Source organism: Oncorhynchus masou, chromosome 32 (genome assembly GCF_036934945.1).
Source record: "Oncorhynchus masou masou isolate Uvic2021 chromosome 32, UVic_Omas_1.1, whole genome shotgun sequence".
NCBI classification, from domain to species: domain Eukaryota; kingdom Metazoa; phylum Chordata; class Actinopteri; order Salmoniformes; family Salmonidae; genus Oncorhynchus; species Oncorhynchus masou.
In genome coordinates, this window is record NC_088243.1 from 85428111 (window position 1) to 85500199 (window position 72089).

General features: G+C 45.0%; 1 protein-coding gene across 1 annotated transcript; it reads right to left on the bottom strand.

Annotated features, from left to right (window-relative positions):
• Positions 1 to 33211: 33211 nt before the first annotated feature.
• Positions 33212 to 54968, bottom strand: LOC135526740 (coiled-coil domain-containing protein 69-like). The gene is made up of 9 exons (XM_064955360.1): positions 51903 to 54968; positions 47328 to 47391; positions 43341 to 43525; positions 36157 to 36244; positions 35933 to 36006; positions 35703 to 35804; positions 35367 to 35486; positions 34988 to 35085; positions 33212 to 34470 (listed from the first exon to the last, which is right to left on the bottom strand). The coding sequence occupies exons 1-9, from the start codon at positions 51921 to 51923 to the stop codon at positions 34302 to 34304; spliced, it is 921 nt and encodes a 306-aa protein (XP_064811432.1). The 5' UTR covers positions 51924 to 54968; the 3' UTR covers positions 33212 to 34301.
• Between the last annotated feature and the right edge of the window lie 17121 nt (positions 54969 to 72089).

The following is a 72089-nucleotide window of genomic DNA, read 5'->3' on the forward strand; positions in this document are numbered from 1 at the left end:
TGGGGGGCCCCAAGAACACAGTGGCCTCCATCACTCTTAAATGTAAGACGTTTGGAACCACCAAGACTCTTCCTAGAGCTGGCCGCCAGGCGAAACTGAGCAAATTGCGAGAGAAAGGCCTTGGGTTGGAGAGGTGACCAAGAACCCGATGGTCACTCTGACAGAGCTCCAGAGCTCCTCTGTGGAGATGGAAGAACCTCCCAGAAGGACAACCATCTCTGCAGCACTCCACCAATCAGGCCTTTGTGGTAGAGAGGTGAGATGGAAGCCACTCCTCTGTAAAAGGCACAGGATAGCCAAAAGACACTCAGACCATGAGAAACAATATTCTCTGGTCTGATGAAACCAAGATTGAACTCTTTGGCCTGGATGCCAAGCATCACATCAGGAGGAAACCTGGCACCATCCCTACGGTGAAGCATGGTGGTGGCAGCATCCTTCTGTGGGGATGTTTTTCAGCAGCAGGGACTGGGAGACTAGTCAGGATTGAGGGAAAGATGAACAGAGCAAAGTACAGAGATATCTTTGATGAAAACCTGCTCCAGAGTGCTCAGGACCTCAGACTGGGGCAAAGGTTCACCTTCCAATAGGACAGTGACCCTAAGCACACAGCCAAGACAATGCAGGAGTGGCTTCGGGACAAGTTTCTGAATGTTGTTGAGTGGACCAGCCAGAGCTCGTACTTGAACCCGATCTAACATCTCTGAAGAGACCTGTAAATAGCTGTGCAGCGATGCTCCCCATCCAACCTGACAGAGCTTGAGAGGATCTGTAGAGAAGAATGGGAGAAACTCCCAAAATACAGGTGTGCCAAGCTTATAGTATCATACCCAAGAAGACTCAAGGCTGCAATCGCTGCCAAAGGTGCTTCAACAAAGTACTGAGTAAAGGGTCTGAATACTTATGTAAATGTGATATTTCAGTTTTTATTTCAGTTTTAGTCAATATGCAAACATTCCTGAAAACCTGTTTTTGCTTTGTCATTATGGGGCAATGTGTGCAGATTGATCAGGGAATAAAGCAATTGAATCAATTTTAGAATAAGGTTGTAATGGGGGGAAGAAGAAGTCAAGGGGTCTGACTACTTCCTGAATGCACAGGTCAATGATACCAGTAGTCTTAAAATAAATGACTCTGTTGATAATCACATAGGATCTCTATTAGAACTGAGAGCGAGAGTGAGTGAGAGAGAATGGGGTTAATGAGCTCATGAGTTCTTCTGCAAAAAAAATATTGAATTAGAGTCGGATAAATGTAGATAAACTTGAATTTGTTTGCAAGGACTTACATACAGGATACTGACCTCAACATTAAAACCTTCAATCCAAATCAATATTCCACACTTAAAGCCTTGATTTTGGACTAAATTACCTGAATGGATTCTTACAACCAAGGACTATGAAGAATTAACTTTGAACAAACCAAAACCTGCAGAAGAAACACAGAGGAAACCTGCAAATACAATTCAAAACAACTGAGTGAGTAAGGTTCAGTCTGAAGCTACTTCTGAAGACAAAAAGTTAAAGACAATAATGTAAGTAAACAAGCTAAGTAAGTAAATATACTACCAAGCAGCTAGGACAGAACCGACCTGGCAGCACCTTCAATTAGCACTGAAGTGTAAAGTCAGATGTGTGAAAACCCTTGAGCCCAACAACGGAGTTACGCAGCCCCCCCCCCCCCCAGACCCACAAAGAAATCGAAAAACAAATCCAATTTTGAAAAACTCCCATATCTACTGGGTGAAATTCGACAGTGTGCCATCACAGCAGCAGGATTTGTGACCTGTTGTAACAAGAAAAGGGCAACCAGTGAAGAACAAACACCATTGTAAATTCAACCTATATTTATATATATTTTTTCCCCTTTTCTACTTTAACTATTTGCACATACAGAGAGAGAGAGAGAGAGAGAGAGAGAGAGAGAGAGAGAGAGAGAGAGAGAGAGAGAGAGAGAGAGATGTATGTTGTGTGTATGTGTGTTTGGCTCAGTATTTACTGTAGGGCTCTTCTTTGACATTTGCTCTCTAAATGAGGAATGAAATATATTACTGCAGGTGTAAACAACATGTCTCTTATAGGGAAAAGACTGCATTTTGAATGTCTGTTTTTGAGATTGAATTACATACAACTATGACTATAAATGTAAATAAATTATGATATGATCATTTTTTGTGACCTTCATTAAATTGGTTTATCACTTTCAATGTAAACACACTCTCTCTCTCACGCGCCACACAATCCCACCCTCCCCTATACACACACATCCATCCCCTCCACCTCTCTACAGTAGGTGTGTGGTCCCCTCCATCTCTCTACAGTAGGTGTGTGGTCCCCTCCATCTCTCTACAGTAGGTGTGTGGTCCCCTCCATCTCTCTACAGTAGGTGTGTGGTCCCCTCCATCTCTCCACAGTAGGCTTGTGGTCCCCTCCATCTCTCCACAGTAGGTGTGTGGTCCCCTCCATCTCTCCACAGTAGGTGTGTGGTCCCCTCCATCTCTCTACAGTAGGCTTGTAGTCCCCTCCATCTCTCTACAGTTGGTATGTGGTCCCCTCCATCTCTCCACAGTAGGTGTGTGGTCCCCTCCATCTCCCCACAGTAGGTGTGTGGTCCCCTCCATCTCTCTACAGTAGGTGTGTGGTCCCCTCCATCTCTCTACAGTAGGCTTGTGGTCCCCTCCATCTCTCTACAGTAGGTGTGTGGTCCCCTCCATCTCTCTACAGTAGGTGTGTGGTCCCCTCCATCTCTCTACAGTAGGTGTGTGGTCCCCTCCATCTCTCTACAGTAGGTGTGTGGTCCCCTCCATCTCTCCACAGTAGGCTTGTGGTCCCCTCCATCTCCCCACAGTAGGTGTGTGGTCCCCTCCATCTCTCTACAGTAGGTGTGTGGTCCCCTCCATCTCTCTACAGTAGGCTTGTGGTCCCCTCCATCTCTCTACAGTAGGCTTGTGGTCCCCTCCACCTCTCTACAATAGGTATGTGGTCCCCTCCATCTCTCTACAGTAGGTGTGTGGTCCCCTCCATCTCTCTACAGTAGGCTTGTGGTCCCCTCCACCTCTCTACAGTAGGCTTGTGGTCCCCTCCACCTCTCTACAGTAGGTATGTGGTCCCCTCCATCTCTCTACAGTAGGTGTGTGGTCCCCTCCATCTCTCCACAGTAGGTCTGTGGTCCCCTCCATCTCTCTACAGTAGGCTTGTGGTCCCCTCCATCTCTCTACAGTAGGTATGTGGTCCCGTCCATCTCTCTACAGTAGGTATGTGGTCCCCTCCATCTCTCCACAGTAGGTGTGTGGTCCCCTCCATCTCTCTACAGTAGGTATGTGGTCCCCTCCATCTCTCCACAGTAGGTGTGTGGTCCCCTCCATCTCTCCACAGTAGGTGTGTGGTCCCCTCCATCTCTCTACAGTAGGTATGTGGTCCCCTCCATCTCTCCACAGTAGGTGTGTGGTCCCCTCCATCTCTCCACAGTAGGTATGTGGTCCCCTCCATCTCTCTACAGTAGGTATGTGGTCCCCTCCATCTCTCCACAGTAGGTATGTGGTCCCCTCCACCTCTCTACAGTAGGTGTGTGGTCCCCTCCATCTCTCCACAGTAGGTGTGTGGTCCCCTCCATCTCTCTACAGTAGGTATGTGGTCCCCTCCATCTCTCCACAGTAGGTGTGTGGTCCCCTCCACCTCTCTACAGTAGGTATGTGGTCCCCTCCATCTCTCCACAGTAGGTATGTGGTCCCCTCCACCTCTCTACAGTAGGTGTGTGGTCCCCTCCATCTCTCCACAGTAGGTGTGTGGTCCCCTCCATCTCTCTACAGTAGGTATGTGGTCCCCTCCATCTCTCTACAGTAGGTGTGTGGTCCCCTCCATCTCTCTACAGTAGGTGTGTGGTCCCCTCCATCTCTCTACAGTAGGTATGTGGTCCCCTCCATCTCTCCACAGTAGGTGTGTGGTCCCCTCCATCTCTCTACAGTAGGTATGTGGTCCCCTCCATCTCTCTACAATAGGTGTGTGGTCCCCTCCATCTCTCCACAGTAGGTGTGTGGTCCCCTCCATCTCTCTACAGTAGGTATGTGGTCCCCTCCATCTCTCCACAGTAGGTGTGTGGTCCCCTCCACCTCTCTACAGTAGGTATGTGGTCCCCTCCATCTCTCCACAGTAGGTATGTGGTCCCCTCCACCTCTCTACAGTAGGTGTGTGGTCCCCTCCATCTCTCCACAGTAGGTGTGTGGTCCCCTCCATCTCTCTACAGTAGGTATGTGGTCCCCTCCATCTCTCTACAGTAGGTGTGTGGTCCCCTCCATCTCTCTACAGTAGGTGTGTGGTCCCCTCCATCTCTCTACAGTAGGTATGTGGTCCCCTCCATCTCTCCACAGTAGGTGTGTGGTCCCCTCCATCTCTCTACAGTAGGTATGTGGTCCCCTCCATCTCTCTACAATAGGTGTGTGGTCCCCTCCATCTCTCTACAGTAGGTATGTGGTCCCCTCCATCTCTCCACAGTAGGTGTGTGGTCCCCTCCATCTCTCTACAGTAGGTATGTGGTCCCCTCCATCTCTCTACAGTAGGTGTGTGGTCCCCTCCATCTCTCTACAGTAGGTATGTGGTCCCCTCCATCTCTCTACAGTAGGTGTGTGGTCCCCTCCATCTCTCTACAGTAGGTATGTGGTCCCCTCCATCTCTCTACAGTAGGTGTGTGGTCCCCTCCATCTCTCTACAGTAGGTGTGTGGTCCCCTCCATCTCTCTACAGTAGGTATGTGGTCCCCTCCATCTCTCTACAATAGGTGTGTGGTCCCCTCCATCTCTCTACAGTAGGTATGTGGTCCCCTCCATCTCTCCACAGTAGGTGTGTGGTCCCCTCCATCTCTCTACAGTAGGTATGTGGTCCCCTCCATCTCTCTACACTAGGTGTGTGGTCCCCTCCATCTCTCTACAGTAGGTATGTGGTCCCCTCCATCTCTCTACAGTAGGTCTGTGGTCCCCTCCACCTTCCACCTCCCTACTGTAGGTCGGTGGTCCCCTCCACCCTCCACCTCCCTAGAGTAGGTATGTGGTCCTCTCCCCCCTCCACCACCCTACTGTAGGTTTGTGGTCCCCTCCATAATCCCCCTCTCTACAGTAGGTCTGTGGTCCCCTCCCCCTCCACCTCCCTACTGTAGGTCTGTGGTCCCCTCCACCCTCCACCTCCCTACTGTAGGTCTGTGGTCCCCTCCACCCTCCACCTCCCTACTGTAGGTCTGTGGTCCCCTCCACCCTCCACCTCCCTACTGTAGGTCTGTGGTCCCCTCAACCTCTCTATAGTAGGTCTGTGGTCCCCTCCACCTCTCTATAGTAGGTCTGTGGTCCCCTCCACCCTCCACCTCTGTACAGTAGGTCTGTGGTCCCCTCCATCCTTCACCACCCTAATGTAGGTCTGTGGTCCCCTCCACCCTCAACCCTCCACCTCTCTACTGTAGGTCTGTGGTCCCCTCCACCCTCAACCTCTCTACAGTAGGTCTGTGGTCCGCTCCACCCTCAACCCTCCACCTCTCTACTGTAGGTCTGTGGTCCCCTCCATCCTTCACCACCCTAATGTAGGTCTGTGGTCCCCTCCACCCTCAACCCTCCACCTCTCTACTGTAGGTCTGTGGTCCCCTCCACCCTCAACCTCTCTACAGTAGGTCTGTGGTCCCCTCCACCCTCAACCTCTCTACTGTAGGTCTGTGGTCCCCTCCACCCTCAACCTCTCTACAGTAGGTCTGTGGTCCCCTCAACCTCTCTATAGTAGGTCTGTGGTCCACTCCACCTCTCTATAGTAGGTCTGTGGTCCCCTCCACCCTCCACCTCTCTACAGTAGGTCTGTGGTCCCCTCAATCTCTCTACAGTAGGTCTGTGGTCCCCTCCACCCTCCACCTCTCTACAGTAGGTCTGTGGTCCCCTCCACCCTCCACCTCTGTACAGTAGGTCTGTGGTCCCCTCCACCTCTCTATAGTAGGTCTGTGGTCCCCTCCACCCTCTCTACAGTAGGTCTGTGGTCCCCTCCACCCTCTCTACAGTAGGTCTGTGGTCCCCTCAACCTCTCTACAGTAGGTCTGTGGTCCCCTCCCCCTCCACCTCCCTACTGTAGGTCTGTGGTCCCCTCCACCCTCCACCTCCCTACTGTAGGTCTGTGGTCCCCTCCACCCTCCACCTCTCTACAGTAGGTCTGTGGTCCCCTCAACCTCTCTATAGTAGGTCTGTGGTCCCCTCCATCCTCCACCACCCTAATGTAGGTCTGTGGTCCCCTCCACCCTCAACCCTCCACCTCTCTACAGTAGGTCTGTGGTCCGCTCCACCCTCCACCTCTGTACAGTAGGTCTGTGGTCCCCTCCACCTCTCTATAGTAGGTCTGTGGTCCCCTCCACCTCTCTACAGTAGGTCTGTGGTACCCTCCACCTCTCTACAGTAGGTCTGTGGTACCCTCCACCCTCCACCTCTCTACTGTAGGTCTGTGGTCCCCTCCACCCTCAACCTCTCTACAGTAGGTCTGTGGTCCACTCCACCTCTCTATAGTAGGTCTGTGGTCCCCTCCACCTCTCTATAGTAGGTCTGTGGTCCCCTCCACCCTCCACCTCTCTACAGTAGGTCTGTGGTCCCCTCCACCTCTCTACAGTAGGTCTGTGGTACCCTCCACCCTCCACCTCTCTACTGTAGGTCTGTGGTCCCCTCCACCCTCCACCTCCCTACTGTAGGTCTGTGGTACCCTCCACCCTCCACCTCTCTACAGTAGGTCTGTGGTACCCTCCACCCTCCACCTCTCTACTGTAGGTCTGTGGTCCACTCCACCTCTCTATAGTAGGTCTGTGGTCCCCTCCACCTCTCTATAGTAGGTCTGTGGTCCCCTCCACCCTCCACCTCTCTACAGTAGGTCTGTGGTCCCCTCCACCTCTGTACAGTAGGTCTGTGGTCCCCTCCACCCTCCACCTCTCTACAGTAGGTCTGTGGTCCCCTCAACCTCTCTACAGTAGGTCTGTGGTCCCCTCCACCTCTCTACAGTAGGTCTGTGGTACCCTCCACCCTCCACCTCTCTACAGTAGGTGGTCTGTAGTCCCCTCCACCTCTCTACAGTAGGTCTGTGGTCCCCTCAACTGTAGCAGCCACACCTGGAGAGTGGAGCCCCTGACGCTGAAGCAGCTATGTGTGAAGTCTACTGTATTGTGATAGTTGTAACCTACTGGCGCTGTGTGAAGGCTTGGTATAATTATCCCTGTAATTGTCTCGTATTTTGTAAAGTGCCAGATCATTTAATTCAGGGTTAACACTTCTCACCTCCAACGGCCGAAGGCTTTAGTCAAGCTCATCCCTGATTGCCTCTTGGGCTTTGTGGGACTCAACAAGGTTTGCGCCCCAAACGGCATCCTATTTCACTATGTAGTGCACTACTTTTTTACCATGGCCCATAGGGTTAGGGTCCATAGGGTTAGGGCCCATAGGGTTAGGGTCCATAGGGTTAGGGCCCATAGGGTTTGGGCCCATAGGGTTAGGGCCCATAGGGTTAGGGCCCATAGAGTTAGGGCCCGTTGTTCTCTGGTCAAAAGTAGTGCACTATATAGGGAATAAGGTCCCTAATTAGGATGCTTAAATATGAGTTCTCTCTCTCTCTTTGAGTCACACAGCTAAAGGGGGTGGAAAAAATCTCTCTTCAGTCTGTGTGGACTGTGTAGACTATAGCTTGTCACGGATACAGGGCAATGCATGCGCACACATGCGCACACACACACAAACACCATTACCACGTCCCATTACTATGGTTTCTGTTTAGCGTTGCTGATGTTTGAGCAGAGAGTTGACAGAGTCGCTTTTCATTTCAGTCACAGTCAGTTCTCACATCTTTGATTCCTTAATCCTCCCTGTGTTTGCAGAGGATGACGGGCGGTATGACTTCCCACTGTCTGTGCTCAATAGGGCCTGCTGGTTTCTAGTGAGGCTCGTAGCAGAACCACAAATGAAAGCATTATACTGAGCCGGATCTCACAGCTCTCTCCTCTGGTCTTGGTTTTAATGTGCTGATCCAAGGTGAACCAGTCAGACACCCAATCAAAATACAACAGTTATGACAGAAAACTGAGAGGTGGTGTGTGTTGTCTCTGTCCCATCTCAACCTGTCTGTCTGACCTATCTGTCTCAATCTGTCTGCTTGACCTGTCTGTCTGAACTATCTGTCTCAATCTGTCTGTCTCAACCTATCTGTCTCAACCTGTCTGTCTGACCTATCTGTCTCAATCTGTCTGTCTGTCTGTCTGACCTGTCTGTCTGACCTGTCTATCTCAACCTGTCTGTCTGACCTATCTGTCTCAATCTGTCTGCTTGACCTGTCTGTCTGAACTATCTGTCTCAATCTGTCTGTCTCAACCTATCTGTCTCAACCTGTCTGTCTGACCTATCTGTCTCAATCTGTCTGTCTGTCTGACCTGTCTGTCTCAATCTGTCTGTCTGTCTGACCTGTCTGTCTGACCTGTCTATCTCAACCTGTCTGTCTGACTTGTCTGTCTGACCTATCTGTCTCAACCCGTCTGTCTGACTTGTTTGTCTGACCTATATGTCTCAATCTGTCTGTCTGAACTATCTGTCTCAATCTGTCTGTCTGAACTATCTGTCTCAATCTGTCTGTCTGACCTGTCTGTCTGACCTGTCTGTCTCAACCTGTCTGTCTGACCTATCTGTCTGACCTGTCTGTCTGACCTGCCTGTCTCAACCTTTCTGTCTCAACCTGTCTGACTGACCTGTCTGTCTCAACCTGTCTGTCTGACCTGTCTGTCTCAACATGTCTGTCTCAACCTGTCTGTCTCAACCTGTCTGTCTGACCTATCTGTCTCAATCTGTCTGTCTGTCTGACCTGTCGGTCTGACCTGTCTATCTCAACCTGTCTGTCTGACTTGTCTGTCTGACCTATCTGTCTCAACCCGTCTGTCTGACTTGTTTGTCTGACCTATCTGTCTCAATCTGTCTGTCTGAACTATCTGTCTCAATCTGTCTGTCTGACCTGTCTGTCTGACCTGTCTGTCTGACCTGTCTGTCTCAACCTGTCTGTCTGACCTGTCTGTCTGACCTATCTGTCTGACCTGTCTGTCTGACCTGTCTGACTGACCTGTCTGTCTCAACCTGTCTGTCTGACCTGTCTGTCTCAACATGTCTGTCTCAACCTGTCTGTCTCAACCTGTCTGTCTGACCCTGTCTGTCTGACCCTGTCTGTCTGACCTGTCTGTCTCAACCTGCCTGTCTCAACCTGTCTGTCTCAACCTGTCTGTCTGACCTGTCTGTCTGAACTATCTGTCTCAACCTGTCTGTCTCAACCTGTCTGACTGACCTGTCTGTCTCAACCTGTCTGTCTGACCTGTCTGTCTCAACCTGTCTGTCTCAACCTGTCTGTCTGACCTGTCTGTCTGACCTGTCTGTCTTGACCTATCTGTCTCAATCTGTCTGTCTTGACCTATCTGTCTCAACCTGTCTGTCTAACTTGTCTGTCTGACCTGCCTGTCTAAACTGTCTGTCTGTCACAGTGTACAACATTGCTGTTGGCATTACTTCAGTGTCGAGGTGAGGACAAGGACAGTGCAGTCTAACCAAAAGCTCAATTTGCTGTCAGATCATTTAGTAGATAGTTGTTATTCAAGATATCACACATCCTTATTCCAACAAATGACTAAATGATGGTGAGGGTATTTACCGGACTATATACATTGACCCCCCCCCGTGTGTTTTGTATGCTGCTGATACTCGCTGTTAATTATCTATGCGTAATCACTTTACCCCTACCTAAATGTACAAATTACCTCAACTAACCTGTACCCCCGCACATTGTCTCGGTACCAGTATCCCCTGTATATAGCCTTGTTATTGTTATGTTATTGTGTTAAATCTTTTTTTTTTTACTTTCCTTTATTTGGTAAATATTGTCTTTACTCTTCTTGAACTGCACTGTTGGTTAATTTAAAAACATCTTCAGGGTTGGTGGGTCCCCTGAGGGATGGTTGAGCTAACGTATGCTAATGCGATTAGCATGAGGTTGTAAGTAACAAGAACATTTCCCAGGACATAGACACATCTGATATTGTCAGAAAGCTTAAATTCTTGTTAATCTAACTGCACTGTCCAATTTACAGTAGCTACTACAGTGAAAGAATACCATGCTATTGTTTGAGGAGAATGCACTATTTTGAACATGAAAATATATTAAAAAACAAATTAGGCACATTTGGGCAGTCTTGATACAACGTTTTGAACAGAAATGCAATGGTTCACTGGATCAGTCTAAAACGTTGTGCATACACTTCTGCCATCTAGTGGCCAAAATCTAATTTGCAGCTGGGCTGGAATAATACATTATGGCCTTTCTCTTGCATTTCAAAGAGGACGGTACAAATAAATTACAAAAAAAAATGTTTTTTTTCTTTGTATTATCTTTTACCAGATGTATTGTGTAATATTCTCCTACATTCCTTTCACATTTCCACAAACGTCAAAGTGTTTCCTTTCAAATGATACCAATAATATGCATATCCTTGCTTCAGGGCCTGAGCTAAAGGCAGTTGGATGTATGTCATTTTAGGCAAAAATTGAAAAAAAGGGGCCAATCCTTAAGGGCTTTTAAGTAAGCATTTCACGGTAAGGTCTACCTACACCTGTTGTATTTGGCGGCATGTTTCAAATACAGTTTGATCTCATTTGATAAAGCCAGAGAGTTGTATTGACAGATGATGATGATGATGATGATGATGATGAGGGTATCATAAAGCCTGTTGACTTTGAAACGTCATTTAGACGACTGGGTGCAGTTGGAAAGAGCTACAGTAGCGTCACTGATGGGTTTTTAAAGTGCTCCGTTTTCAGAGGCCGTCACAGAATATGCAAATGTTGAGTGGCACCAGCCGAGTTTTAAACAAATGCATTGTCGTCATGTCTCATTAAGAACTGCTACATGGGGTCAATATCCTCTCAACCCAAGGTCTTTCTGCTGCATGGGGTCAATATCCTCTCAACCCAAGGTCTTTCTGCTGCATGGGGTCAATATCCTCTCAACCCAAGGTCTTTCTGCAACATGGGGTCAATATCCTCTCAACCCAAGGTCTTTCTGCTGCATGGGGTCAATATCCTCTCAACCCAAGGTCTTTCTGCTACATGGGGTCAATATCCTCTCAACCCAAGGTCTTTCTGCTGCATGGGGTCAATATCCTCTCAACCCAATGTCTTTCTGCTGCATGGGGTCAATATCCTCTCAACCCAAGGTCTTTCTGCAACATGGGGTCAATATCCACTCAACCCAAGGTCTTTCTGCTACATGGGGTCAATATCCTCTCAACCCAAGGTCTTTCTGCTGCATGGGGTCAATATCCTCTCAACCCAAGGTCTTTCTGCTGCATGGGGTCAATATCCTCTCAACCCAAGGTCTTTCTGCTGCATGGGGTCAATATCCTCTCAACCCAAGGTCTTTCTGCAACATGGGGTCAATATCCTCTCAACCCAAGGTCTTTCTGCTACATGGTGTCAATATCCTCTCAACCCAATGTCTTTCTGCTACATGGGATCAATATCCTCTCAACCCAAGGTCTTTCTGCTACATGGTGTCAATATCCTCTCAACCCAATGTCTTTCTGCTACATGGGGTCAATATCCTCTCAACCCAAGGTCTTTCTGCTGCATGGGGTCAATATCCTCTCAACCCAAGGTCTTTCTGCCACATGGGATCAATATTCTCTCAACCCAAGGTCTTTCTGCTGCATGGGGTCAATATCCTCTCAACCCAAGGTCTTTCTGCTGCATAGGGTCAATATCCTCTCAACCCAAGGTCTTTCTGCTACATGGGGTCAATATCCTCTCAACCCAAGGTCTTTCTGCTGCATAGGGTCAATATCCTCTCAACCCAAGGTCCTTCTGCTGTATGGGGTCGATATACTCTACTATCATGGTAAATAAATGTTGAGGTCTTGAATTCTTCAATTTAGATGTGCAGTAAATACAGTGAGATACGAGATCAATTACCAAGATATTCATATCATTGTAAATACAATACCAAGATGTTCCTATCATTGTACATGTAAATACAATACCAAGATGTTCCTATCATTGTAAATACAATACCAAGATGTTCCTATCATTGTAAATACAATACCAAGATGTTCCTATCATTGTAAATATAATACCAAGATGTTCCTATCATTATAAATACAATACCAAGATACTCATATCATTGTAAATACAATACCAAGATACTCATATCATTGTAAATACAATACCAAGATGTTCCCATCATTGTAAATACATCGTAAGTTTGACATGTGTGTAATGCAATCCTCCATTTAGTCTTGTACCTTGGAATTAGCCGGTTGCTCAACCATGTCACCATATTATCTTAACTAAGCCGACAAGTGAGAAGTCTGGAGCAAAACGACGACTGAGCCTTGAGCAAGAGAATGGAGACAGTTGTGTTTTTTTCTCAAGCTAATCTGTCAGTTACGAATTGTCAGACGCCAAACCAACTGACATTGAAGGGGTTTTTAATTTTTAAACATTACTTGCTAAATAGTCGATAGTCTGTTGATGTTGAGGTAAATAGTGCAAGTTTGGGCCTGGGATGAGAGCTTGACAACCCAGCCAAAGTATTCATGATACAACTGTATTTAAGATAATCTCAGTGTGACTAAAATCCCTTCTGGCTAAATAACATCTAGGTTTCCCTGAAGTCTGTGGTTGGATTTACTCAGCAGTCATTTCATATGTTTGACCAAACGTCAGAACTTTGTCCTCATACAATTAACAATAGGAGGTTTATTTTATATTTTTTTAAGTGATCCCAATCTTCCTCAGAGTTATGCATCAATAATGACATTACATTACATTTAAGTCATTTAGCAGACGCTCTTATCCAGAGCGACTTACAAATTGACTAGGTGTGAGACGACGCCACCAGACTGGAATGTGAAAACACATCCATCCTAATACAACGTTTCGTTCTCAGTAGTGTCGCCCTTCGTAACAGAGTCCCAGTCTATCCAACGGTATACCATATCTTCATTAAGACAGACGAATGACAGGCGTGGTCGAAAGCTGGGTTCAACAAAGTCTCAAGCCAACATCATTCTGGTATGATATATTTAGCTGTATTGTGTTCATTAATACCTCAATTGCATCCTGTTATTCTGTTCTGTTCAAGAGGTTTTGACACAATTATTCTCTTTGAGTTGGTTTCACTCCAAAAGATAGGTGTGTGTTAAGCAGTTTAGTGTTGGTCTAGATAGATGATTGACACCTTGGCATACTACCATCTCTGCTAAAGGTTCAAAAAACATGCTGTTGACGCACAACGTGGTATCTTAGGGCAGAGTTAGACACACCAAGGTATTGCTGTTAGTGTACACAAGGACGTTTTCCAACCAGAGCCTGTCGAATAAAGTATGTACATCTGCTCACAATACCAAAATCTATGTTATCCTCCAGTGGTTCCCAAACTGTGGGTCACGACCCGCTAGTGGGTTGCAGCAGGGTCCAAGTGGGGAGCGGGACGACATTGTCTGGTCATTGGTGTGACCCTGCTGCAACCCACTAAAACCAAATAGAAAGTAGTTAGAAAACACAATATAGCTAGATAACCTTAGAGATCAAAATAAAAGCTAGACAATCAGGCCCCCATTGATGTTTCTATAACGTTTGAGCATAAAGAACACAGCATTAGCCATGTCAAAATGTATATAATTGTATGAATTTTGCTGTAAAACTCCCAACATTTTCTTTTGATCTCCATGGCAGGATGTGTCGGTTAGCTTTCAAACTGCAACATATTTCCATCCACTGCCAAGATAATATTTTCTATTCTTTGGTCTGTGAGTGTTTTCACCGTTCAACTAAAAAGACACCTCAATTGGTAGGTCACGTAGCAAAACAGTCTGGGAACGGCGTTACGCATAACATTTGTATCTGTTTTGATTAGTGGCGAGTGGCAACCATCGTCTATATTTGTCTCAGTCAGATATGTGTATTCCGAGGTACACGTGATCGCTATTACGTGCTTAGGGATACGAGCTAGGTTTCCATCCAATTGGCGAATGAGTTTCATTCGAATTTTCTAAATCTGCATAAAAATAATATGTGCATTTTTCCACCAGAGATCTGTTTCCATCAAACGGACTTTTTGCAGATAGAAATCAGTGATGAGGTAATGCATACAATTTTTTTATTTTTTTTATGAACTTTTATTAAACTAGGCAAGTCAGTTAAGAACACTGATTTACAATGGTGGCCTACCAGAAGGCAAACGGCTTCCGGCGGGGATGGGGGCTGGTATTAAAAATAAAATACAAATATAGGACTAAACACACATCAAGACAAGAGAGACACCACAACACAACATAAAGAGAGACCTAAAGACAACAACATAGCATGGCAGAAACACACGAAAACACAGCATGGTAGCAAAACCCAACACGGCAGCAGTACAACATGGTAGCAACCTCAAAACATTATTGGGCACAGACAACAGCACAAAGGGCAAGAAGGTAAGTATGACTTCACTCTGATAAAAACTGTGGATGGAAATGTGGTTATCGTCACTGAAATATGTTGATTGGGCACAACAACAGTAAAAAAAAGATGTTTCTCAAATGACACCCTATTCCCTATTGAGTGCACTACTTTTGACAAGGGACCATACTGTAGGGCTCCGGTCAAACGTAGTGCACTCAATAGGGAAGAGGGTGCCATTTAGGATGCAGTCATTTGTCTAAAAGTAACAACCACAGGTAAATAGACTTCTTAGGAAACGATTTGCGGCCACATCATGTCGCAACTGGCATATGTTACAGTAAATGTAATGCCCCCTTCCAATACCTTTCACTACGATCATCAACTCACCACTGTAAAATACCTGTCATTAAAGCGTAAAGGTATGGAGAAAATACCTACCTACCGCCAACCTCGTTTCTGTTGCTGTCTCTGCACGTATTGGGTCATTTCCATACATCTGTAGAAACACACCACCTCTAATGGACTAGCTGGAGGTACCGTCTGTCTGTGACTGAGTCCCAAATGGTACCCTATTGCCTTTATAGTGCACTACTTTTGACCCCTACCCTATGGGCCCTGATCAAAAGTAGTGCACTACACAGGGAAAAGGGTGCCGTTTCAGTAACAGTCATGTGTCTGTGGATTTATAGGAAGGTGTCTGACTGTTAAATATATAATTATTTTCACATTTCCTTCCTGCCTGGTACTACCTCTCTCTCCACACAGCTAGGCCTGGAGCAGGGGGCCGGGGGTGGAGAGCAGTCGAGCAGCCGCTGATGATGTGTGTGTTTGAGGGTGGAGAGCAGAGCGACTGGCTGGGAGAGAGGCCTTATCTGATCCAGACCACTTTGAGAAGGAAAGAGACACTTGCGGAATTCTGGAACGATATATTACCACCTAAGTAGCCATAAACCCAGAGTTAGTGTTACATCTGACTAGGCAATCTGTAACGGCTTCAGGCATCATCCCCTCATCAGCTCCTCAGAGTGGAAAAGATGGTTTTATGCGTCAGACGTGAAGGAGGCTGCTTATCTTAAATGGCATTTAGACAAACAGACAAAAGCATATTTGAAAAATAAATACTGGACAGAGAGACAGGAACATTGTTATTAGAAAATAATGGTAACACATTCTTCTGCATTATAACTACAATGAATAACTATTATTATAAACAGACTTGATCTAGAATCACTCAAACAGACTTGGTCTAGAATCACTCAGACTTGGTCTAGAATCACTCAAACAGACTTGGTCTAGAATCACTCAAACAGACTTGGTCTAGAATCACTCAGACTTGGTCTAGAATCACTCAAACAGACTTGGTCTAGAATCACTCAAACAGACTTGGTCTAGAATCACTCAGACTTGGTCTAGAATCACTCAAACAGACTTGATCTAGAATCACTCAGACTTGGTCTAGAATCACTCAAACAGACTTGGTCTAGAATCACTCAAACAGACTTGGTCTAGAATCACTCAAACAGACTTGATCTAGAATCACTCAGACTTGGTCTAGAATCACTCAAACAGACTTGGTCTAGAATCACTCAAACAGACTTGGTCTAGAATCACTCAAACAGACTTGGTCTAGAATCACTCAAACCGACTTGATCTAGAATCACTCAGACTTGGTCTAGAATCATTCAAACAGACTTGGTCTAGAATCACTCAAACAGACTTGGTCTAGAATCACTCAAACAGACTTGGTCTAGAATCACTCAAACAGACTTGATCTAGAAACGCTCAAACAGACTTGATCTAGAAACGCTCAAACATACTTGATCTAGAAACGCTCAAACAGACTTGATCTAGAAACGCTCAAACATACTTGGTCTAGAAGCACTCAAACATACACTTTATCTAGAAAAACTCCAACAAACTTGATCTAGAATCAAATGAAATAAAATTGGTCACATACACATGGTTAGCAGATGTTAATGCGAGTGTAGCGAAATGCTTGTGCTTCTAGTTCTGACAGTGCAGAAATATCTAACAAGTAATCTAACAATTCCACAACAACTACCTAATACACACAAATCTAAAGGGGTGAATGAGAATATGTACATAAGTATATGGATGAGTGATGGCCGAGCGGCATAGGCAAGGTGCAATATTATATACAGTATATACATGTGATATGAGTAACGTAAGATGTGCAAACATTAGTTAAAGTGGCATTGTTTAAAGTGACTAGTGATCCATTTATTAAAGTGTCCAGGGATTGGGTCTCAGTGTAGGCAGCAGCCTCTCTGAGTTAGTGATTCTGTTTAGCAGTCTGATGGCCTTGAGATGGAAGCTGTTTTTCAGTCTCAGTCCCAGCTTTGATGCACCTGTACTGTACTGACCTGGCCTTCTGGATGATAGCGGTGTGAACAGGCAGTGTCTCGGGTGGTTGTTGTCCTTGATGATCTTTTTGACCTTCCTGTGACATTGGGTGCTGTAGGTGTCATGGAGGGCGGGTTGCTGGCCCCCGGTGATACGTTGTGCAGACCGCACCACCCTCTGGAGAGCCTTGTGGTTGAGGGCAGTGCAGTTGCCGTACCAGACTGTGACAAAGCCCGACATGATGCTCTTGATTGTGCATCTGTAAAAGTTTGTCAGGGTTTTGGGTGACAAGACACATTTATTCAGCCTCCTGAGGTTGAAGAGGCGCTGTTGCACATTCTTCACCACACTGTCTGTGTGGGTGGACCATTTCAGTTTGTCTGTGATGTGTACGCAGAGGAACTTTCCACATTCTCCACTGCTGTCCTTTCGATGTGGATAGGGGGCATGCTCCCTCTGTTGTTTCCTGAAGTCCACAACCATCTCCAGGTTGTTTTCCTGACACCACACTCTGAGTGCCCTCACCTCCTCCCTGTAGGCTGTCTCGTTGTTGTTGGTGACAAAGCCCACTACTGTTGTGTTGTCTGCAAACTTGATGATTGAGTTGGAGGCGTGCATGGCCACGCAGTCGTGGGTGAACAGGGATTACAGGAGAGGGCTGAGCACACACCCTTGTGGGGCCCCAGTGTTGAGGATCAGCGAAGTGGAGATGTTGTTTCCTACCTTCACCACTCGGGGGCGGCCCGTCAGAAAGTCCAGGACCCAATTGCAAAGGGCGGATCAAACAGACTTGATCTAGAATCACTCAAACAGACTTGATCTAGCTGATCTGGATACTATTGTAGCCTATATTTATTTTTTAAATACTTTTAGTTGATCATTTTGCTTAACAAGCGCTTTGAGATTTTGTCTGTAAGGAAAGCGTTATATAAGTTTAATAAATAATTTAGATTTATTAAAACATTATTATAATGTATTATAACACTTGCCATGAGCGTTGTTTTATGATAATCTCATTTCGATTCTGACTAAATACCAGATATTTGGAGTAAATCAACCCTGCTGTGTTCTACTATTCATTCTCTATGGGCCTGTCTCTTACTACCAGTCTCTATGGGCCTGTCTGCTACTACCAGTCTCTATGGGCCTGTCTCTTACTACCAGTCTCTATGAGTCTGTCTCTTACTACCAGTCTCTATGGGCCTGTCTGATACTACCAGTCTCTATGGGCCTGTCTGCTACTACCAGTCTCTATGGGCCTGTCTCCTACTTTCTGTCTCCTGGGCTATCTCGTCAGAGACTGAATCTGATCAGAACACACCTTATCATAGCTCTTCTCTGTCTCTCTGGCATACTCTGTAGACCAGATCATCGTTCTTCAACCTGGTCTTTTAGAGTGATCTGCCAGACACACACCTAGCCCAGCGTGTCAAGAGCCGTGCCCTTTCATCTACTGGGTTTACCTGCTGGCCCAGGTTGAAAGGCTGTTTATTTGACACCTAATGTGTTGACAGGTGTCAGGGCCGTCAGGACCTAAAAAAAAAACGCCTCTCCCTTTGTCTTCCCCCAGCCAGAGGGAAGGAGTGAAGGAGGCATCTCCTCCTCCTCCTCCTCCTCCTCCTCCTGAAGGCCTTAGGGTGTTCCTGTGATGGCGTATGTTTCCAGTTCTCTCTCAGGGGGTTATGAGGCTTTAACCAGCCCAAACGGGTCCCCGGGGAACAACATTAAGCCTTAAACACCTCAGTGCTCCTGCTCTGTTTGTTTTGCAGCTGGTCTTTATGTTGATGACTTGTTTGTTTGTCTGTCTGTCCTCTCGCTTGTTTAACGCTGTTGTATTTGAAGGAAGGAAATGTCTTTTGTTCGATGAATTAGAAAAACATAAACGTTTAAAAACATGCCAGGCTTAGTTATCTTTTCATCTTTTGTCATTATGTTTATTAAAGTTGTATATATTGTAATTGGCATTACAAAATGTAATTGCAATTTCTCATAATGTCAAATGTTTAGCATAACGTCATATTATATCGCATCACTAAATGCAATTGTCATGATCTAATAACCTATAACGTAATGCTCTATGTCAATCCTGTACAGGTGTTCATATCAATTGTCACAGAAAAAAAACACCCTACATTTCTCCTTGACGGAATGACGGTTTACTTCCAAACTGATTCTAATGCTTGGGAGATGAAACGCGTCTGACTGACAGAGTGAGTGAACTCAAATGAATGATGAGTCTCTCTGTGATGTTGTGCACATGGAATGATGAGGTAAAAGACGCGTCTCTGTGATGTTGTGCACATGGAATGATGAGGTAAAAGACGTGTCTCTGTGACGTTGTGCACGTGGAATGATGAGGTAAAGACGTGTCTCTGTGATGTTGTGCACATGGAATGATGAGGTAAAAGACGTGTCTCTGTGACGTTGTGCACATGGAATGATGAGGTAAAGACGTGTCTCTGTGACGTTGTGCACATGGAATGATGAGGTAAAGACGTGTCTCTGTGACGTTGTGCACATGGAATGATGAGGTAAAGACGCATCTCTGTGACATTGTGCACGTGGAATGATGAGGTAAAGACGTGTCTCTGTGACATTGTGCACGTGGAATGATGAGGTAAAGACGTGTCTCTGTGACATTGTGCACATGGAATGATGAGGTAAAAGACGTGTCTCTGTGACGTTGTGCACATGGAATGATGAGGTAAAAGACGTGTCTGTGACGTTGTGCACATGGAATGATGAGGTAAAGACGCGTCTCTGTGACGTTGTGCACATGGAATGATGAGGTAAAGACGCGTCTGTGACATTGTGCACGTGGAATGATGAGGTAAAGACGTGTCTCTGTGACGTTGTGCACATGGAATGATGAGGTAAAGACGTGTCTCTGTGATGTTGTGAACGGACAGAATGTGGTCAAGCCTGGTCTGTCACTGTTCTGAGGAAAGTGCCACTTATATACACTGATTTACCCACAAGGCCGCAGGCAGGCCGGTCCCTTCAGATGACAGCTTTTCATTTTCAAAATTACTTTCAGTATCAGTACCTACATCTGTGAAAGTGGGGAGGAAACCTCTGTCTACGTGTGAGTGAGTGATGGGACATATGTTGTGAGATGGTTTAGACACTGCTTGGGAATCAATGTGGAAGGTCACACCATGCACCACACCATTGTCCTCTCAACTATCTCCAATCATAGTGTCTCACTGGGAGCACTGTCCTCTCAACTATCTGACTGCAGTTACTATGGTGTTACTAAGAGGCAGAGGAGGGTTATATTCAGTCACTATGGTGTTACTAAGAGGCAGAGGATGGTTCTCTTCAGTCACTATGGTGTTACTAAGAGGCAGAGGAGGGTTCTCTTCAGTCACTATGGTGTAAGAGGCAGAGGAGGGTTCTCTTCAGTCACTATGGTGTTACTAAGAGGCAGAGGATGGTTCTCTTCAGTCACTATGGTGTTACTAAGAGGCAGAGGAGGGTTCTCTTCAGTCACTATGGTGTTACTAAGAGGCAGAGGAGGGTTCTCTTCAGTCACTATGGTGTTACTAAGAGGCAGAGGAGGGTTCTCTTCAGTCACTATGGTGTTACTAAGAGGCAGAGGATGGTTCTCTTCAGTCACTATGGTGTTACTAAGAGGCAGAGGAGGGTTCTCTTCAGTCACTATGGTGTAAGAGGCAGAGGAGGGTTCTCTTCAGTCACTATGGTGTTACTAAGAAGCAGAGGAGGGTTCTCTTCAGTCACTATGGTGTTACTAAGAGGCAGAGGAGGGTTCTCTTCAGTCACTATGGTGTTACTAAGAAGCAGAGGAGGGTTCTCTTCAGTCACTATGGTGTTCGAGGCAGAGGAGGGTTATATTCAGTCACTATGGTGTTACTAAGAGGCAGAGGAGGGTTCTCTTCAGTCACTATGGTGTTACTAAGAGGCAGAGGATGGTTCTCTTCAGTCACTATGGTGTTACTAAGAGGCAGAGGAGGGTTCTCTTCAGTCACTATGGTGTTACTAAGAGGCAGAGGAGGGTTCTCTTCAGTCACTATGGTGTTACTAAGAGGCAGAGGAGGGTTCTCTTCAGTCACTATGGTGTTCGAGGCAGAGGAGGGTTATATTCAGTCACTATGGTGTTACTAAGAGGCAGAGGAGGGTTCTCTTCAGTCACTATGGTGTTACTAAGAGGCAGAGGATGGTTCTCTTCAGTCACTATGGTGTTACTAAGAGGCAGAGGAGGGTTCTCTTCAGTCACTATGGTGTTACTAAGAGGCAGAGGAGGGTTCTCTTCAGTCACTATGGTGTTACTAAGAGGCAGAGGAGGGTTCTCTTCAGTCACTATGGTGTTACTAAGAGGCAGAGGAGGGTTCTCTTCAGTCACTATGGTGTTCGAGGCAGAGGAGGGTTATATTCAGTCACTATGGTGTTACTAAGAGGCAGAGGAGGGTTCTCTTCAGTCACTATGGTGTTCGAGGCAGAGGAGGGTTCTCTTCAGTCACTATGGTGTTCGAGGCAGAGGAGGGTTATATTCAGTCACTATGGTGTTACTAAGAGGCAGAGGAGGGTTCTCTTCAGTCACTATGGTGTTCGAGGCAGAGGAGGGTTATATTCAGTCACTATGGTGTTCGAGGCAGAGGAGGGTTATATTCAGTCACTATGGTGTTACTAAGAGGCAGAGGAGGGTTATATTCAGTCACTATGGTGTTCGAGGCAGAGGAGGGTTATATTCAGTCACTATGGTGTTACTAAGAGGCAGAGGAGGGTTATATTCAGTCACTATGGTGTTACTAAGAGGCAGAGGAGGGTTCTCTTCAGTCACTATGGTGTTACTAAGAGGCAGAGGAGGGTTCTCTTCAGTCACTATGGTGTTACTAAGAGGCAGAGGAGGGTTATATTCAGTCACTATGGTGTTACTAAGAGGCAGAGGATGGTTCTCTTCAGTCACTATGGTGTTACTAAGAGGCAGAGGAGGGTTCTCTTCAGTCACTATGGTGTTACTAAGAGGCAGAGGATGGTTCTCTTCAGTCACTATGGTGTTACTAAGAGGCAGAGGAGGGTTCTCTTCAGTCACTATGGTGTTACTAAGAGGCAGAGGAGGGTTCTCTTCAGTCACTATGGTGTTACTAAGAGGCAGAGGAGGGTTCTCTTCAGTCACTATGGTGTTACTAAGAGGCAGAGGATGGTTCTCTTCAGTCACTATGGTGTTACTAAGAGGCAGAGGAGGGTTCTCTTCAGTCACTATGGTGTAAGAGGCAGAGGAGGGTTCTCTTCAGTCACTATGGTGTTACTAAGAAGCAGAGGAGGGTTCTCTTCAGTCACTATGGTGTTACTAAGAGGCAGAGGAGGGTTCTCTTCAGTCACTATGGTGTTACTAAGAAGCAGAGGAGGGTTCTCTTCAGTCACTATGGTGTTCGAGGCAGAGGAGGGTTATATTCAGTCACTATGGTGTTACTAAGAGGCAGAGGAGGGTTCTCTTCAGTCACTATGGTGTTACTAAGAGGCAGAGGATGGTTCTCTTCAGTCACTATGGTGTTACTAAGAGGCAGAGGAGGGTTCTCTTCAGTCACTATGGTGTTACTAAGAGGCAGAGGAGGGTTCTCTTCAGTCACTATGGTGTTACTAAGAGGCAGAGGAGGGTTCTCTTCAGTCACTATGGTGTTCGAGGCAGAGGAGGGTTATATTCAGTCACTATGGTGTTACTAAGAGGCAGAGGAGGGTTCTCTTCAGTCACTATGGTGTTACTAAGAGGCAGAGGATGGTTCTCTTTAGTCACTATGGTGTTACTAAGAGGCAGAGGAGGGTTCTCTTCAGTCACTATGGTGTTACTAAGAGGCAGAGGAGGGTTCTCTTCAGTCACTATGGTGTTACTAAGAGGCAGAGGAGGGTTCTCTTCAGTCACTATGGTGTTACTAAGAGGCAGAGGAGGGTTCTCTTCAGTCACTATGGTGTAAGAGGCAGAGGAGGGTTCTATTCAGTCACTATGGTGTTTGAGGCAGAGGAGAGTTCTATTCAGTCACTATGGTGTTCGAGGCAGAGGAGGGTTATATTCAGTCACTATGGTGTTCGAGAGAGAGGAGGGTTCTCTTCAGTCACTATGGTGTTCGAGGCAGAGGAGGGTTCTATTCAGTCACTATGGTGTTCGAGGCAGAGGAGGGTTCTCTTCAGTCACTATGGTGTTTGAGAGAGAGGAGGGTTCTATTCAGTCACTATGGTGTTCAAGGCAGAGGAGGGTTCTCTTCAGTCACTATGGTGTTCGAGGCAGAGGAGGGTTCTCTTCAGTCACTATGGTGTTCGAGGCAGAGGAGGGTTCTCTTCAGTCACTATGGTGTTCGAGGCAGAGGAGGGTTCTCTTCAGTCACTACGGTGTTCGAGAGAGAGGAGGGTTCTATTCAGTCCCTATGGTGTTCGAGGCAGAGGAGGGATCTATTCAGTCACTATGGTGTTCGAGAGAGAGGAGGGTTCTATTCAGTTACTATGGTGTTACTAAGAGGCAGAGGAGGGTTCTTTTCAGTCACTATGGTGTTCGAGGCAGAGGAGGGTTCTCTTCAGTCACTATGGTGTTTGAGAGAGAGGAGGGTTCTATTCAGTCACTATGGTGTTCGAGGCAGAGGAGGGTTCTCTTCAGTCACTATGGTGTAAGAGGCAGAGAAGGGTTCTCAGTCACTATGGTGTTCGAGGCAGAGGAGGGTTCTCTTCAGTCACTATGGTGTTCGAGGCAGAGGAGGGTTCTATTCAGTCACTATGGTGTTCTAGGAAGAGGAGGGTTCTCTTCAGTCACTATGGTGTTCTAGGAAGAGGAGGGTTCTCAGTCACTATGGTGTTCGAGGCAGAGGAGGGTTCTATTCAGTCACTATGGTGTTCTAGGAAGAGGAGGGTTCTATTCAGTCACTATGGTGTTCTAGGAAGATGAGGGTTCTATTCAGTCACTATGGTGTTCGAGGCAGAGGAGGGTTCTCTTCAGTCACTATGGTGTTCGAGGCAGAGGAGGGTTCTCTTCAGTCACTATGGTGTTCGAGGCAGAGGAGGGTTCTCTTCAGTCACTACGGTGTTCGAGAGAGAGGAGGGTTCTATTCAGTTACTATGGTGTTACTAAGAGGCAGAGGAGGGTTCTCTTCAGTCACTATGGTGTTCGAGGCAGAGGAGGGTTCTCTTCAGTCACTATGGTGTTCGAGGCAGAGGAGGGTTCTATTCAGTCACTATGGTGTTCGAGGCAGAGGAGGGTTCTCTTCAGTCACTATGGTGTTTGAGAGAGAGGAGGGTTCTATTCAGTCACTATGGTGTTCGAGGCAGAGGAGGGTTCTCTTCAGTCACTATGGTGTAAGAGGCAGAGAAGGGTTCTCAGTCACTATGGTGTTCGAGGCAGAGGAGGGTTCTCTTCAGTCACTATGGTGTTCGAGGCAGAGGAGGGTTCTATTCAGTCACTATGGTGTTCTAGGAAGAGGAGGGTTCTCTTCAGTCACTATGGTGTTCGAGGCAGAGGAGGGTTCTCAGTCACTATGGTGTTCGAGGCAGAGGAGGGTTCTATTCAGTCACTATGGTGTTCGAGGCAGAGGAGGGTTCTATTCAGTCACTATGGTGTTCTAGGAAGAGGAGGGTTCTCTTCAGTCACTATGGTGTTCTAGGAAGAGGAGGGTTCTCAGTCACTATGGTGTTCTAGGAAGAGGAGGGTTCTATTCAGTCACTATGGTGTTCGAGTCAGAGGAGGGTTCTATTCAGTCACTATGGTGTTCTAGGAAGAGGAGGGTTCTCTTCAGTCACTATGGTGTTCTATGAAGAGGAGGGTTCTATTCAGTCACTATGGTGTTCGAGGCAGCGGAGGGTTCTATTCAGTCACTATGGTGTTCTAGGAAGAGGAGGGTTCTATTCAGTCACTATGGTGTTCTAGGAAGATGAGGGTTCTATTCAGTCACTATGGTGTTCGAGGCAGAGGAGGGTTCTCTTCAGTCACTATGGTGTTCTAGGAAGAGGATGGTTCTCTTCAGTCACTATGGTGTTCTAGGAAGAGGAGGGTTCTATTCAGTCACTATGGTGTTCTAGGAAGAGGAGGGTTCTCTTCAGTCACTATGGTGTTCGAGGCAGAGGAGGGTTCTATTCAGTCACTATGGTGTTCTAGGAAGAGGAGGGTTCTATTCAGTCACTATGGTGTTCTAGGAAGAGGAGGGTTCTATTCAGTCACTATGGTGTTCTAGGAAGAGGAGGGTTCTATTCAGTCACTATGGTGTTCGAGGCAGAGGAGGGTTCTATCCAGTCACTATGGTGTTCTAGGAAGAGGAGGGTTCTATTCAGTCACTTTGGTGTTCGAGGCAGAGGAGGGTTCTCTTCAGTCACTACGGTGTTCGAGAGAGAGGAGGGTTCTATTCAGTTACTATGGTGTTACTAAGAGGCAGAGGAGGGTTCTCTTCAGTCACTATGGTGTTCGAGGCAGAGGAGGGTTCTCTTCAGTCACTATGGTGTTCGAGGCAGAGGAGGGTTCTATTCAGTCACTATGGTGTTCGAGGCAGAGGAGGGTTCTCTTCAGTCACTATGGTGTTTGAGAGAGAGGAGGGTTCTATTCAGTCACTATGGTGTTCGAGGCAGAGGAGGGTTCTCTTCAGTCACTATGGTGTAAGAGGCAGAGAAGGGTTCTCAGTCACTATGGTGTTCGAGGCAGAGGAGGGTTCTCTTCAGTCACTATGGTGTTCGAGGCAGAGGAGGGTTCTATTCAGTCACTATGGTGTTCTAGGAAGAGGAGGGTTCTCTTCAGTCACTATGGTGTTCGAGGCAGAGGAGGGTTCTCAGTCACTATGGTGTTCGAGGCAGAGGAGGGTTCTCTTCAGTCACTATGGTGTTCGAGGCAGAGGAGGGTTCTATTCAGTCACTATGGTGTTCTAGGAAGAGGAGGGTTCTCTTCAGTCACTATGGTGTTCTAGGAAGAGGAGGGTTCTCAGTCACTATGGTGTTCTAGGAAGAGGAGGGTTCTATTCAGTCACTATGGTGTTCGAGTCAGAGGAGGGTTCTATTCAGTCACTATGGTGTTCTAGGAAGAGGAGGGTTCTCTTCAGTCACTATGGTGTTCTATGAAGAGGAGGGTTCTATTCAGTCACTATGGTGTTCGAGGCAGCGGAGGGTTCTATTCAGTCACTATGGTGTTCTAGGAAGAGGAGGGTTCTATTCAGTCACTATGGTGTTCTAGGAAGATGAGGGTTCTATTCAGTCACTATGGTGTTCGAGGCAGAGGAGGGTTCTCTTCAGTCACTATGGTGTTCTAGGAAGAGGATGGTTCTCTTCAGTCACTATGGTGTTCTAGGAAGAGGAGGGTTCTATTCAGTCACTATGGTGTTCTAGGAAGAGGAGGGTTCTCTTCAGTCACTATGGTGTTCGAGGCAGAGGAGGGTTCTATTCAGTCACTATGGTGTTCTAGGAAGAGGAGGGTTCTATTCAGTCACCATGGTGTTCTAGGAAGAGGAGGGTTCTATTCAGTCACTATGGTGTTCTAGGAAGAGGAGGGTTCTATTCAGTCACTATGGTGTTCGAGGCAGAGGAGGGTTCTATCCAGTCACTATGGTGTTCTAGGAAGAGGAGGGTTCTATTCAGTCACTTTGGTGTTCTAGGAAGAGGAGGGTTCTATTCAGTCACTATGGTGTTCGAGGCAGAGGAGGGTTCTCTTCAGTCACTATGGTGTTCTAGGAAGAGGAGGGTTCTATTCAGTCACTATGGTGTTCTAGGAAGAGGAGGGTTCTCTTCAGTCACTATGGTGTTCTAGGAAGAGGAGGGTTCTCTTCAGTCACTATGGTGTTCTAGGAAGAGGAGGGTTATATTCAGTCACTATGGTGTTCTAGGAAGAGGAGGGTTCTATTCAGTCACTATGGTGTTCTAGGAAGATGAGGGTTCTATTCAGTCACTATGGTGTTCGAGGCAGAGGAGGGTTCTCTTCAGTCACTATGGTGTTCGAGGCAGAGGAGGGTTCTCTTCAGTCACTATGGTGTTCGAGGCAGAGTAGGGTTCTCTTCAGTCACTACGGTGTTCTAGAGAGAGGAGGGTTCTATTCAGTCCCTATGGTGTTCGAGGCAGAGGAGGGTTCTATTCAGTCACTATGGTGTTTGAGAGAGAGGAGGGTTCTATTCAGTTACTATGGTGTTACTAAGAGGCAGAGGAGGGTTCTCTTCAGTCACTATGGTGTTCGAGGCAGAGGAGGGTTCTCTTCAGTCACTATGGTGTTTGAGAGAGAGGAGGGTTCTATTCAGTCACTATGGTGTTCGAGGCAGAGGAGGGTTCTCTTCAGTCACTATGGTGTAAGAGGCAGAGAAGGGTTCTCAGTCACTATGGTGTTCGAGGCAGAGGAGGGTTCTATTCAGTCACTATGGTGTTCTAGGAAGAGGAGGGTTCTCTTCAGTCACTATGGTGTTCTAGGGAGAGGAGGGTTCTCAGTCACTATGGTGTTCGAGGCAGAGGAGGGTTCTATTCAGTCACTATGGTGTTCTAGGAAGAGGAGGGTTCTCAGTCACTATGGTGTTCTAGGAAGAGGAGGGTTCTATTCAGTCACTATGGTGTTCGAGTCAGAGGAGGGTTCTATTCAGTCACTATGGTGTTCTAGGAAGAGGAGGGTTCTCTTCAGTCACTATGGTGTTCTATGAAGAGGGTTCTATTCAGTCACTATGGTGTTCGAGGCAGCGGAGGGTTCTATTCAGTCACTATGGTGTTCTAGGAAGAGGAGGGTTCTATTCACTCACTATGGTGTTCTAGGAAGATGAGGGTTCTATTCAGTCACTATGGTGTTCGAGGCAGAGGAGGGTTCTCTTCAGTCACTATGGTGTTCTAGGAAGAGGAGGGTTCTCTTCAGTCACTATGGTGTTCTAGGAAGAGGAGGGTTCTATTCAGTCACTATGGTGTTCTAGGAAGAGGAGGGTTCTCTTCAGTCACTATGGTGTTCGAGGCAGAGGAGGGTTCTATTCAGTCACTATGGTGTTCTAGGAAGAGGAGGGTTCTATTCAGTCACTATGGTGTTCTAGGAAGAGGAGGGTTCTATTCAGTCACTATGGTGTTCTAGGAAGAGGAGGGTTCTATTCAGTCACTATGGTGTTCTAGGAAGAGGAGGGTTCTCTTCAGTCACTATGGTGTTCTAGGAAGAGGAGGGTTCTCTTCAGTCACTATGGTGTTCTAGGAAGAGGAGGGTTCTATTCAGTCACTATGGTGTTCTAGGAAGAGGAGGGTTCTCTTCAGCATTGTGTGTGTGTGACATAAGTCCTGCTGAGTAGATTAGATTTGATAAGAATCACTTTATTATCCCTTTGGGGAGATTCTGCTTGTAGTGTTGTGAACAAAATAGGACAATACGGGACATAAACAATCAAACGGGACAAGACCACACAGTGCATGGTTGTGTATTGTCTTCTTCATCCTATTGTAGAAGTGTATGGTGCTCTATAAGAGCTCATAGTCCATAAAAACCATGAGGAGGAAGACCTCTGCTGGAACAGTCATGATGGGCTCACGGACTTCCAGTTTCCGTAATAATTAGCCCCTATCATTGGCCAAGTTGTAGCCTATCGTCGTTGGGGATGTCATGTGGAACGCTATGGAATCACCACATCCTTCACCATGAACCAGAAGGATTCTAGACAGAGAAATATGTTTCCAGAATAGATCTAGAAATGCCAGAAGTTGCCATTTAACTATAATATGTCATTATAGTGACGTAAGTAATACTTCATGTTAGGTTACTTATGATTTCTATGGTCAAGTAACGGATACTTCACGTCTTATTCAATGTTGTTTGTAGTTTAACGTCTACCTGTAGAAACGCACGGTTATCATTGACTATGCAGATCGTTTTGGTGGCAAAAAGTATATTTTGAGTATGGGGTCCATTCATTGACGACATCACACAGACGGTATAGATTTGTTCCAGACCCCAACCAACTGAAATTAGCCAAATGGCTCTTAAGTGAGGCCTACTCAACACTTGCTGTTGTCGAGGACACATTTCTCCAGGAAGTGTAGTACCATTAGCTAAACTCTGTTTCCCCCGACATGTTTTCACCTGTATGAGAGCTATGCCAAAAATGTCATAACTCACTGTTTCCCAGGGTTTAAACTAAAGACATGGCGTTAGACCAGGGATGAGACAGACGAGGGAGACTGGTAGGTTTACCTGTACAAGAAACAGAAACAAATAGCTCACGTTCAGGATCTAATCTACACTGTTAATCTGTGTGCGTAATGAATATGTCATTAATTGTGTCATTGCATATCCAGTGACTGGTAGAACAGTGGAAGTGTTGGCAGGTTATTCTGGCAGACAAATGAGAGAGTAAATATAATTAATTCATCATTGTTGTCTCCAGTTTGAGGGATTTTACAGTAATAAATAATAGGAGGATTTAAGTATTTCTTTGTCTATGAGATTGATTTTAGCCATGTAATAAAAGACATTATCACGACAAAAGCTGTTAACTAATATTAAGGATAATAATATTAAGGATACAATCTGATTTGTATCCCTATAAATACCTATTTCTGTGTATTTCTGTATAAAACTCGGATAAAACAAACATTACATTTTGAACATTTATAACAGTTTTTCTATTCTTTCCTTCTTGTGATCAATGAACATAACATCTTAATAAATGTGACATACGCATAAATCCAGACCCCAGATCATCTTCGTCGGTGTTACATCATCTACTGGGGCCGGATCAGTCATAGGACTGACGTACAGGCACAGACTTGAGTGATATGCACCTGGGACAGAGCGGGATCGGGTTTGATTGGAGGGCGGGCAGGGCTGCCTCCAAAGCCTGTTGATTTATACAGCGTAACTGACTTGTTTAATACATTAATCTGCCTCATTCGATTGGACGGCTGAACAAACACCACCACGGTCTCTTACTCTGATGGAGGTTAACCATTACCACAAGACAAGACTCCCGTTGTAATACGCTCCGGAACAACACTGAGACCTCTAATGTTTCATCTCAGGAACTCTCTTGAACTCATGTTGCAAGGACAAACAGTACATACCAGTATATACACATACTGTATGTATATGAACAAATATTAACTATACACATTGTATACAACACATACGAACATGAATATATTGAACAAAGTATACAGAACTAAAAGAAAAAAAATGTGAGATGTCAAATCTAAATGGCCCGTATGTTCAAAGCCTTGTGGACATTTACGTTTGAGTCATTTGTAAATGTAGAAAGCAGAAGATGGGGTTGGACAGGAGGGTGCGAGGCAGACCATCTGTACATGGAGCCCTGCCTACAAGACCATTTGGCTCTGGGTCAGGTGGTATAGTAGAACCTGCTAGTGCTGAGTGGCTGGTCATGTCTGTACAGGGTTGGTGCTGGTCATGTCTGGACAGGGTTGGTGCTGGTCATGTCTGGACAGGGTTGGTGCTGGTCATGTCTGGACAGGGTTGGTGCATGGCTGGTCATGCCTGGACAGTGTTGGTGCTGGTCATGTCTGGACAGGGTTGGTGCTGGTCATGTCTGGACAGGGTTGGTGCTGGTCATGTCTGGACAGGGTTGGTGCTGGTCATGTCTGGACAGGGTTGGTGCTGGTGAATGGCTGGTCATGCCTGGACAGTGTTGGTGCTGGTCATGTCTGGACAGGGTTGGTGCTGGTGAATGGCTGGTCATGCCTGGACAGTGTTGGTGCTGGTCATGTCTGGACAGGGTTGGTGCTGGTCATGTCTGGACAGGGTTGGTGCTGGTCATGTCTGGACAGGGTTGGTGCTGGTGAATGGCTGGTCATGTCTGGACAGGGTTGGTGCTGGTCATGTCTGGACAGGGTTGGTGCTGGTCATGTCTGGACAGGGTTGGTGCTGGTCATGTCTGGACAGGGTTGGTGCTGGTGAATGGCTGGTCATGTCTGGACAGGGTTGTCCTCACAGAGGTTTATCTGGGTATACAGCATAACATAAACAACTAACATGCATATCATTTGCTCTTAATGAATTTGTGCTGGGTTTTTTTCACGGTCTGTATCGGCCATCAATTCTTGAAATGAAACACACTGGAGAGAACGGAGAAAATTACTTGCCGAGTTGCATTTTTGTCTGAATCTGAAACAAATAAGGTAAAATAATTGTTAGGATGTCACCAAAATCGACTAAAACCCTAAGTGGGTAGAGAACAGGCAGAATACAGAGAGAGAGAGAGATGGTGGGGGTGACTACACCTACTTTTCCTCAAAGCTGTTTTCCCTAGGGTGCAATTTTCACCTTTTTTGTTCTAAGCAAATGCGATGAAAAACACCTCAGTTGCCACAAATAGCAGTTGGCAATAACCTACAGAAATGTGCATGAGGTTTTTAATTCCCCACTTGGTAATTTAAGGGGTTATCGTTGCCTGTAATAAAATAATGGAAATTATAATAAATAAAGGCACGAGACGCAGTGTATTTCACACGTTATTAAATCAGCCACGAAGATACAGAGCAGAGGTAATGGCAACATTATTTTCAGTCGTCTGTTAATGAATATGGGGATATGCTTTTATTTCTGAGCAATTAGCAAATGATGATGAGGCAGGGACAGGTATGGCACTAAATTCACACAGCTAATAATGCACAGAGGGACCAAGACAATTCAGGTGTGTTCAAAACACGGTCATGACACCAGACACAGCTCCTCGTCTCTCGTTGTACTCCACCTCCCAGGAAATATAGAACGAAGCGGAGCTTCTCTGTCGAGACGCCCGTTTCACCAAGAAGCATTGTGGGCGTTTGGCTTGGTGATAACTTTAAAATGTTGTTAACCTCTAAACAATAAACAAAGACAATTTATAGGAAAAATATAAAATAGTAAAAAAAATGAAAGTGAGGAGGAAGTAACAAAGAACAGGTCACGGGCTCAGCCTCCTCCGCGGGGCTCAGCCTCCTCCGCGGGGCTCAGCCTCCTCCGCGGGGCTCAGCCTCCTCCGCGGGGCTCAGCCTCCTCCGCGGGGCTCAGCCTCCTCCGCGGGGCTAGTTGTCATGCTAACCAGGCTGCATGTGTGTGTCTGTGTGCAGGTGGGGTTGACATGCTCCCCGTTGTGACTGGAAGTTGTAACATGATGCTGCAGTCTGTGTCATTGGGGATGTAAACACGGACAGGCGGTTCCTCCCCAGTTCCTCCAGTCCTGTGAAATGCCCTGGGAACTGGGTGACATCACAGCCAGGGGTTTGACCTGCAGTTAGCGTGGAGCCCCACCAGGTATTGTCCTGGCTTGTCAAACATCCATTGACATAGTGATCCTTTTTTTTTTTTTTTTACATCCGCTGAGCAAACGGTTCCGCTGCCGGCCGCAACAAGACAGGGGTAGGGGTGAGAGGGGTCCCACTTTCACCTCCTCTGCCCCGAGCAAAGCACCAGGAAGGGATGGGGGAAATCAAGCCCCAGGGTGCAAAAGCCACCAATGAATGTGTCAATCAGCTTCACCTTAGTGGTTGTTGTTAGTCAAGTCTAACACCTTTTCAAATCACCTCATTATAACACACAGTGGGAGTGGATGAGGTCATGACTGCAGGGTAAATTAGTGTATAGGTTATGAACTAATTAATAGTTTATTAACAGTTTCTAAACTACTTATAAACCTTTTTCTACATTATAAAGTATACCTTAACACAAAAAAAAACTTGTCAGCATCTTTGCTGCACATTCACATCGATTAGACGAACACATAATGTTCATTATGACGGCCTTTTTCTTTCAGTGAAAACATACCGGAGAAATCAAAAAAGATGACAGTAGAGAAGATAAAATGGAAAAGGACACAGCCAAAGCGATGCTCATTAACTCCTTCCACCCAACTGTCCTGTTCTGCCCCCTAGTGTTTATCACAGTGAATTACATAGTATGGAAAAACGACCACGTGCTACTTGTCACTAAAAGCGCATATATATATATATATATATATATATATATATATGAGAAGAGCCTTTTGGTAGAAATAGGAAGAGAATACACACTAAATAATACAGCTAGAGAATATGACTTCCTTGTTTGTTAGATGGAATATAAAAGTTAAAAACAATGAAGGCAAGCTTATTACTCTCGTGTGGCGCAAGCGGTCGAAGGCACTGCATCTCAGTGTTATAGGTGTCACTACAGACACCCTGGTTCGAAACCAGGCTGTATCACAACCGGCCGTGATTGGGAGTCCCATAGGATAATTGTCCCAGAGTAATCCGGGTTTGGCCGTCATTGTAAATAAGAACTTGTTCTTAACTGACTTGCCTAGTTAAACAAATTAATGAACACAATTTACATTTCATACAACCTGCCTCCCAGTGGAGACACTGCCACACAACCTGCCTCCCAGTGGAGACACTGCCACACAACCTGCCTCCCAGTGGAGACACTACCACACAACCTGCCTCCCAGTGGAGACACTGACACATTTCACACAAACACTTGCAGTCCAGTGGGTCAGATGCAACTGTTTATTGTGACTTCCTCTCTAGATCTATCCGCTACCTTTGAAGAGAGGAGCGTTAGCTAAATTATTCAAATAAAAATGTAAAACCAACTAAATGTAAATGGAAGAATAACAAAAAAAATGACATTAACTACCTCTCACATTTAGTACTAGTAAAATACTGATTAAAAGTGCTAGTGCAACAGAAGTAAAAAAAATAATATTTTTAAACAGAATTGCTTCCGTTTCTTTGTTACTTAAAAAAGTCACAAAAATATGCATTGTCCTCATCTGCAAAAAAAACAAAATCAAACTGCCAACATGGCAATCTATTTTACAAATTCTATAACACAAAAAAGAGTATAAACATTTCCCAATACAAAGGCAGTTGTCTAAAGTACCGGTTTAAATTGCATTATATTCTGTAACGTCTATTCCATACTGAGTGATGTAAAACCTTAACACTGCATTTTGATAGACGTCATAGTGTCTCGGCAGGTAGCTAAATATATATATATATAAAAATAAAATGTAGCTACTAAGTTTGTACATCTCTGTCTACAACCGCAAGTCAAACCATCAAAGTGGACACGGTCACATTCACCTAGGATAATCTCAGTTGTACAGCAGGAGTCAGTTCAGTCCAACAGCGCATGGCTATACCCACTACCCCACCCACCAAAAAAAAACAGTCCTTTTGTATGAACACCATACTGCTGTAGAAAACATGATGTACTGTAAGGCACAGCAGGTACACACCTGGACTAAAAACATTATTTGGCATCAGCTTCCATCAAACATGTGACTAAAGCCCTTTGTAAAGGTACCTGGACTTTGGTTGTCAAAGTAGGATTAGGGTTGCAAAAAAGTTCAGAAACATTCCCAACGGCCCCTGCTTTTTCAGAAATCCCACTTGGAAGAATTTTCGGGTTGGAGGAATCATTCATTACATATTCCTTCATGACTCTTAGAATCCTCCAAGCAGGGAATTCTGAAAAAATATATACTTTCAGAATTTTGGGAAATGATCCGGATTCAGGCTTCATGTTTACAAGCCTAGACGGGATTAAGATCGAGGTAACCCTGACGGCCCTGTTCGGATCAGCTGGGGGAGAGCTCAGACACTATGGGGAAGGATGGGAAGGTAGGACAGGAGTCTCTGTGCTTCAGTTTAAACAGGAGTTGCTCTTTCTCCTTGGTGAGCCTCTGACAGAGACATGCCTGCCTGTCTAATGCCCCTTGGAGGTCCTGGTGCTCCTTGGACAGCTGCCTACAGACAGGAGCACAGGGGAGGAGATATGTTAGAAGAGAACACATATTTATCAACATTGATAGTTTAGGACAGAAAGACATTGATAAAACAAATCTGTAGCAAAGTACTTTATAATCAATCTTTTGCTGACCTCAAATTACTATTCTTCACCAAAATTCTACATGCATTGTCATAAGTAGAAGTAGCACCAAAAACTCATCTATATCAACGACACAAGTTTGGATGGTGAAATTGTACTTTTACATACAAGTACTGTAAACTGTCATAACTTGCTTCCACTTTGAAATATCCTTCCCACTTTCTCCACCAAGTGGCACCAGATTCACATCTTATGTAAATGCCACAGCCGTTTCCTACATTTGAGTTTGCTTGAACAGAACTTGTTAACTTTGTTAAACTATTTACAGCCTTGTTGCCATGTATTCTTCTACAATGTGACTTCCTGGTAACAACATTAACTCCAGGGTAACTGACTGTTCCAAACAGAGACGGTGTGGATATCATGTGGTCTTACTGTAGAAGGCTTTGATGGTTGTCGATACGAACCCTCAGGTCCTCATTGTTCTGTAGAACATTTATGACCTGGTCTTCTAGAGACAGATTCTTCTCCACCTGTCAGGGAAAAAAAAAAAGTAAGGACCCAATCAGCAATCAGGGTGGTGAAGACAACATGTTGACATTCACAGACTTTGTGAAACTATAACCCAGAGTATTTTTTGACAACGCAGAGCACCGCAGATTTCTCGTTTCTGTTTGATTTCCTCCGTAAAGTGTATTGAGACTGCGACGATGCAGTTTAAATAAAGAATGACTTGAATTAGACTATAGCAGAAATCTCAAAGAGTCAGGTGCCTGGACTAGTCTGTCGGCCAGTCCATGTCCCAGTTCCCTACCAGAACCTGCATCTGTAGCAGTTTGTTCCCCTGCGACTGAATACGTTCACTCTTCATCTCAATGACAAACAGCAGACTCTCCTGCTCCCGCTCCCAGAATGGCCCAGGACTGCCGTGGGCCTAGAGAAAGGGAGCGAGGGTAAAGAGTGAGCGAGAGAGGGAGGGGAAAGAGAGTGAGCGAGAGAAGGAAAGAGAGAGAGAGAGAAGGAGGAGGAGAGGAAGAGTATAACATTAACAGCATACTAATGAAACCTGGAGACCAGATGTCTAAAGCAACAGTCCAACTAAGTGAACTGGTTACAGGATCATGCACACACCACACACACACACACACACCTGAATGTTCCGCTGCAGGTCCTTCTTGAAGGTAGACTCCTCAACTCTCTTCTTTAACTGATTGTACACGTGTAGCTCTGTAGTCAGCTCCTCTACCTCCTCCTTTAAAAGAAAACCTACTGGTCAGTTCTGTACTTCCTATTACACAGTTAGAAGGTAAGGGGTGATGTATAGACCACAGTACATCAAAACAGGTGATACGAACTGATCAAGTTAAAGAGAACACACACCTTCAACGTTCTCTCAGCTGCCTGGTGGGTCTCTGTTAGTAGTTTTGTCTCGTCACTCTGTATCATCTGCCATTCTGTAGGGGATAATAGGGATTTATTAAGTAATTACACGGGCCGGAATAACATCAACGATTACTCATTCTAGAACCAACAGAAAATAAAATGCAGTTCCAAAACAAAATAATCAATATGTACAGAAGTTATTTCACATGCTGTAGTCTTGCCTTCCAGCTGTCTCTCGTGCTGCTCTGCGATCCTCTGGCTCTTCTCCACATAGAGAACAGTCAGGTCAGCAGCCGTCTCTGTTTCCACCTGGAGATGATCAACACCACGAGGACAGGGGTTAAAGCCATGTACAGCCACACTTGTCATAGGAGCTAGACAAAGTGAATATCAAATATAAACGGTGAGATGGTAATATACACTTGTTTATATAACAGATGAGCCAGCCATAACTCACTGTTGTGCCAGGTGTATATTACCAGATGAGCCAGCCATAACTCACTGTTGTGCCAGGTGTATAATACCAGATGAGCCAGCCATAACTCACTGTTGTGCCAGGTGTATAATACCAGACGAGCCAGCCATAACTCACTGTTGTGCCAGGTGTATAATACCAGACGAGCCAGCCATAACTCACTGTTGTGCCAGGTGTATAATACCAGACGAGCCAGCCATAACTCACTGTTGTGCCAGGTGTATAATACCAGACGAGCCAGCCATAACTCACTGTTGTGCCAGGTGTATAATACCAGACGAGCCAGCCATAACTCACTGTTGTGCCAGGTGTATAATACCAGATGAGCCAGCCATAACTTACTGTTGTGCCAGGTGTATAATAACAGATGAGCCAGCCATAACTCACTGTTGTGCCAGGTGTATAATAACAGATGAGCCAGCCATAACTCACTGTTGTGCCAGGTGTATAATACCAGATGAGCCAGCCATAACTCACTGTTGTGCCAGGTGTATAATACCAGATGAGCCAGCCATAACTCACTGTTGTGCCAGGTGTATAATACCAGATGAGCCAGCCATAACTCACTGTTGTGCCAGGTGTATAATACCAGATGAGCCAGCCATAACTCACTGCTCAACCAGACCATGCCAATATGAGGACAGACAACATTTAACAATCCAACTGGCTGCTACCAACCAATCACAATACACCATAAACCTTTCAAGACTTCTCATTCTTACTTTGTCAACTATGTTTGCACAAATCACTGCCCCCCCCCCTCCCTTCTGGAAAGGCATTGTGATCCCAAAGCAGCCAAACAGGTCTAGGCTGCATCCCAAACTGAACCCTATTCCCTACTTTGAGCGCTACTTTTGAGCAGAGCCCTATGAAATGTTGTGTCCGCAACGGCACCCTCTTGCTCTGTTGACAGGAGGTTTACAAATCCATAGCCAGAGAACTTTGCAGGCGATCGCACCCGCTGTAGGTAGTCACAACACACACCAACTAGATTGTGTAATGGAAAAGCATAAGTTTATCATCTCCGACAGCTGTAAAATATATATGACTTGACATCATGTTACTGTGCTGCTCTAGTTATTCTGCCTTCAGCTTGCGCCGACTTGAAGCTGCACATCCTGGAAACATAGGTAGTGTCCCAAAATGGCACCCTATTCCTTATGTAGTGCACTACGTTTTTACCAGGGCTCATAGAGACTATATAGGGAATAGGGTGCCATTTTGGACACATGCACGATGAGATCTCAATTCAAAAATATACTTTGTAATTAAAATGCAAAAATCACAATGCAATCCTGCAGGAAGAGCAGAAATACTTTTTCTGATCTGCTTAGTAATAATAATAATGTCCACATATACCTTAGTAGTGGCTAAGTGGTTCACACTAATTAATTCTAATGCCCTTTTCATACTATTGTTCCAACTGTACTGTGTAGGCATTTTCTTTTCACATTGTCCTCTCCAACCCGGTTCTGCCAACTATAGAGGATATACTGTATAAAAACAGGCCAGCCCAGTACAGTTGGCTAGGCTCTGCTCAGCAAAGTAGTGTGGAAAGGGTACATGGTGAATGTACATTGAACAGAAATATCAAAACGCAACACGTTGGTCCCACGTTTCATGAGCCGACATAAAAGATACCAGTAATGATCCATCCGCACAAAAAGCTTCTCAAATTTATTTACATCCCAGTTAGTGAGCATTTCTCCTTTACCAAGATAATCCATCCACCTGACAGGTGTGGCATACCAAGAAGCTGATTAAAAACAGCATGATCATTACACAGGTGCTCCTTGTGCCGGGGACAATTAAAAAGGCCACTAAAATGTGCAGTTTTGTCACAACACAATGCCACAGATGTCTCAAGTTAAGGGGGCACGCAATTGGCATGCGGACTACAGGAACGTCCACCAGAGCTGTTGCCAGAGAACTTAATGTTAATTTCTCTACCATAAGCCGCCTCCAACATTGTTTTAGAGAATTTTGTAGTACGTCTAGCCCGCCTCACAACTGCAGACCATGTGTTTGGTATCGTGTGGGCGAGTGGTTTGCTGATGTGAACAGTGTCCCGTGGTGGTAGTGGTGGGGTTATGGTATGGGCAGGCATAAACTACGGACAAGGAACACAATTTCATTGTTGGCCATTTAAATGCACAGAGATACTGTGACGAGGCCCATTGTCATGACATTCATCTGCTACCATCCCCTCATGTTTCAGCATGATAATGCACGACCCCATGTCGCAAGGAACTGTATACAATTCCTGGAAGCTGAAAATGTCCCAGTTGTTCCATGGCCTGTATACTCAGACATATGTCACCCATAGAGCATGTTTGGGATGCTCTGGGTCGATGTGTACGAATGCGTCTTCCAGTTCCCTCCAATATCCAGCAACTTCTCACAACCATTGAAGAGGAGTGGGAGAACATTCCACAATCAACAGCCTGATCAACTGTATGCGAAGGAGATGTCATGCTGCATGAGCCAAATGGTGGTCACAGCTGGTTCTGCTCCACGCCTCTTCATTAAAAAAAAAAAAAAGGTATGTGTTCCAGTTATATGAAATCCATGTGTTAGGGCCTAATAAATTCATTTAAAATTGACAGATTTCCTTATATGAACTGTAACTCATGTTGTGTTTATATTTTTGTTCAGTCTAAAAATGGTACAAGTATGTAAATTCAGCAAAAAAAGAAAACGTCCCTTTTTCTCGGACCCTGTCTTTCAAGGATTAGTAAACATCCAAATAACTTCATTGTAAAGGGTTTAAACACCGTTTCCCATGCTTGTTCAATAAACCATAAACAATTAATGAACATGCACCTATGGAATGGTCGATAAGACACTAACAGCTTACAGACGGTAGGCAAATGTAATTAAGGTCACAGTTATGAAAACTTAGTAAACGAAAGAGGCCTTTCTACGGACTCTGAAAAACACCATAAGAAAGATGCTGTAGGCATGCTGTAAGGAGGCATGAGGACTGCAATAAAACACCCATCTATGTGGTAGCTTACCAAGGCGTAGCCTTGAATCTACATTATAAAACACCCATCCATGTGGTAGACCCTTCCATGTGGTAGCTTACCAAGGTGTAGCCTACAGTGTTGCCTGAAACTACATTTTAAACACCCACCCATGCGGTAGGCCCACCCATGTGGTAGACCCATCCATGCGGTAGGCCCACCATTTGTAAAACAGGCGTTGCATTGGCTTTATTAGTCCTGATTCCTGTGACCGATCGATTTGGCTATTTAAGCTCTGAATATCAGCTACCCAACTTCACCAGGAGTTATGGTGAGCCTGTTAGCAGGGAACGCAGGAGTATCTTCTGTTTCACTACGATCAGCTCGTATAAAAAGTTACGGATACAAACTTGAAACGTCTGATCATGACAATGGGGTGAGCCTTAGACCACAGATGATGCATTTGTTCTAACCAAATAGATAGATAGGATGGGCAACCAGGATGGATAGGTACAGTGCATTGCGAAAGTATTCGGCCTCCTTGAACTTTGCAAACTTTTGCCACATTTCAGGCTTCAAACATAAAGATATAAAACTGTATTTTTTTGTGAAGAATCAACAACAAGTGGGACACAATCATGAAGTGGAACGACATTTATTGGATATTTCAAACTTTTTTAACAAATCAAAAACGGAAAAATTGGGCGTGCAAAATTATTCAGCCCCTTTACTTTCAGTGCAGCAAACTCTCTCCAGAAGTTCAGTGAGGATGTCTGAATGATCCAATGTTGACCTAAATGACTAATGATGATAAATACAATCCACCTGTGTGTAATCAAGTCTCCGTATAAATGTACCTGCACTGTGATAGTCTCAGAGGTCCGTTAAAAGCGCAGAGAGCATCATGAAGAACAAGGAACACACCAGGCAGGTCCGAGATACTGTTGTGAAGAAGTGTAAAGCCGGATTTGGATACAAAAAAGATTTCCCAAGCTTTAAACATCCCAAGGAGCACTGTGCAAGCGATAATATTGAAATGGAAGGAGTATCAGACCACTGCAAATCTACCAAGACCTGGCCGTCCCTCTAAACTTTCAGCTCATACAAGGAGAAGACTGCTCAGAGATGCAGCCAAGAGGCCCATGATCACTCTGGATGAACTGCAGAGATCTACAGCTGAGGTGGGAGACTCTGTCCATAGGACAACAATCAGTCGTATATTGCACAAATCTGGCCTTTATGGAAGTGGCAAGAAGAAAGACATTTCTTAAAGATCTCCATAAAAAGTGTTGTTTAAAGTTTGCCACAAGCCACCTGGGAGACACACCAAACATGTGGAAGAAGGTGCTCTGGTCAGATGAATCCAAAATTGAACTTTTTGGCAACAATGCAAAACGTTATGTTTGGCGTAAAAGCAACACAGCTCATCAACCACAACACACCATCCCCACTGTCAAACATGGTGGTGGCAGCATCATGGTTTGGGCCTGCTTTTCTTCAGTAGGGAAGATGGTTCAAATTGATGGGAAGATGGATGGAGCCAAATACAGGACCATTCTGGAAGAAAACCTGATGGAGTCTGCAAAAGATCTGAGACTGGGACGGAGATTTGTCTTCCAACAAGACAATGATCCAAAACATAAAGCAAAATCTACAATGGAATGGTTCAAAAATAAACATATCCAGGTGTTAGAATGGCCAAGTCAAAGTCCAGACCTGAATCCAATCGAATCTGTGGAAAGAACTGAACTGCTGTTCACAAATGCTCTCCATCCAACCTCACTGAGCTCGAGCTGTTTTGCAAGGAGGAATGGGAAAAAATGTCAGTCTCTCGATGTGCAAAACTGATAGAGACATACCTCAAGCGACTTAGCTGTAATCGCAGCAAAAGGTGGCGCTACAAAGTATTAACTTAAGGGGGCTGAATAATTTTGCACATCCAATTTTTCAGTTTTTGATTTGTTAAAAAAGTTTGAAATATCCAATAAATGTCGTTCCACTTCATGATTGTGTCCCACTTGTTGATTCTTCACAAAAAAAATACAGTTTTATATCTTTATGTTTGAAGCCTGAAATGTGGCAAAAGGTCGCAAAGTTCAAGGGGGCCGAATACTTTCGCAAGGCACTAACTCTTTAAACCACTTTTTATAGACCATAAATCCACTACTACATTAAGTGTGCTCTGAACCACAGCATCACGGAGAAGCACGGCCGGCCCGCTCATTAGGCAGGATTAGGCAGTCGCTTGTGGTGGCAGATTGACAAGGGCAACATTTTCTGACCGTTGGGCCAGTAACAGAAAGGATGCTGGTTCGAATCCCCAAGCTGACTAGGTGAACAATCTGCCCTTGAGCATGGCACTTAACCCTAAATGCTCCTGTATGTCACTCTGGATAAGAGCATCTGCTAAAATGATTAAACTGTCTAATGTTATGAGCTCAATTCCCTGGATCACCTACAGAAAGGAGTCAGATTTTGTTTGGTAACAGCCTTACTCTAAAATTGGTTAAATAGTTTTTTTTCTCCCCGCCTCATCAATTGACACACAATACCTCATAATTACAAAGCAAAAAACAGGTTTTTAGAAATGTCTTACAAATAAAAACCGAAATATTGAATTTCTGAAGTATTCAGACCCTTTACTCAGCACTTTGTTGAAGCAGCTTTGGCAGTGACTACAGCCTTGAGTCTTTTTGGGTATGACGCTACAAGCTTGAGTTGGCACACCTGTATTTGGGTAGTTTCTCCCATTCTCCTCTGTAGATCCTCTCAAGCTCTGTCAGGTTGGATGGGGAGCGTTGCTTCACAGCTATTTTCAGGTCTCTAGAGATGTTCAATCGGGTTCAAGTACGGGCCACTCAAGGACATTGAGACTTGTCCCGAAGCTACTCGCCGCTGAAAAACAGCCTCACAGCAGAACAGAGAATCTTGTTTCTCATGGTCTGAGAGTCCTTTAGGTGCCGTTTGGCCAACTCCAAGCGGGCTATCACATGCCTGTTACTGAAGAGTGACCTCCGTCTGGACACTACCAGAAAGGCCTGATTGGTGGAGAGCTGCTGAGATGGTTGTCCTTCTGGAAGGTTCTCCCATCTCCACAGAGGAACTGTAGAGCTCTGTCAAAGTGACCATCGGGTTCTTGGTCACCTCCCTGACCAAGGCACTTCTCCCCCGATTGCTCAGTTTTGCCGGGCGGCCAGCTCTAGGAAGAGTCTTGGTGGTTACAAACTTCTTCCATTTAAGAATTTTTATTTACCTTTATTTAACTAGGCAAGTCAGTTAAGAACAAATTCTTATTTTCAATGATGGCCTAGGAACAGTGGGTTAACTGCCTGTTCAGGGGCAGAACGACAGATTTGTACCTTGTCAGCTCGGGGGTTTGAACTTGCAACCTTCTGGTTACTAGTCCAATACTAACCACTGCAACCACTAGGAATGATGGAGGCCACTGTGTTCAACACTGAAGAAATGTTTGGGTACCCTTCCCCAGATCTGTGCCTCGACAATCCTTTCTCAGAGCTCTACAGACCTTCGACCTCATGGCTTGGTTCTTTTCTGACATGCACTGTCAACTGTGGGACCTTTTCAAATCATGTCCAATCAATTGAATTTACCAAAGGTGTTCTCCAATCAAGTTGAAGAAACATCTCAAGGATGATCAATGGAAACAGGATGCACATTACCTCAAGTTCGTGTCTCATAGCAAGGGTCTGAATACTTTTGTAAATAAGGTATCCAATTTTTATTTTAAATACAGACATTTTTGCTCTGTCATTATGGAGGAGTATGTGTAGAATAAGGCTGTAATGTAACAAAATGTGAAAAAGGTCAAGGGGTCTGAATACTTTCCAAAGGCACTTTACCTTCAATGATGTTGTGGACTAGGAAACAGAGCAGTCTATGGGATTAGCTACCTTCTCAGTGATGTTGTGGACTAGGAAACAGAGCAGTCTATGGGGTTAGCTACCTTCTCAGTGATGTTGTGGACCAGGGCACAGAGCTCTCCTTGGGTTGGGTCTTTTAGTAGCTCCTCCCTCTCCTGGGTCCCGGAGGCAGACAGCACCTCCCGTAGGATCTTCAGCTGCCACTCATACTGACCCAGCTGCTTCTCCGTTTCTAGACCCACATTCAGCTCCTCCAGAGGGACTTTACCTGGAGGAGAGGAAACCAAGGTTGTATAATTCAGTAGGTAACAATAGACAGAAACATGGGAGGGACTACCTGGATATGTCCAATAACAAATGCTTGTTTGTTGGTTTTTTTTCATGGCAAAATCCTACATCTGCTACATTACAATGTAGCTGAATATGACCACGTGCTGTGATTATCAAGGCAGAACTTCCTCCTGGAATGCTCAGATAGAAATGTTGCGAAAAGAGCGGACATGATTTCTTATCCTACGTGTCTACATAATAGATTATATCTTGTACAGTATGTTCCACACAGTGAGTGGGCAGAGGGTTTGAACCAAACCAGACCTGGCTGTAACATTTACTGGTCTGACTAGACTCAGTACAACACCAGTAGAATATACAATCTGTCACCTATATATACTCCTAGCTACTCTGATATGTGTAGGGGGGCGCGCCGGTCCAACTTCTGAGGAAGTCATGCTCTAGTTTGGTGAACCACGTTCCGAGTGATGATTCACCTGGAGACTTGTGCTAGCTCCACTAGCTAATGCCTAGGTTTTAGCTCAGCAGGCTAGGCTAACAGTCTTGTTCACGTAGGCAGTTGTGGAAGGCATGATCCTGAGACCCATAATTACATGGCAACAGAGAACACTGGGCGCAACAGAGAACACTGGGCGCAACAGAGAACACTGGGCGCAACAGAGAACACTGGGCGCAACAGAGAACACTGGGCGCAACAGAGAACACTGGGCGCAACAGAGAACACTGAGCGCAACAGAGAACACTGAGCGCAACAGAGAACACTGAGCGCAACAGAGAACACTGAGCGCAACAGAGAACACTGAGCGCAACAGAGAACACTGAGCACAACAGAGAACACTGAGCACAACAGAGAACACTGAGCACAACAGAGAACACAAGACAGTACCTGTTGAGTAGTCTAATGCAGACAGAACAGTGTTGACACAGTGTTTACAAGGCCATCTCAGTATCCAAAACTGACTGGTTGAAATTAGGTCATTGTGATGTCAATTTAATGAGTAATTCCAACCAGTTTCTGGGTGTCGTGACGACATTTCAACCAACGGGATCATTGCAAGGACATTTCAGCCCTCGGGGCTGGTGATCGGTAGGTCACAGGCAGATAAATAACACATCGTCATGATCTGCAGAGTCACAGCTTTCGGTGTCTATCGACGTGTTCCGTGTTTATTTAGCATTGTGAAGCATAAACTAACCGGAATGTAGGCAGCAGCCATCTTGAAATGAGGTCGTTGGCTCAGCCTGCCGTTATACATTCGTATGCTCATATATATTAGCAAATCACACCAACGATTTTAAGGCACAGCTCAATAGCCAAGATACTCAGCTTTCCGCAGACTGTGAATACCTTTCTCATACCAGACTGAATTTAACAAAACAGAGTCCCCAAATATGAAGCAAACCCACAATCCTGGAGTTGCAAGCACCATACCAATGCCAATTGAGCTATACAGGAGGACAGCTATTATGTACTGGTTATTAGTGGGCCCAACAATAAAGAGGTCAGTATGGGCGCCGAGATTTTATAATGCATCAAGAGGCAGATTGATGTGTAAAACCCTCAGATGTAATAAAGAAAACCTGACAAGCAGTAGGAGAGGAGTCACAGTGTCAGTTTACAACACTACAGGAAACCACACCACTCACCTCCTCCATCTTGATGGTTGTTGACCTACAACACTACAGGAAACCACACCACTCACCTCCTCCATCTTGATAGTTGTTGACCTTCTACAACACTACAGGAAACCACACCACTCACCTCCTCCATCTTGATAGTTGTTGACCTACAACACTACAGGAAACCACACCACTCACCTCCTCCATCTTGATGGTTGTTGACCTTCTACAACACTACAGGAAACCACACCACTCACCTCCTCCATCTTGATGGTTGTTGACCTACAACACTACAGGAAACCACACCACTCACCTCCTCCATCTTGATGGTTGTTGACCTACAACACTACAGGAAACCACACCACTCACCTCCTCCATCTTGATAGTTGTTGACCTTCTACAACACTACAGGAAACCACACCACTCACCTCCTCCATCTTGATAGTTGTTGACCTACAACACTACAGGAAACCACACCACTCACCTCCTCCATCTTGATGGTTGTTGACCTACAACACTACAGGAAACCACACCACTCACCTCCTCCATCTTGATAGTTGTTGACCTACAACACTACAGGAAACCACACCACTCACCGCCTCCATCTTGATGGTTGTTGACCTTCTACAACACTACAGGAAACCACACCACTCACCACCTCCATCTTGATGGTTGTTGACCTACAACACTACAGGAAACCACACCACTCACCTCCTCCATCTTGATGGTTGTTGACCTACAACACTACAGGAAACCACACCACCCACCGCCTCCATCTTGATGGTTGTTGACCTACAACACTACAGGAAACCACACCACTCACCTCCTCCATCTTGATGGTTGTTGACCTACAACACTACAGGAAACCACACCACTCACCTCCTCCATCTTGATGGTTGTTGACCTACAACACTACAGGAAACCACACCACTCACCTCCTCCATCTTGATGGTTGTTGACCTACAACACTACAGGAAACCACACCACTCACCTCCTCCATCTTGATAGTTGTTGACCTTCTACCACTCACCTCCATCTTGATAGTTGTTGACCTTCTACAACACTACAGGAAACCACACCACTCACCTCCTCCATCTTGATAGTTGTTGACCTACAACACTACAGGAAACCACACCACTCACCGCCTCCATCTTGATGGTTGTTGACCTTCTACAACACTACAGGAAACCACACCACTCACCTCCTCCATCTTGATAGTTGTTGACCTACAACACTACAGGAAACCACACCACTCACCGCCTCCATCTTGATGGTTGTTGACCTTCTACAACACTACAGGAAACCACACCACTCACCACCTCCATCTTGATGGTTGTTGACCTACAACACTACAGGAAACCACACCACTCACCTCCTCCATCTTGATGGTTGTTGACCTACAACACTACAGGAAACCACACCACCCACCGCCTCCATCTTGATGGTTGTTGACCTACAACACTACAGGAAACCACACCACTCACCTCCTCCATCTTGATGGTTGTTGACCTACAACACTACAGGAAACCACACCACTCACCTCCTCCATCTTGATGGTTGTTGACCTACAACACTACAGGAAACCACACCACTCACCTCCTCCATCTTGATGGTTGTTGACCTACAACACTACAGGAAACCACACCACTCACCTCCTCCATCTTGATAGTTGTTGACCTTCTACCACTCACCTCCATCTTGATAGTTGTTGACCTTCTACAACACTACAGGAAACCACACCACTCACCTCCTCCATCTTGATAGTTGTTGACCTTCTACAACACTACAGGAAACCACACCACTCACCTCCTCCATCTTGATAGTTGTTGACCTTCTACCACTCACCTCCTCCATCTTGATAGTTGTTGACCTTCTACAACACTACAGGAAACCACACCACTCACCTACTCCATCTTGATAGTTGTTGACCTTCTACAACACTACAGGAAACCACACCACTCACCTCCTCCATCTTGATAGTTGTTGACCTTCTACCACTCACCTCCTCCATCTTGATAGTTGTTGACCTTCTACAACACTACAGGAAACCACACCACTCACCTCCTCCATCTTGATAGTTGTTGACCTTCTACCACTCACCTCCTCCATCTTGATAGTTGTTGACCTTCTACAACACTACAGGAAACCACACCACTCACCGCCTCCATCTTGATAGTTGTTGACCTCCTTCACTGTTTTCTCCTCCTTCGCTTTGTTTTTCCTCTAAAAATATACAGAAAAGACAAGGTTGTCATTGATCAACACGGGTCTAGTTCCCACAATATTAAACATGGTCTTATTATAATCATACATGGGTAAATTAGAGGGGATTATGGTACACAAAATACCTAAAGACAGTTCGCACCCCATTGCACTTTGTTTTTCCTCTACAAGGAGAAAAGCGTGTGGTCTGATGTAGGAATACATTATGACTATATCTCAACATATCACAGATACACCAAAGTACTGAGAATACCTCAACACGATTTGAGATGTTTTGAAGTTACCAGGGAAACCATAACTTTGTAAACTAAAGCAGGGTAGGGCTTATGTGAAGCTTCTGATGGGTGCTTGACCCATATTGCTCTCTGACTGGGAATGATTCGTACCCACATGACTGGAAATTAATAATTTGTTTGTTCAAAGGTTACATAAACATGTCCATGCTACAGTGTTCATACTATTTGTACAATGTGTCCCAATGCTTCACTTCAAACTGATCATACAAGTACTTGTGGAGCCGTAATAAACATGTCTGCATTAGATACATTATGTTGTTGTAGAATAACCTATACCAGGTGAGCATAGATTATTACACGAAGGAGTTACAAAAACAGCTATGATTGACCTGGCTGTAAGTAGGACAATTCTAGCATAGGTCACTACTCTACATACCAAACTATTCCTAAACTGTCAAACAATACCAAAGGTTTCTGACAAGACTAGGATACCAGATCACACATTACATTGTGTCCGGTCCTCACTGTGTAGACTGAAGAATTAAGTCTGTAGACTGTAATCAATAAAGTTGTATTGTCACAAACTGCAGATAAGTGTTGTTTTACAGGGTCAGTCATAGTAGTGTGATAGGTGTTGTTTTACAGGGTCAGTCATAGTAGTGTGATAGGTGTTGTTTTACAGGGTCAGTCATAGTAGTGTGATAGGTGTTGTTTTACAGGGTCAGTCATAGTAGTGTGATAGGTGTTGTTTTACAGGGTCAGTCATAGTAGTGTGATAGGTGTTGTTTTACAGGGTCAGTCATAGTAGTATGATAGGTGTTGTTTTACAGGGTCAGTCATAGTAGCATGATAGGTGTTGTTTTACAGGGTCAGTCATAGTAGTATGATAGGTGTTGTTTTACAGGGTCAGTCATAGTAGCATGATAGGTGTTGTTTTACAGGGTCAGTCATAGTAGCATGATAGGTGTTGTTTTACAGGGTCAGTCATAGTAGTATGATAGGTGTTGTTTTACAGGGTCAGTCATAGTAGTATGATAGGTGTTGTTTTACAGGGTCAGTCATAGTAGTATGACAGGTGCGCTGGAGCAAATTAGAGTTAAAGGCATTCAAAACAGCGACTTTTCGGTTACTGGGCCAACGTTCTAACCACTAGGCTACCTGCCACAATACAGTATGGCGGTTCATGGAGACCGGCCACCTCCTGATATAACACAACGATATTCCACCACCAACGCTGTAGAAACACATACCAACACGCCAAACAACATGGCGTACCAGTTTTATTTGTGCCTGGAAAACAGTGTGTGTGTGTCCCAAATGGCACCCTACTCCCTACATAGTGCAGTACTTTTTACCAGAGCCCTATGGACCCTGGTCTCAGAGTGTTCACAACAACAGGAAGAGTGTGTCATATAGGACACAAGCCCAATAAAATACTATAATATCTAATATTCCAATTAGACAAGTGACTCCTGGAAGACAATGTAGAGACCAGTACAGCATGAAGTTTGTTTTATTATCTTCTTTAAGTCCCAGTAAAGGATCTTAAGTACACAGGTCCAGGAGCAAAATGTTGAAGAGAGTCTGGAAAGGCTCTCTTTAACACGACCATAAATCACATCTTCACTTCCTTCTCAGTATGCACATCCCAAACGACACGCCATTCCCTATATAGTGCACTACTTTTGACCAAGGCCCATAGACCAGTGCCCAAAGTAGTGCACTACAGAGGGAATAGGGTACCATTTGGGACAGAGAGCCAGTCTCCACCGTCTTTTTAAACATAGGAGAAACTGCAACGTGGAGGCATGTCTTCACTGACTAAACTCACAGGGAACATCCTAGCCCCATGGCAGACTGTAGCCTACACAGGGCTCCGAATGTACTAAACTCACAGGGAACATCCTAGCCCCATGGCAGACTGTAGCCTACACAGGACTCCTAATGTACTAAACTCACAGGGAACATCCTAGCCCCATGGCAGACTGTAGCCTACACAGGGCTCCGAATGTACTAAACTCACAGGGAACATCCTAGCCCCATGGCAGACTGTAGCCTACACAGGACTGCTAATGTACTAAACTCACAGGGAACATCCTAGCCCCATGGCAGACTGTAGCCTACACCGGACTCCTAATGTACTAAACGCACAGGGAACATCCTAGCCCCATGGCAGACTGTAGCCTACACAGGACTCCTAATGTACTAAACTCACAGGGAACATCCTAGCCCCATGGCAGACTGTAGCCTACACAGGACTCCTAATGTACTAAACTCACAGGGAACATCCTAGCCCCATGGCAGACTGTAGCCTACACAGGACTCCTAATGTACTAAACTCACAGGGAACATCCGAGCCCCATGGCAGACTGTAGCCTACACAGGACTCCTAATGTACTAAACTCACAGGGAACATCCTAGCCCCATGGCAGACTGTAGCCTACACAGGACTCCTAATGTACTAAACTCACAGGGAACATCCTAGCCCCATGGCAGACTGTAGCCTACACAGGACTCCTAATGTTTACAAGTTCTTCCTGGCCCCAAGAGTACAAGGTTAAGATTGAATGTTTTGTGAGAAACATCTAGTTCAGGTATGCTCTCACAAGAGTTGAAAGAAACGTCCCGAGGAGAGAGTCGAATAAAGATGTGTCCTATCAAAGGACCACACATAGGAGACAGACACGTACCCCAGGCTGAACAAAAAACAGCCCCTAAACTCAAAAGGAAAGTCAGAAAACTAAAACCACATCTTCAATACAACATAGGACATTCAGACTTAGTTTTAAGGGATATTTAATTTAGACTGAGGTTGAGTCTAGCAGAGAAACAAATGTTCCTTGAGATTTCATTAACACTTGGCTGAGTCTCTTCATGTGGCATTTTCATCATGGTCCATATGGAGCCATATTGCTGTGTGTGTGTGTGTGTGTGTGTGTGTGTGTCTCTCTCTCTCTAGCAGAACTTCACACTTCTCCAGTTGCTTACGTCAACCAGCCAAACAGATGGTTTTGTGATCTGCTCTGCAGAAGCTGCCATACAGCTTGCCAGTGGCTTGCAGTACCTCTAAGTGCGTGCTTACTTTGTGTAGGAGAAAAATATTTTCAATCTCAAGGAGAGTTAGGTGTGTATAATCAAGCACCACCAGATACCATTGATAAATGAAGGAATCCACTCACATAGAATATTGGCTAAACAATCAAATAATTCCATCTGCTTTTAAACTGTGTAAGTGGTCTCACTCATCTGGCAAACAGACACATTGAAATGATATCCCCTTCAACTCAACGATTTATCTAGGTCTACCTCCTCTATGCCTCCGGGAAGTGGAACAAATCTGGGGTATCATTTGTGGATGTAATATAAACCTGTGCCACTGGTTGTAAATGTCAGAGGCAGTACGAGCACATTAATTAACTGTAGCCTAAAACTACATTTAGTTGCATATTAAATATTACACAGTTGCCATATCCTCAAGTCACTTCCTTTCCATCACAAACAGTGCAGTTTGTAGTTATTGGTTGTTGTCATAGAAAACACGAACTGGTTCAATTGTAAATGAGAACTTGTTCTCAACTTGCCTACCTGGTTAAATAAAAGGTGAAATAAATAAAATCTGAACCATGTAGAAAAACCCAACAACTCATATGACCAGAAAGTAGAAACTTCGACAGATGTAATCCAATGACTACGCAAGGCTACAGGGTGTCAATCAATGAATGAATACAATGTACAATATACTGGCAATGATGACACAATGACACTGAAGGATGAGATCATTGATACATTGTATCATCAGTGACTGTCAATGTCTGGCCAACCTGCAACTTCTTGTAAGTAATTCGGGAAGAATCGCATCAGATGAGTTCCCTGCACCGCTACAATTGACAAGTAGGTTTCAAACTCGTGGGGTAGTCAGTATCAGAGGATCGACTCAATATCTTCAGTTATTTTCAGCGGTTTCAAAACGTAGATCACTTTGCACAAGTTGACTGCTAGCCTAAATCACGCGTTTCAAAAATTGATGTTAATGAATGTGTAATCTCGGTCGTAAAATCTACGAGATTAATGCACGTGGGAAATTAGGCTACACTAACAAACCGTCTTTATCTATTTAAAAAATAAGTTATCAACACGCCTGTACTGTGCCAGGAATCGGTGCGACAATGGCAGCTACAATAACAAAACATCACTTGGTTCGCTAATTGACTTCCTAGATGATTTCACAACAAATATGAATTTAAAAGAATTTGGGGGGCAAATTCCGCCACACACCTTGCTGTGGCTGCAACCCATGCCTGCCCCGCGTCCACTCGTCACCCCTACCAGTCCTTTCCTAGAGTTACCAACTCTTCTGAACGCCGGGATGTAGTCGGGTCTCTCAAGACGTCTGTGTAGCTCACTCACAACAACTCACTCAAATCTACCAGATGGGCGGTTATTTTTCAAAACCACAATCACTGATTGTAAAACAATCTGGACAAACCTAAATACCCACGTTCAAGAAGGGGAAACCGTTTTAAAAGTCAGTGGATTGCGCATCCTGTTGCGCACAATTTAGGTTTGTGGGTGTTTCAAATCTATTGATTTGAAATTTTACCGTAATACACCGAAGACGCGACCCATCAGACGATACAATGATTTTCAACGAAAATAATAGGTTACCTAATCATGCGTTTTATCCATGGAAAATGTTTCCTTTTGCCTGAGCTATTTAATGATAGCAGGCCTATAATGTGTCCCCTGGAATATTGAATTCTCACTGTAATAAGACAAAAATAAAGAATTGTATGGATTGATCTGAATCTATCATTTTGTTTATAATACATGTTGGGGAACAGTCCCAATGAAAAACACAAACAAGTCGATGGAAATGTAATAGATACACAGTAGATCCATTCATCCAGCCAGCCAGGGAGGGAGGGTTGTCAGAAGGGCATGGGCCTTCATGTTTTTACTTTACAGACTAATTCCTTCTCTGAGGAGCAGGTCATGTTGATCTTCCAGGGAAGGGTAGCCAGCTGTAAAGACTCCATATCAAAGCCTTGCCCCTGTAGGCTGCACATAGCCCTCTGGGATATCTTACCAACCTGCAACATTTCATCATGTCCCATAGCTAAAAATTATTGTTGCCCTCATGACTTACAAATCAAATCACAACAAATTGTATTTGTCACATGCTTCGGTGTAGACTAACAGTGAAATGCTTACTTAAATTACCAAGAACGCAGAGAGCAAGAAAATAGAGAAATAATAGAAAAGTAAAAAATTTAACAATAAAAGTAATAATAAATACACAATGAGTAATGATAACTTGGCAGTGTACACGGGGCACCAGGACCGAGGCTATGTGCAGGGGTACGAGGTCATGAGGGTAGATATGTACAGGAGTACGAGGTCATGGAGGTAGATATGTGCAGGGGTACGAGGTCATGGAGGTAGATATGTACAGGGGTACGAGGTCATGGAGGTAGATATGTACAGGGGTACGAGGTCATGGAGGTAGATATGTACAGGGGTACGAGGTCATGGAGGTAGATATGTACAGGGGTACGAGGTCATGGAGGGAGATATGTACAGGGGTACGAGGTCATGGAGGTAGATATGTACAGGGGTACGAGGTCATGGAGGTAGATATGTACAGGGGTACGAGGTCATGGAGGTACATATGTACGAGGTCATGGAGGTAGATATGTACAGGGGTACGAGGTCATGGAGGTAGATATGTGCAGGTGTACGAGGTCATGGAGGTAGATATGTACAGGGGTACGAGGTCATGGAGGTAGATATGTACATATAACTAGGAATAAAGTGACAGATGATAAACAGTAGAAGCAGCGTACGTGATGAGTCCAAAACATTAGTGGCTGTTAGTTTACAATCACATTTCCCAAAGCTGACATCGGTTAAAGTGCAAAACTACAAGAGGGTAAAACAGACACGACACTGAAAGTTGGCCCTCTTACAAAAATAACTTTCCCTGCAACTAACATTCAATCATTTCAACAGTGAACAAAGAGATTTTATCTCATCGATATGACTCAAGACACGACGCTGAAAGTTGCCCGCCTTACAAAATACCTATATTATCTCAATCAACAATTACATTATTTCAACTTTGAACATTAGAGACAGAACGTCTCTTGCAAAATAGAAGACAAAAAAAACAACATAAAAACAAAAGTCTACAGGACAATGTATTTCAGTGTCGTTCTTTACGCTGACACACCAGCTGTCTTCTTCACAACCAGGCAATGAGTTCACTGAAACACTGAGTCTATTTTTGGCCCTGGTCTCTGTTAAGTTTATACTAAGCATAGATGTGTCACCTCTACAGTACTAAAGACCAGACCATAGATGTGGTACCTCTACAGTACTAAAGACCAGACCATAGATGTGTCACCTCTACAGTACTACAGACCAGACCATAGATGTGCTACCTCTACAGTACTAAAGACCAGACCATCCGTGGAATCCCAAACACTTTCATTTTTTGGGTCAAAACCCTGTCTATTTATATATAGGTTCGTGAGCTCTAATCCCACATGAAAATATAGAGCAGTTGTTCATTGAGAACTGTGTGTGAACAGTGAAACTTTCCACAGCAGTGGCAGCTGCAGTGTCTCAGTGACCACTGGACCTATAGGCCCAGTACACACTATGGTTATACAACTGATCTGCAACACATTTGTAACAATGGTTGTGACACAACTGATATTTTTTTGTTGTTGTGATACAACAGAGAGTTTTGTCTACCTAAAAACGTTTACACAACCATTGTGTGGTGTCTCCACATTGCTTGTGTGATTATTTCTGTGCAGAAAACCCCCCCAAATGTGTTTCAGATCAGTTGCACAACGTAAGTGTGTACAGGGCCATGTAATTCCCTTGGTCGCAATCAGAGTGACAAGCTGTCGGATGCAATGTCGAGTTTGCAATGCTTTCTACAGGATAAACAATATGTCATTGTAAACAATATGTCTTTGTGTAAGAGTGTATATGATACACTTGAACTGCACTGCTGGTAAAGGGCTTGTAAGTAAAGCATTTCACGGTAAAGTCTACACTTGTTGTATTCGGCGCATGTGACTAATAAAGTTTGATTTGATATGTGAGACTGCATATCCACCATGTACGAACAGTCGTTAGGGTTTAAAATACCCTATTCACAAATACAATGAATTCAATAGTTTTACACCGAATATTTGGATGTTTTTGAAGTAGTCTTTTTGAAGTAGTCTACTGTAGCCTAATAGACATTGTCTTCGAAGTGATCAGCAGTATAGTGTATGATTATTGGACTTGGTATTTGGAAAAGCATGCCCCAGCCCTAGAATAAACAGAGTGTGATTGTTGGGATATAAAGTGAAAGGCATGCCCCAGCCCTAGAATAAACAGAGTGTGATTGTTGGGACATAAAGGGAAAGGCATGCCCCAGCCCTAGAATAAACAGAGTGTGATTGTTGGGATATAAAGGGAAAGGCATGCCCCAGCCCTAGAATAAACAGAGTGTGATTGTTGGGGTATAAAGGGAAAGGCATGCCCCAGCCCTAGAATAAACAGAGTGTGATTGTTGGGACATAAAGGGAAAGGCATGCCCCAGCCCTAGAATAAACAGAGTGTGATTGTTGGGATATAAAGGGAAAGGCATGCCCCAGCCCTAGAATAAACAGAGTGTGATTGTTGGGACATAAAGGGAAAGGCATGCCCCAGCCCTAGAATAAACAGAGTGTGATTGTTGGGATATAAAGGGAAAGGCATGCCCCAGCCCTAGAATAAACAGAGTGTGATTGTTGGGATATAAAGTGAAAGGCATGCCCCAGCCCTAGAATAAACAGAGTGTGATTGTTGGGATATAAAGGGAAAGGCATGCCCCAGCCCTAGAATAAACAGAGTGTGATTGTTGGGATATAAAGGGAAAGGCATGCCCCAGCCCTAGAATAAACAGAGTGTGATTGTTGGGATATAAAGGGAAAGGCATGCCACAGCCCTAGAATAAACAGAGTGTGATTGTTGGGATATAAAGGGAAAGGCATGCCCCAGCCCTAGAATAAAAAGAGTGTGATTGTTGGGACATAAAGGGAAAGGCATGCCCCAGCCCTAGAATAAACAGAGTGTGATTGTTGGGATATAAAGGGAAAGGCATGCCCCAGCCCTAGAATAAACAGAGTGTGATTGTTGGGATATAAAGTGAAAGGCATGCCCCAGCCCTAGAATAAACAGAGTGTGATTGTTGGGATATAAAGGGAAAGGCTTGCCCCAGCCCTAGAATAAACAGAGTGTGATTGTTGGGATATAAAGGGAAAGGCATGCCCCAGCCCTAGAATAAACAGAGTGTGATTGTTGGGATATAAAGGGAAAGGCATGCCCCAGCCCTAGAATAAACAGAGTGTGATTGTTGGGACATAAAGGGAAAGGCATGCCCCAGCCCTAGAATAAACAGAGTGTGATTGTTGGGATATAAAGGGAAAGGCATGCCCCTGCCCTAGAATAAACAGAGTGTGATTGTTGGGACATAAAGGGAAAGGCATGCCCCAGCCCTAGAATAAACAGAGTGTGATTGTTGGGATATAAAGGGAAAGGCATGCCCCAGCCCTAGAATAAACAGAGTGTGATTGTTGGGACATAAAGGGAAAGGCATGCCCCAGCCCTAGAATAAACAGAGTGTGATTGTTGGGATATAAAGGGAAAGGCATGCCCCAGCCCTAGAATAAACAGAGTGTGATTGTTGGGATATAAAGTGAAAGGCATGCCCCAGCCCTAGAATAAACAGAGTGTGATTGTTGGGACATAAAGGGAAAGGCATGCCCCAGCCCTAGAATAAACAGAGTGTGATTGTTGGGACATAAAGGGAAAGGCATGCCCCAGCCCTAGAATAAACAGAGTGTGATTGTTGGGATATAAAGGGAAAGGCATGCCCCAGCCCTAGAATAAACAGAGTGTGATTGTTGGGATATAAAGTGAAAGGCATGCCCCAGCCCTAGAATAAACAGAGTGTGATTGTTGGGATATAAAGGGAAAGGCATGCCCCAGCCCTAGAATAAACAGAGTGTGATTGTTGGGATATAAAGGGAAAGGCATGCCCCAGCCCTAGAATAAACAGAGTGTGATTGTTGGGACATAAAGGGAAAGGCATGCCCCAGCCCTAGAATAAACAGAGTGTGATTGTTGGGATATAAAGGGAAAGGCATGCCCCTGCCCTAGAATAAACAGAGTGTGATTGTTGGGACATAAAGGGAAAGGCATGCCCCAGCCCTAGAATAAACAGAGTGTGATTGTTGGGATATAAAGGGAAAGGCATGCCCCAGCCCTAGAATAAACAGAGTGTGATTGTTGGGACATAAAGGGAAAGGCATGCCCCAGCCCTAGAATAAACAGAGTGTGATTGTTGGGATATAAAGGGAAAGGCATGCCCCAGCCCTAGAATAAACAGAGTGTGATTGTTGGGATATAAAGTGAAAGGCATGCCCCAGCCCTAGAATAAACAGAGTGTGATTGTTGGGACATAAAGGGAAAGGCATGCCCCAGCCCTAGAATAAACAGAGTGTGATTGTTGGGACATAAAGGGAAAGGCATGCCCCAGCCCTAGAATAAACAGAGTGTGATTGTTGGGATATAAAGGGAAAGGCATGCCCCAGCCCTAGAATAAACAGAGTGTGATTGTTGGGATATAAAGGGAAAGGCATGCCCCAGCCCTAGAATAAACAGAGTGTGATTGTTGGGACATAAAGGGAAAGGCATGCCCCAGCCCTAGAATAAACAGAGTGTGATTGTTGGGATATAAAGGGAAAGGCATGCCCCTGCCCTAGAATAAACAGAGTGTGATTGTTGGGACATAAAGGGAAAGGCATGCCCCAGCCCTAGAATAAACAGAGTGTGATTGTTGGGATATAAAGGGAAAGGCATGCCCCAGCCCTAGAATAAACAGAGTGTGATTGTTGGGACATAAAGGGAAAGGCATGCCCCAGCCCTAGAATAAACAGAGTGTGATTGTTGGGATATAAAGGGAAAGGCATGCCCCAGCCCTAGAATAAACAGAGTGTGATTGTTGGGATATAAAGTGAAAGGCATGCCCCAGCCCTAGAATAAACAGAGTGTGATTGTTGGGACATAAAGGGAAAGGCATGCCCCAGCCCTAGAATAAACAGAGTGTGATTGTTGGGACATAAAGGGAAAGGCATGCCCCAGCCCTAGAATAAACAGAGTGTGATTGTTGGGATATAAAGGGAAAGGCATGCCCCAGCCCTAGAATAAACAGAGTGTGATTGTTGGGATATAAAGTGAAAGGCATGCCCCAGCCCTAGAATAAACAGAGTGTGATTGTTGGGATATAAAGGGAAAGGCATGCCCCAGCCCTAGAATAAACAGAGTGTGATTGTTGGGATATAAAGGGAAAGGCATGCCCCAGCCCTAGAATAAACAGAGTGTGATTGTTGGGACATAAAGGGAAAGGCATGCCCCAGCCCTAGAATAAACAGAGTGTGATTGTTGGGATATAAAGGGAAAGGCATGCCCCTGCCCTAGAATAAACAGAGTGTGATTGTTGGGACATAAAGGGAAAGGCATGCCCCAGCCCTAGAATAAACAGAGTGTGATTGTTGGGATATAAAGGGAAAGGCATGCCTCAGCCCTAGAATAAACAGAGTGTGATTGTTGGGACATAAAGGGAAAGGCATGCCCCAGCCCTAGAATAAACAGAGTGTGATTGTTGGGATATAAAGGGAAAGGCATGCCCCAGCCCTAGAATAAACAGAGTGTGATTGTTGGGATATAAAGTGAAAGGCATGCCCCAGCCCTAGAATAAACAGAGTGTGATTGTTGGGACATAAAGGGAAAGGCATGCCCCAGCCCTAGAATAAACAGAGTGTGATTGTTGGGACATAAAGGGAAAGGCATGCCCCAGCCCTAGAATAAACAGAGTGTGATTGTTGGGATATAAAGGGAAAGGCATGCCCCAGCCCTAGAATAAACAGAGTGTGATTGTTGGGATATAAAGTGAAAGGCATGCCCCAGCCCTAGAATAAACAGAGTGTGATTGTTGGGATATAAAGGGAAAGGCATGCCCCAGCCCTAGAATAAACAGAGTGTGATTGTTGGGATATAAAGGGAAAGGCATGCCCCAGCCCTAGAATAAACAGAGTGTGATTGTTGGGATATAAAGGGAAAGGCATGCCACAGCCCTAGAATAAACAGAGTGTGATTGTTGGGATATAAAGGGAAAGGCATGCCCCAGCCCTAGAATAAAAAGAGTGTGATTGTTGGGACATAAAGGGAAAGGCATGCCCCAGCCCTAGAATAAACAGAGTGTGATTGTTGGGATATAAAGGGAAAGGCATGCCCCAGCCCTAGAATAAACAGAGTGTGATTGTTGGGATATAAAGTGAAAGGCATGCCCCAGCCCTAGAATAAACAGAGTGTGATTGTTGGGATATAAAGGGAAAGGCATGCCCCAGCCCTAGAATAAACATAGTGTGATTTTTGGGATATAAAGGGAAAGGCATGCCCCAGCCCTAGAATAAACAGAGTGTGATTGTTGGGATATAAAGGGAAAGGCATGCCCCAGCCCTAGAATAAACAGAGTGTGATTGTTGGGACATAAAGGGAAAGGCATGCCCCAGCCCTAGAATAAACAGAGTGTGATTGTTGGGATATAAAGGGAAAGGCATGCCCCTGCCCTAGAATAAACAGAGTGTGATTGTTGGGACATAAAGGGAAAGGCATGCCCCAGCCCTAGAATAAACAGAGTGTGATTGTTGGGATATAAAGGGAAAGGCATGCCCCAGCCCTAGAATAAACAGAGTGTGATTGTTGGGACATAAAGGGAAAGGCATGCCCCAGCCCTAGAATAAACAGAGTGTGATTGTTGGGACATAAAGGGAAAGGCATGCCCCAGCCCTAGAATAAACAGAGTGTGATTGTTGGGATATAAAGGGAAAGGCATGCCCCAGCCCTAGAATAAACAGAGTGTGATTGTTGGGATATAAAGTGAAAGGCATGCCCCAGCCCTAGAATAAACAGAGTGTGATTGTTGGGACATAAAGGGAAAGGCATGCCCCAGCCCTAAAATAAACAGAGTGTGATTGTTGGGATATAAAGGGAAAGGCATGCCCCAGCCCTAGAATAAACAGAGTGTGATTGTTGGGATATAAAGTGAAAGGCATGCCCCAGCCCTAGAATAAACAAAGGGTGATTGTTGGGACATAAAGGGAAAGGCATGCCCCAGCCCTAGAATAAACAGAGTGTGATTGTTGGGATATAAAGTGAAAGGCATGCCCCAGCCCTAGAATAAACAGAGTGTGATTGTTGGGACATAAAGGGAAAGGCATGCCCCAGCCCTAGAATAAACAGAGTGTGATTGTTGGGATATAAAGGGAAAGGCATGCCCCAGCCCTAGAATAAACAGAGTGTGATTGTTGGGATATAAAGGGAAAGGCATGCCCCAGCCCTAGATTAAACAGAGTGTGATTGTTGGGACATAAAGGGAAAGGCATGCCCCAGCCCTAGAATAAACAGAGTGTGATTGTTGGGATATAAAGTGAAAGGCATGCCCCAGCCCTAGAATAAACAGAGTGTGATTGTTGGGATATAAAGGGAAAGGCATGCCCCAGCCCTAGAATAAACAGAGTGTGATTGTTGGGATATAAAGGGAAAGGCATGCCCCAGCCCTAGAATAAACAGAGTGTGATTGTTGGGATATAAAGGGAAAGGCATGCCCCAGCCCTAGAATAAACAGAGTGTGATTGTTGGGACATAAAGGGAAAGGCATGCCCCAGCCCTAGAATAAACAGAGTGTGATTGTTGGGATATAAAGGGAAAGGCATGCCCCTGCCCTAGAATAAACAGAGTGTGATTGTTGGGACATAAAGGGAAAGGCATGCCCCAGCCCTAGAATAAACAGAGTGTGATTGTTGGGATATAAAGGGAAAGGCATGCCCCAGCCCTAGAATAAACAGAGTGTGATTGTTGGGACATAAAGGGAAAGGCATGCCCCAGCCCTAGAATAAACAGAGTGTGATTGTTGGGATATAAAGGGAAAGGCATGCCCCAGCCCTAGAATAAACAGAGTGTGATTGTTGGGATATAAAGTGAAAGGCATGCCCCAGCCCTAGAATAAACAGAGTGTGATTGTTGGGACATAAAGGGAAAGGCATGCCCCAGCCCTAGAATAAACAGAGTGTGATTGTTGGGACATAAAGGGAAAGGCATGCCCCAGCCCTAGAATAAACAGAGTGTGATTGTTGGGATATAAAGGGAAAGGCATGCCCCAGCCCTAGAATAAACAGAGTGTGATTGTTGGGATATAAAGGGAAAGGCATGCCCCAGCCCTAGAATAAACAGAGTGTGATTGTTGGGATATAAAGGGAAAGGCATGCCCCAGCCCTAGAATAAACAGAGTGTGATTGTTGGGATATAAAGGGAAAGGCATGCCCCAGCCCTAGAATAAACAGAGTGTGATTGTTGGGATATAAAGGGAAAGGCATGCCACAGCCCTAGAATAAACAGAGTGTGATTGTTGGGATATAAAGGGAAAGGCATGCCCCAGCCCTAGAATAAAAGAGTGTGATTGTTGGGACATAAAGGGAAAGGCATGCCCCAGCCCTAGAATAAACAGAGTGTGATTGTTGGGATATAAAGGGAAAGGCATGCCCCAGCCCTAGAATAAACAGAGTGTGATTGTTGGGATATAAAGTGAAAGGCATGCCCCAGCCCTAGAATAAACAGAGTGTGATTGTTGGGATATAAAGGGAAAGGCATGCCCCAGCCCTAGAATAAACATAGTGTGATTTTTGGGATATAAAGGGAAAGGCATGCCCCAGCCCTAGAATAAACAGAGTGTGATTGTTGGGATATAAAGGGAAAGGCATGCCCCAGCCCTAGAATAAACAGAGTGTGATTGTTGGGACATAAAGGGAAAGGCATGCCCCAGCCCTAGAATAAACAGAGTGTGATTGTTGGGATATAAAGGGAAAGGCATGCCCCTGCCCTAGAATAAACAGAGTGTGATTGTTGGGACATAAAGGGAAAGGCATGCCCCAGCCCTAGAATAAACAGAGTGTGATTGTTGGGATATAAAGGGAAAGGCATGCCCCAGCCCTAGAATAAACAGAGTGTGATTGTTGGGACATAAAGGGAAAGGCATGCCCCAGCCCTAGAATAAACAGAGTGTGATTGTTGGGACATAAAGGGAAAGGCATGCCCCAGCCCTAGAATAAACAGAGTGTGATTGTTGGGATATAAAGGGAAAGGCATGCCCCAGCCCTAGAATAAACAGAGTGTGATTGTTGGGATATAAAGTGAAAGGCATGCCCCAGCCCTAGAATAAACAGAGTGTGATTGTTGGGACATAAAGGGAAAGGCATGCCCCAGCCCTAGAATAAACAGAGTGTGATTGTTGGGATATAAAGGGAAAGGCATGCCCCAGCCCTAGAATAAACAGAGTGTGATTGTTGGGATATAAAGTGAAAGGCATGCCCCAGCCCTAGAATAAACAAAGGGTGATTGTTGGGACATAAAGGGAAAGGCATGCCCCAGCCCTAGAATAAACAGAGTGTGATTGTTGGGATATAAAGTGAAAGGCATGCCCCAGCCCTAGAATAAACAGAGTGTGATTGTTGGGACATAAAGGGAAAGGCATGCCCCAGCCCTAGAATAAACAGAGTGTGATTGTTGGGATATAAAGGGAAAGGCATGCCCCAGCCCTAGAATAAACAGAGTGTGATTGTTGGGATATAAAGGGAAAGGCATGCCCCAGCCCTAGATTAAACAGAGTGTGATTGTTGGGACATAAAGGGAAAGGCATGCCCCAGCCCTAGAATAAACAGAGTGTGATTGTTGGGATATAAAGTGAAAGGCATGCCCCAGCCCTAGAATAAACAGAGTGTGATTGTTGGGATATAAAGGGAAAGGCATGCCCCAGCCCTAGAATAAACAGAGTGTGATTGTTGGGATATAAAGGGAAAGGCATGCCCCAGCCCTAGAATAAACAGAGTGTGATTGTTGGGATATAAAGGGAAAGGCATGCCCCAGCCCTAGAATAAACAGAGTGTGATTGTTGGGATATAAAGTGAAAGGCATGCCCCAGCCCTAGAATAAACAGAGTGTGATTGTTGGGATATAAAGGGAAAGGCATGCCCCAGCCCTAGAATAAACAGAGTGTGATTGTTGGGACATAAAGGGAAAGGCATGCCCCAGCCCTAGAATAAACAGAGTGTGATTGTTGGGACATAAAGGGAAAGGCATGCCCCAGCCCTAGAATAAACCGAGTGTGATTGTTGGGATATAAAGTGAAAGGCATGCCCCAGCCCTAGAATAAACAGAGTGTGATTGTTGGGATATAAAGTGAAAGGCATGCCCCAGCCCTAGAATAAACAGAGTGTGATTGTTGGGATATAAAGGGAAAGGCATGCCCCAGCCCTAGAATAAACCGAGTGTGATTGTTGGGATATAAAGTGAAAGGCATGCCCCAGCCCTAGAATAAACAGAGTGTGATTGTTGGGATATAAAGGGAAAGGCATGCCCCAGCCCTAGAATAAACAGAGTGTGATTGTTGGGATATAAAGTGAAAGGCATGCCCCAGCCCTAGAATAAACAGAGTGTGATTGTTGGGATATAAAGGGAAAGGCATGCCCCAGCCCTAGAATAAACAGAGTGTGATTGTTGGGACATAAAGGGAAAGGCATGACCCAGCCCTAGAATAAACAGAGTGTGATTGTTGGGATATAAAGGGAAAGGCATGCCCCAGCCCTAGAATAAACAGAGTGTGATTGTTGGGATATAAAGGGAAAGGCATGCCCCAGCCCTAGAATAAACAGAGTGTGATTGTTGGGATATAAAGTGAAAGGCATGCCCCAGCCCTAGAATAAACAGAGTGTGATTGTTGGGATATAAAGGGAAAGGCATGCCCCAGCCCAAGAATAAACAGAGTGTGATTGTTGGGATATAAAGGGAAAGGCATGCCCCAGCCCAAGAATAAACAGAGTGTGATTGTTGGGATATAAAGTGAAAGGCATGCCCCAGCCCTAGAATAAACAGAGTGTGATTGTTGGGATATAAAGGGAAAGGCATGCCCCAGCCCAGAATAAACAGAGTGTGATTGTTGGGACATAAAGGGAAAGGCATGCCCCAGCCCTAGAATAAACAGAGTGTGATTGTTGGGACATAAAGGGAAAGGCATGCCCCAGCCCTAGAATAAACCGAGTGTGATTGTTGGGATATAAAGTGAAAGGCATGCCCCAGCCCTAGAATAAACAGAGTGTGATTGTTGGGACAGAAAGGGAAAGGCATGCCCCAGCCCTAGAATAAACCGAGTGTGATTGTTGGGATATAAAGGGAAAGGCATGCCCCAGCCCTAGAATAAACAGAGTGTGATTGTTGGGATATAAAGGGAAAGGCATGCCCCAGCCCTAGAATAAACAGAGTGTGATTGTTGGGACATAAAGGGAAAGGCATGCCCCAGCCCTAGAATAAACAGAGTGTGATTGTTGGGATATAAAGGGAAAGGCATGCCCCAGCCCTAGAATAAACAGAGTGTGATTGTTGGGATATAAAGGGAAAGGCATGCCCCAGCCCTAGAATAAACAGAGTGTGATTGTTGGGACATAAAGGGAAAGGCATGCCCCAGCCCTAGAATAAACAGAGTGTGATTGTTGGGATATAAAGTGAAAGGCATGCCCCAGCCCTAGAATAAACAGAGTGTGATTGTTGGGATATAAAGGGAAAGGCATGCCCCAGCCCTAGAATAAACAGAGTGTGATTGTTGGGATATAAAGGGAAAGGCATGCCCCAGCCCTAGAATAAACAGAGTGTGATTGTTGGGATATAAAGGGAAAGGCATGCCCCAGCCCTAGAATAAACCGAGTGTGATTGTTGGGATATAAAGGGAAAGGCATGCCCCAGCCCTAGAATAAACAGTTTGATTGTTGGGACAGAAAGGGAAAGGCATGCCCCAGCCCTAGAATAAACAGAGTGTGATTGTTGGGATATAAAGGGAAAGGCATGCCCCAGCCCTAGAATAAACAGAGTGTGATTGTTGGGATATAAAGTGAAAGGCATGCCCCAGCCCTAGAATAAACAGAGTGTGATTGTTGGGACATAAAGGGAAAGGCATGCCCCAGCCCTAGAATAAACAGAGTGTGATTGTTGGGATATAAAGGGAAAGGCATGCCCCAGCCCTAGAATAAACAGAGTGTGATTGTTGGGATATAAAGTGAAAGGCATGCCCCAGCCCTAGAATAAACAGAGTGTGATTGTTGGGATATAAAGGGAAAGGCATGCCCCAGCCCTAGAATAAACAGAGTGTGATTGTTGGGACATAAAGGGAAAGGCATGACCCAGCCCTAGAATAAACAGAGTGTGATTGTTGGGATATAAAGGGAAAGGCATGCCCCAGCCCTAGAATAAACAGAGTGTGATTGTTGGGATATAAAGGGAAAGGCATGCCCCAGCCCTAGAATAAACAGAGTGTGATTGTTGGGATATAAAGTGAAAGGCATGCCCCAGCCCTAGAATAAACAGAGTGTGATTGTTGGGATATAAAGGGAAAGGCATGCCCCAGCCCAAGAATAAACAGAGTGTGATTGTTGGGATATAAAGGGAAAGGCATGCCCCAGCCCAAGAATAAACAGAGTGTGATTGTTGGGATATAAAGTGAAAGGCATGCCCCAGCCCTAGAATAAACAGAGTATGATTGTTGGGATATAAAGGGAAAGGCATGCCCCAGCCCAAGAATAAACAGAGTGTGATTGTTGGGACATAAAGGGAAAGGCATGCCCCAGCCCTAGAATAAACAGAGTGTGATTGTTGGGACATAAAGGGAAAGGCATGCCCCAGCCCTAGAATAAACCGAGTGTGATTGTTGGGATATAAAGTGAAAGGCATGCCCCAGCCCTAGAATAAACAGAGTGTGATTGTTGGGACAGAAAGGGAAAGGCATGCCCCAGCCCTAGAATAAACCGAGTGTGATTGTTGGGATATAAAGGGAAAGGCATGCCCCAGCCCTAGAATAAACAGAGTGTGATTGTTGGGATATAAAGGGAAAGGCATGCCCCAGCCCTAGAATAAACAGAGTGTGATTGTTGGGACATAAAGGGAAAGGCATGCCCCAGCCCTAGAATAAACAGAGTGTGATTGTTGGGATATAAAGGGAAAGGCATGCCCCAGCCCTAGAATAAACAGAGTGTGATTGTTGGGATATAAAGGGAAAGGCATGCCCCAGCCCTAGAATAAACAGAGTGTGATTGTTGGGACATAAAGGGAAAGGCATGCCCCAGCCCTAGAATAAACAGAGTGTGATTGTTGGGATATAAAGTGAAAGGCATGCCCCAGCCCTAGAATAAACAGAGTGTGATTGTTGGGATATAAAGGGAAAGGCATGCCCCAGCCCTAGAATAAACAGAGTGTGATTGTTGGGATATAAAGGGAAAGGCATGCCCCAGCCCTAGAATAAACAGAGTGTGATTGTTGGGATATAAAGGGAAAGGCATGCCCCAGCCCTAGAATAAACCGAGTGTGATTGTTGGGATATAAAGGGAAAGGCATGCCCCAGCCCTAGAATAAACAGTTTGATTGTTGGGACAGAAAGGGAAAGGCATGCCCCAGCCCTAGAATAAACAGAGTGTGATTGTTGGGATATAAAGGGAAAGGCATGCCCCAGCCCTAGAATAAACAGAGTGTGATTGTTGGGATATAAAGGGAAAGGCATGCCCCAGCCCTAGAATAAACAGAGTGTGATTGTTGGGATATAAAGGGAAAGGCATGCCCCAGCCCTAGAATAAACAGAGTGTGATTGTTGGGATATAAAGGGAAAAACATGCCCCGGCCTAGAATAAACAGAGTGTGATTGTTGGGATATAAAGTGAAAGGCATGCCCCAGCCCTAGAATAAACAAAGGGTGATTGTTGGGACATAAAGGGAAAGGCATGCCCCAGCCCTAGAATAAACAGAGTGTGATTGTTGGGATATAAAGTGAAAGGCATGCCCCAGCCCTAGAATAAACAGAGTGTGATTGTTGGGACATAAAGGGAAAGGCATGCCCCAGCCCTAGAATAAACAGAGTGTGATTGTTGGGATATAAAGGGAAAGGCATGCCCCAGCCCTAGAATAAACAGAGTGTGATTGTTGGGATATAAAGGGAAAGGCATGCCCCAGCCCTAGATTAAACAGAGTGTGATTGTTGGGACATAAAGGGAAAGGCATGCCCCAGCCCTAGAATAAACAGAGTGTGATTGTTGGGATATAAAGTGAAAGGCATGCCCCAGCCCTAGAATAAACAGAGTGTGATTGTTGGGATATAAAGGGAAAGGCATGCCCCAGCCCTAGAATAAACAGAGTGTGATTGTTGGGATATAAAGGGAAAGGCATGCCCCAGCCCTAGAATAAACAGAGTGTGATTGTTGGGATATAAAGGGAAAGGCATGCCCCAGCCCTAGAATAAACAGAGTGTGATTGTTGGGATATAAAGTGAAAGGCATGCCCCAGCCCTAGAATAAACAGAGTGTGATTGTTGGGATATAAAGGGAAAGGCATGCCCCAGCCCTAGAATAAACAGAGTGTGATTGTTGGGATATAAAGTGAAAGGCATGCCCCAGCCCTAGAATAAACAGAGTATGATTGTTGGGATATAAAGGGAAAGGCATGCCCCAGCCCAAGAATAAACAGAGTGTGATTGTTGGGACATAAAGGGAAAGGCATGCCCCAGCCCTAGAATAAACAGAGTGTGATTGTTGGGACATAAAGGGAAAGGCATGCCCCAGCCCTAGAATAAACCGAGTGTGATTGTTGGGATATAAAGTGAAAGGCATGCCCCAGCCCTAGAATAAACAGAGTGTGATTGTTGGGACAGAAAGGGAAAGGCATGCCCCAGCCCTAGAATAAACCGAGTGTGATTGTTGGGATATAAAGGGAAAGGCATGCCCCAGCCCTAGAATAAACAGAGTGTGATTGTTGGGATATAAAGGGAAAGGCATGCCCCAGCCCTAGAATAAACAGAGTGTGATTGTTGGGACATAAAGGGAAAGGCATGCCCCAGCCCTAGAATAAACAGAGTGTGATTGTTGGGATATAAAGGGAAAGGCATGCCCCAGCCCTAGAATAAACAGAGTGTGATTGTTGGGATATAAAGGGAAAGGCATGCCCCAGCCCTAGAATAAACAGAGTGTGATTGTTGGGACATAAAGGGAAAGGCATGCCCCAGCCCTAGAATAAACAGAGTGTGATTGTTGGGATATAAAGTGAAAGGCATGCCCCAGCCCTAGAATAAACAGAGTGTGATTGTTGGGATATAAAGGGAAAGGCATGCCCCAGCCCTAGAATAAACAGAGTGTGATTGTTGGGATATAAAGGGAAAGGCATGCCCCAGCCCTAGAATAAACAGAGTGTGATTGTTGGGATATAAAGGGAAAGGCATGCCCCAGCCCTAGAATAAACCGAGTGTGATTGTTGGGATATAAAGGGAAAGGCATGCCCCAGCCCTAGAATAAACAGTTTGATTGTTGGGACAGAAAGGGAAAGGCATGCCCCAGCCCTAGAATAAACAGAGTGTGATTGTTGGGATATAAAGGGAAAGGCATGCCCCAGCCCTAGAATAAACAGAGTGTGATTGTTGGGATATAAAGGGAAAGGCATGCCCCAGCCCTAGAATAAACAGAGTGTGATTGTTGGGATATAAAGGGAAAGGCATGCCCCAGCCCTAGAATAAACAGAGTGTGATTGTTGGGATATAAAGGGAAAAACATGCCCCGGCCCTAGAATAAACAGAGTGTGATTGTTGGGATATAAAGTGAAAGGCATGCCCCAGCCCTAGAATAAACAAAGGGTGATTGTTGGGACATAAAGGGAAAGGCATGCCCCAGCCCTAGAATAAACAGAGTGTGATTGTTGGGATATAAAGTGAAAGGCATGCCCCAGCCCTAGAATAAACAGAGTGTGATTGTTGGGACATAAAGGGAAAGGCATGCCCCAGCCCTAGAATAAACAGAGTGTGATTGTTGGGATATAAAGGGAAAGGCATGCCCCAGCCCTAGAATAAACAGAGTGTGATTGTTGGGATATAAAGGGAAAGGCATGCCCCAGCCCTAGATTAAACAGAGTGTGATTGTTGGGACATAAAGGGAAAGGCATGCCCCAGCCCTAGAATAAACAGAGTGTGATTGTTGGGATATAAAGTGAAAGGCATGCCCCAGCCCTAGAATAAACAGAGTGTGATTGTTGGGATATAAAGGGAAAGGCATGCCCCAGCCCTAGAATAAACAGAGTGTGATTGTTGGGATATAAAGGGAAAGGCATGCCCCAGCCCTAGAATAAACAGAGTGTGATTGTTGGGATATAAAGGGAAAGGCATGCCCCAGCCCTAGAATAAACAGAGTGTGATTGTTGGGATATAAAGTGAAAGGCATGCCCCAGCCCTAGAATAAACAGAGTGTGATTGTTGGGATATAAAGGGAAAGGCATGCCCCAGCCCTAGAATAAACAGAGTGTGATTGTTGGGACATAAAGGGAAAGGCATGCCCCAGCCCTAGAATAAACAGAGTGTGATTGTTGGGACATAAAGGGAAAGGCATGCCCCAGCCCTAGAATAAACCGAGTGTGATTGTTGGGATATAAAGTGAAAGGCATGCCCCAGCCCTAGAATAAACAGAGTGTGATTGTTGGGACAGAAAGGGAAAGGCATGCCCCAGCCCTAGAATAAACCGAGTGTGATTGTTGGGATATAAAGGGAAAGGCATGCCCCAGCCCTAGAATAAACAGAGTGTGATTGTTGGGACATAAAGGGAAAGGCATGCCCCAGCCCTAGAACAAACAGAGTGTGATTGTTGGGATATAAAGGGAAAGGCATGCCCCAGCCCTAGAATAAACAGAGTGTGATTGTTGGGATATAAAGGGAAAGGCATGCCCCAGCCCTAGAATAAACAGAGTGTGATTGTTGGGACATAAAGGGAAAGGCATGCCCCAGCCCTAGAATAAACAGAGTGTGATTGTTGGGATATAAAGTGAAAGGCATGCCCCAGCCCTAGAATAAACAGAGTGTGATTGTTGGGATATAAAGGGAAAGGCATGCCCCAGCCCTAGAATAAACAGAGTGTGATTGTTGGGATATAAAGGGAAAGGCATGCCCCAGCCCTAGAATAAACAGAGTGTGATTGTTGGGATATAAAGGGAAAGGCATGCCCCAGCCCTAGAATAAACAGAGTGTGATTGTTGGGATATAAAGTGAAAGGCATGCCCCAGCCTAGAATAAACAGAGTGTGATTGTTGGGATATAAAGGGAAAGGCATGCCCCAGCCCTAGAATAAACAGAGTGTGATTGTTGGGACATAAAGGGAAAGGCATGACCCAGCCCTAGAATAAACAGAGTGTGATTGTTGGGATATAAAGGGAAAGGCATGCCCCAGCCCTAGAATAAACAGAGTGTGATTGTTGGGATATAAAGGGAAAGGCATGCCCCAGCCCTAGAATAAACAGAGTGTGATTGTTGGGATATAAAGTGAAAGGCATGCCCCAGCCCTAGAATAAACAGAGTGTGATTGTTGGGATATAAAGGGAAAGGCATGCCCCAGCCCAAGAATAAACAGAGTGTGATTGTTGGGATATAAAGGGAAAGGCATGCCCCAGCCCAAGAATAAACAGAGTGTGATTGTTGGGATATAAAGTGAAAGGCATGCCCCAGCCCTAGAATAAACAGAGTGTGATTGTTGGGATATAAAGGGAAAGGCATGCCCCAGCCCAAGAATAAACAGAGTGTGATTGTTGGGATATAAAGTGAAAGGCATGCCCCAGCCCTAGAATAAACAGAGTGTGATTGTTGGGATATAAAGGGAAAGGCATGCCCCAGCCCTAGAATAAACAGAGTGTGATTGTTGGGATATAAAGGGAAAGGCATGCCCCAGCCCTAGAATAAACAGAGTGTGATTGTTAGGATATAAAGGGAAAGGCATGCCCCAGCCCTAGAATAAACAGAGTGTGATTGTTGGGATATAAAGGGAAAGGCATGCCCCAGCCCTAGAATAAACAGAGTGTGATTGTTGGGATATAAAGTGAAAGGCATGCCCCAGCCCTAGAATAAACAGAGTGTGATTGTTGGGATATAAAGGGAAAGGCATGCCCCAGCCCAAGAATAAACAGAGTGTGATTGTTGGGATATAAAGGGAAAGGCATGCCCCAGCCCAAGAATAAACAGAGTGTGATTGTTGGGATATAAAGTGAAAGGCATGCCCCAGCCCTAGAATAAACAGAGTGTGATTGTTGGGATATAAAGGGAAAGGCATGCCCCAGCCCAAGAATAAACAGAGTGTGATTGTTGGGATATAAAGTGAAAGGCATGCCCCAGCCCTAGAATAAACAGAGTGTGATTGTTGGGATATAAAGGGAAAGGCATGCCCCAGCCCTAGAATAAACAGAGTGTGATTGTTGGGATATAAAGGGAAAGGCATGCCCCAGCCCTAGAATAAACAGAGTGTGATTGTTAGGATATAAAGGGAAAGGCATGCCCCAGCCCTAGAATAAACAGAGTGTGATTGTTGGGATATAAAGGGAAAGGCATGCCCCAGCCCTAGAATAAACAGAGTGTGATTGTTGGGATATAAAGGGAAAGGCATGCCCCAGCCCTAGAATAAACAGAGTGTGATTGTTGGGATATAAAGGGAAAGGCATGCCCCAGCCCTAGAATAAACAGAGTGTGATTGTCAAGGCATAAAGATCTTGGATATAAGAAACCCTCATAAAGCTGAGGCACAGGATGCAGGGTAGGAGGACCAGACATCAGCAGGGTAGGAGGACCAGACATCAGCAGGGTAGGACCAGACATCAGGAGGGTAGGAGGACCAGAAATCAGGAGGGTAGGAGGACCAGACATCAGGAGACTGAGTGAGAACTCTCTGGAAGGGTAACACAGTGCTTTATATTTCCAGTAGCCTCAACAGAGGACAGAAACATACTGTACACAGTGCTTTATATTTCCTGTAGCCTAAACAGAGGACATTAGGACACTGTACACAGTGCTTTATATTTCCTGTAGCTTCAACAAAGGACAGTAGGATACTGTACACAGTGCTTTATATTTCCTGGAGCCTCAACAGAGGACAGTAACATACTGTACACAGTGCTTTATATTTCCTGTAGCCTCAACAGAAGACAGTAGGATACTGTACACAGTGCTTTATATTTCCTGTAGCCTCAACAAAGGACAGTAGGATACTGTACACAGTGCTTTATATTTCCTGTAGCCTCAACAGAGGACAGTAGGATACTGTACACATTGCTTTATATTTCCTGTAGCCTCAACAGAAGACAGTAGGATACTGTACACAGTGCTTTATATTTCCTGTAGCCTCAACAGAGGACAGTAGGATACTGTACACAGTGCTTTATATTTCCTGTAGCCTCAACAGATGACAGTAACATACTGTACACAGTGCTTTATATTTCCTGTAGCCTCAACAGAGGACAGTAGGACACAGTGCTTTATAT

Bases quoted from the DNA above. Each gene is read 5' to 3' on its own strand.
- LOC135526740 (XM_064955360.1), bottom strand. From the start codon at position 51,923: ATGGGTTGCAGCCACAGCAAG. The intron at 47,392-51,902 runs GTGTGTGGCGGA...GTATATTTTTAG, and splicing joins TGGGTTGCAGCCACAGCAAG to AGGAAAAACAAAGCGAAGGA. The intron at 36,007-36,156 runs GCAAGACTACAG...TATCCCCTACAG, and splicing joins GCACGAGAGACAGCTGGAAG to AATGGCAGATGATACAGAGT.